We start from the raw sequence: 72,089 nt of genomic DNA, 5'->3' as shown, positions 1-72,089 counted from the left end.
AACTCTCGATCTCCATTCCTCTCCAGGTACTTTTCTCTTTTAATTATTCTTCTTTCATTTTTTGATTATTCTTCTTCTTCCCTTTTCTAATATTCTCCAATTTTTTCAAGTTCAATTGTTAAAGCTAAAGTTTTGGTGTAGGTGCTCCTCCTTCTTCCTTCATTTCGGATTCGGTTTGTGCTCCTCCTTCTTCCTTCATTGAGGGAAGGGAAATCTCTGGTAAGTTATCGAGTAAAAATAACGTTTAATTACCTATTTCCCTCTAAATTGAAATTGCCTGACTTCTATTATTGGTGTTCATAAAATATAACTCATACGCTTCAAATCATGTTCTTTCTAGCAAAGAAAGGTGTCCAACCCACTCTTTGTGATTGATGCATATTGAAGAAATACAACAGAATTTTGGTCAATGTACTCATTTGTTCACTTGTTTGTGTTTATAAAGTGTTTCCTATTTTAGATTTTTGAATGATTTTTATCCCATTTTATCAGTCAAGTTTCTACCCAAAAAAAAAACGACTAAACAAAACCATATCGCCTCAGACTTTTATCATATAAAATTATCACCTCAACTACAAAAACAAAAGCAACTCTATGAGAAGTAACATACCAGAGGAAGTCTTTGAACTGCACCTCACTGGAGAAAAGAAACAAAAACATGTATGTTTAGCATCCTCCAAGAATACGTTCTAGAAAGACTTCAAGTAACTTTAAAAATCAGGTTCTAAATCTTTAACATTCCACGTTCCAACATTAGCATTGGACCAAATTTTAAACTGATAAAGGTAATGTAAGTGAAAGAGAAGCATCTAATTGCTCGACATGAAACTATTGAGAAACAAACACATTGCCTTTGGAAGGCTCGATAGCAAAGAAGGCATACTTTGCATTTATTAAATCTGCAGAAAAAAAGACCTAAACTCTTGGAAAGTGGAGTCAAGCTCTATTCATGACCTCATAAAAGGATAGCTGATTTAGTCACTCAAAGAAACGAAGGGATGTAGACAATAAACAGTCAAATGATCATCACATATTAGGTGACAACCACCCTAATAAGCTAAAACAAATATTTATTTCTTAGCAAACTCTATCTCTTTTAATATTTATCTTTTATTCTTTTTCTCTCTATGTGATTGTGTGGAGGAGTTAGGGAAGGGGGGCAGATAGACCCATCTCGTTATGTACTCAAGCAACAAACTTCTACAATTGTTATATACCGCGGCGTGTTCAGTTGGTTTTGGAGATATCACAAGATTCGTTTGTTGTTTTGGGATATCACGGTATTCAGATGCCGTGGGTGTTCAAAACTTGAAAAAAAACGAAAAAAATCTTTCGCGATAAAGTTTTGAGCGAGAATCCTACCTGAACAGCTTCTATTTCCAGCCCTAACCACTGCAAACATTTTATTTTAATAAAGTAAGCCACCAAAATTACTTTTCTTACTTAAACATTATAGATTCGTTAGTTTGTTTTAGTTGGAGGAATGCTAAGAAGCAACTCTTAATACATTGTTTTTAGCGGTGTTCTCGTTTTTCAAGTTGATACTTCAAATTCAGTAACACACCCACCAACTCACTAACTTAAAACACGCCAGGGACACAAACATGAAACGAAACAATTGTACAAGCATAAACGTGTCCAATATGACAACATGTGCTAGGCTGCTCACAAAGTATGAGACACCATACATTTATCATCTGTTCATTGTTTGAACTCTCAAAAGGATGAGAGAGTACCTCCATCATGCCATCGACGTAAACAAGCCCCATTTGAAACACATTGCGCCATGCCCTATGATAGACATGAGTACATGGGACACAACTTCCACCGGACGACTCTCTTATCATCCTTGAGAGACTTCGAGTAGAATGGTAAGATTGAGCTTAATTGCTCTCTTGAAAAGGATGGTAATTCTTGTCTTTTGATCAAAATAAGAATCATGATAGGGATGGTTCTTGAAGGCAAAGGGCAGAACATGTTTTGAAGATAATACTTAATAAGTTGGAAATTGGCCGTCAAAAAAAATAGTTCGTAAGATCCGCTATACAACAATTTTACACGGTCCGTCACGAAGTTTTGAGTTTCCAACCGTAAGCGATAATTGTCTAACTATCCAATACTATTACATAGACTAGAATCGGAACAAGTTTTAACTGTTATCTGTCTTATATGGAAAATTTGTATTGGCTCTTCTGACAACATTGTGTACAACATGTTTGGGTACTATAATTTTTTTTCTTAAATTATACCCTATCAGATTTTGCAGCTTGCTTTACTTGGGAAGTACAACCTTTCTAAAATCCACATCTCAAGGAAATCTTTTGGTGCTTAAGAAAATATCTGAAAAACTAGGGTAAACTATCAAGTTGGATTTTGGTGTAATAATCTCCAAATCCAAGGTTATGAAAAAAAGAAATAGAAAATAGTATAGTAAAGTTATGATTTTTCTTTTATGTTTCTTGTTTGTAGAGACAAAAGAATTATCAATCAAACTTTAGAGATAAAAGATTCAATTTTTTTCTCGAACAAAAGATCTAATTTATTTTTATTGTTAATTTATTAGTGAAAGGACTCAAGTAGCGGTAGCTATCATTTCGAGTAATTTTTTTTTTTGCTAGTTTCGCTTAGTAATAAGAAAAGTATGGTGTTTTCATGTACTCTGAAGATACTTTTTTTGTTCGCTTTATGTATTTTGAGTTTTACTTGTTGAATTGGTCTGTTTATATTGGATGATGGTTGTGCTTCTTGTTAACATGCGTTGGGTTTGTTGGTGCGGTAATTTTATACATTGTAGTTTTTTATTCGGGACTTGAAGTGATCTGATGATTATTGAAATAGATATTAATTACATTTGAACAAAGTATGATAGTATGGTTTGGAACTGCAAATGCGAGGTTTTGTGTGAAGAATGTATTAGAAGTGTACCCTAAGATATTTAAGATGTGTTGAATTAGAGTTCAGTATGAATGGATAGGTTGGGGTGACGCTTTGTTTAGCATTGGACATTGTTGGATCTAGTTAGAATGGCTTGTGCGTTTGTGTTTAGGTTAAAAAAGTTGCTACCTACTGTTTTAGTTTGGAGGACTTTACAAAGTTCCATCTGTTACTGTTTTGACACTTAAAAATAATGATGATTAAAATACTGCATTCAACCAAAAAAGATATATAGTATCTCCAGTGTGAGGCCTCTTTGAACCTACTGGGGCCAGAGTGGGTGGGGTAGGGAGCGGAGGGCACTCAAATAAAGTTCATGCTACAACCATTCAAGGCTTTCAGAGTTGGGGTAAAGCTCTTTATTTTGCCTAAGTATCCCTTTTACAGTCCTCACTAGATGAGTGAGGGAATCCAAAAAGAACTCTTGGTGCTTGAGGATGAGGTTTCCCTCGTTGTTTTAGGAACAAAATGAAAAATTGATGATGCAGATTGTTTTGTGCTTGTAATATGTACCTTGTTGTATGTTTCACATCTAAAATTACACCAATAGTTAGTTCCTTTATTAGACAGGTTTAAGTATTGATTATTTTCCGTAGTCTTAGATGTTAGAACTTAAGTTAACGTGTTTTGATGTGATCTAGTGAATAGTCATATACTTTTTACCCACTATTTTTATCATTTTGTGCTTGTAATATGCACTCTATTGTATGCTTTCCATTTGAAATTGCACTATTAGTTGTTCTTCCATTAGACAATTTAGGGATTGAAAATTTAGGAACGATACTTGCTTTTAAGAGATGCAAAGCTATATTAATTATTATTTTTTGAATACCTTTTTGCATAGGAACGAATATGGATAAAAGTTGGATGAATCATACATAGGCCTGAATACTTTCAAGGTCTTAAAGATTTTATTACGCTTGCCGCCAATCATTTAGACAAAAAGAGTAGATGTCGGTGTCCATGCAAGAAGTGCAATAATAGGTACTACTTGCACATTGATGTAGTAAAAGATCATTTATTTGATTCGGGTATCGACAAAGATTACACTCGATGGGTACATCATGGTGAGCCTTTTGAAGTATTGAGCGATGATGATGACGATGATGATGACGATGATGGTTCGGGTGGACATTTTTATGGGTTGGATGACTTGCTTGCAGATGTAGCACCGACTCCTAGGGATATTTTGGAGCCCAGAGTGCAACATTCAGAAGCATTTTCTGTTCCTAATACAAGAGATGGGAATCCAGAACCATTTGCTAAACTTTTCCATGAAGCTCGACAGCCTCTGTATCCTGGTTGCAAGAAATATAGTACCTTGGATTTTCTCGTAAAAGTTGTTTCATCCGAAGATAATTAACCGTTGGAGCAATAAATCGTTTGACATGGTTCTCAAGTTATTCAAGGATGCATTACGGATGGTGAAACACTCGAAGTCCCATTACGAGGCCAAGACGTTATTCTTGAGGCTTAGGACTTGGTTATGTTTGTATACATGCTTGCATCAATGATTGTATGCTCTTTTGGAAGGAAGACCAAGATCTTGAAAGTTGTTCAATTTGTGGTGAACCGAGGTACAAAATTAATCAAGGGAAATGTAAAAGATACCACGAGAAAAGTCTTGAGGCACTTTCCACTAAAACCAAGGCTCGAGAGATTGTTTATGTCTAGAATGACTGCTGAAGACATGAGATGGCACAAAGACAAACGAGTTCAGGAGGACAATATACTTAGGCATCCAAGCTGATTCAAAAGTTTGGGAGGACCTTGACAAGGAACATCCGTGGTTTTTTGATGATCGCAATGTTCGGCTTGGTCTTGCAAGTGATGGGTTTAACCCTTTTGGTGACATGAGCAGTACTTACAAAGATGTGGCCTGTAATGCTTATGCCGTGATAATTTACCGCCTTTGAAATGTATGAAAGAACCATTCATTTTCATGTCTCGCTTATACCCGGACTTAAAGCACACGGAAATGATATTGATGTTTACATGCAACCGTTGATAGAAGAACTATTAGACTTGTGGCAAAATGGGGTGGAGACATTTGATCGCGCAACAAATCAAATGTTTGTAATGCATGCAGCAGTATTGTGGACAATAAATGACTTTCCTGCATATGGAAACTTGTCCGGTTGGTCCACCAAAGGTAAGATGGCTTGCCCGAATTGTAACAAGGATACATTCTCTTTGTACTTGAAGAACGGGCATAAGCAATGTTACATGAACCACAGCCGATTTTTACGGCCAAGACATCCTTTGAGAAAGCGTCTTAAGCAATTACCTGGTGGAATTAGTGGCAACAAGTCTGAACCAAAGAAATTAAGTGGGGAAGATGTGAGGTTACAACTTCTGCATGTCGAAGAACAAACATTTGGAAAACATCCAAATAACAAGAAGAGAAAGCGTACTGAGGTTGAGTATAATTGGACAAAGAGGAGCATTTTTTTCCGTTTACCTTATTGGCGAAGCCTTAATCTGCGGCACAATCTCGATGTTATGCACATTGAAAAGAACATTTGTGAGAGTGTTATGGCAACGTTGTTACACCTAGAAAAACAAAGGATTCAGGTGAAAGCTCGAATGGACTTGGAAGCATTGGGTATTAGACCGAGTTACATCTGATTCCTAGGGGTAATAAGTTTGTTATACCCCTTCTTGTTATAACGTTGTCACCCGCCGAGAGAAAGAGCTTCGCGAATGGTTGAAGACGGTAAAATTTCTCGATGGTTATGCATCAAACATTTCTCGATGTGTCAATGTTAAAGAATGCAAAGTATCTGGAATGAAGAGTCATGATTGCCATATTCTTTTACAGCCGAATTCTCCCGTTGCACTTCGCCGTGGTTTCTTGGCTAGTGATGTATCAAGTGCATTAACCGAAGTTGGGTTTGTTTTTCGAGAACTATGTTGCAAGACATTAAAGCTGGAAATGCTCGAGAGATTAGAAAAGGATATTGCTGTGATACTTTGTAAGCTTGAGTTAATATTTCCGCCAGCGTTCTTTGATGTTATGGTCCACTTAGCAGTGCACTTGCCATATGAGGCGATACTTGGAGGACCAGTTCACTATCGGTGGATGTATCCAATTGAGAGGTCGATGTTTGTTAGCTATAATTTAATTTGTTTTTACTTATATATTTTTACTTGGAATTCACTTGTTTAAAGTCTAAATAGGTTTTTGAAAACTCTCAAGCAATATGTTCGTAATAAAGCACACCCAGAAGGATCCATTGCTGAAGCCTACATTGACACTGAATGTCTCACATTCTGCTCAATGTATCTAGAAGGAATTGAAACACGTTTCAATCGTGAAGAGCGCAATTATGATGGTGATCATTCTAAACAAGTCAAAGGGTTGCATGCTTTCACACAGAAGGTTCGACCATTAGGAGCTCCCCAAATTATCGAACTTAGTGCGAAGGATTTCAATAAGGCTCAATACTATGTGTTGAATAATTCAGAAGAAATATCTTCACATTTTGAGTAAGTCCCCAACTTAGTTCTTCAACATTGTATTTATTATATATGAACATATATGTAATATTTTATTTTAAATACACAGTCAACACATGGTTGAGCTTAAAAGACAAAGTCCGCATGAATTAGACGAAAGGCAAGAACGACACTTTGCTGAATGGTTTAAAAAACGCGTAAGTATTGGTTGAGTTTTTCAAGTAGTTCCTTTACTTGAGTTTGAGAATTTTGTATTTGCATTAAATTTTTTTTTATCAATATAGATGCAAGTAATGCGTAGAGAGAAATCTAATACGAAGCCGTGATTTAACCAGTATTCATTAGCATGTGGGCACGATCGTCGGGTGACTCGGTATAGTGGCTGCATTGTTAACGGAGTTAGATTTCATACCAAGGACCATGAGGCAACACTCCAACCCAGAATAGTGGCGTGGTTGTAAATGTATTTAACACCCACCAAAAGAAATGGACTTTTATGGTGTCCTAACAGATGTTTTAGAGCTAAATTACCTCTTTGGAAACCGAAGTTTTTCTTTTCAAGTGTATTTGGTGGGATGTTGGAAATAGGATGGGAATAAATATAGATGACAATTTCACTAGTGTTAATGTCTCAAAGAAGTGGTATAGTGATGACTCATTTGTGTTGGCGACCCAAGCAACTCAAGTTTTCTATTTGGAAGATACCAAATTGCATGGTACTTGGCAAGTTGTGCAAAAGGTAACTCATCGAAATGTGTATGACGTTCTAGAGAAAGATGAAGTGACTACTCTAGAGAATGATGATGAGGCTTATCAACAAGAAGAACAGCTTGGAAGGGAAGAAATCCAAAGTTTAAGATGTTGCACTTGTACAATTAAACAGGGGAGGATGTGGAGCCCGATGAAGTTGATGAGAATGTGGTAAATCAAAATCTGATGGTTGTGGGCAATGACTTCATTGATGATGATTCCGAGGTTGAAGAAGATGATACATTACTAGACTATTACAGTGAAGAAGAAGAAGGGAATGCTTCTAGTGATAGTGATACCGACATTGATTAGAAGTTCATGTAATAACATTATAAATCATGAATGAGTATAGTATTACTTCTAAGTTTTCTTATAATATTAATTTTCTTTTAGTTATTCTTCTTTTTATTTATCATTTATGGTTTTCAATAAATAATTATCCATTTTGAATGTATATCATTGTTATTTGTCAATTTATTGCTTATTGATATTATGGGATTGCATTATCGACACTTATTGAACTAATCTATATTTCTCGCCTCTAATTTTTGTTCTATTTAACATTGTGGTTTTATTATTTGTGATTAACCCTTCATGTATCTCTTGTGTAGTTATGGCACTCCGGTCGTCCCTAAATTAAGCCCATATGCTAGTGAGCGACCTCAATCCAATCAGGGTGGTTCTTGTATGGGAGATAAACTCATTTTTTAATTTGTTTTACTTTTTATTAAGTACAAATACCTAACCTTCCTTGTGATTTTTTTTTTTTTTTTTTTTGTGTTCTAAATAGCTTCTGCAGCCAATCGTAAAAAGGGTTAGAGGAAGGGCAAAAAAAATAAATATCTTACAAAAAACACAAGCTGGGTGTATGGAGACCAAGAATAGAGATTCTTCCCAGGGAAAGCAAGGCCTATAGGCATTGGGGCCAAGAATGGATTAATGAGCTTGGCTTGATAGCTAAGGATGACATGCCCCCTTTTGCCCATAAGTGGAAGGATGTGGATGATGATGCAAGAACACTTCTTCATGAAAAAGTTTTGGTAAATGAGTAATACATATTAATTATTAGCGTTTTCATCTCTTAGCTCATGAGTTTATTATATTACTACTATTTCAAGAGCTTAAATGTGGTATGTTTTTCAAATGAGTTAATTATGAGAGTGAGATTATTGCTTACTAACCGATTTGTAGATGTCTTGCATTAGTTCATTTAAATTGTCTCAGTATAAAATGACAATTTCATTGGTCGAACTTTTGTGTTAGTTAAGTTGTTTATTTTTGTCTAGCTTATGTTTTTCTTTCTTTCTCTTTTTTTTTTTTTTTTAATTTTTAATTTTTATCTTTTTGTAGGATAAGTTTGATATGGATATGAGCCAGCCACATGTGGTGTCACCTGTAAATGGATATTTAAGGGACCGCTTTAAGGATTTAGGCAGGCCAACCTTCACATGCACTATGTGAACCTACCCAATAATGTAAACAAAGCTAACACCCATACGTTGAAGATTTCACAAGATCGTGGGAAAGTTGGTGTGATTTATGGGAAACTGAAAAGTTCAAGGTAATTTAGAATTTTAAAGGAGAAATCTTATATTGAACTAAATGTATAAATTTTATATTTAAGTTGGTGTGATTGCAGCGAACTTTCTTTATTAACTACTTGAAGACTTTTCAAGAGGAAAAAACATACTATGGAGGAACTCCCTTCTTCCTTGCTTCCCTTTTTGCTAGCCTACAAGATAGGATAATAAGTATTTTCATTCATTCGATTCCTAATACAAATTAAAATGCATTTGTTTGGATGTAGAATGTCAGTGAGAAGAACAAGTATAGTCGCTCGTGCTTAACAACTTTCCAATCTGAACCTCCACAAGAAGGCTCGACCCCATTGACAGAGCAACAGATATTTGATAGAATATTGGGTGTAAGACGTGGTTACAATAGAGGTCTTGGTCACGGGAGGTAGCTCCATCAAGCAAAAAGCCGAGGTGGATATGTGAATGCAGAGGTGGATCGGTGAGGAGGAGGGGGCAGAGATGCGGAGAGCCAGCCGAGGCGCTATGTAATTCGACACAAGAGAGAATGAATGCCCAACAACAGAAATGGATGCCCAAAAGGCAAGAATCGATGAGCAACAACGTGCATTGGACTTCCTATGTCGGTTCCGAATGCTCCTTAATTGTGGTAAGAACAACCTTTGCTCCCTTTATCATTTGAAATAAGTTTTTCTCATGCCATGATTTTGAATAACTCTCCATGTTTCCTAGTTGTTTTATTGGATTTTTCTTTCATGCCTTCAATTGTTTAGGTTAGTTGGTTCTCGCCACGCGCGTCGATTAGATTGTACATAACTTTCTCGCTTCAACGCGGCCGCCATATAATTCTAGATCCGCCCCGCCATCAACCGCGCTTCTTTGTCGTGAGGAAGGGTGCTACATCGGTTATGGCGCATATAATGGGGACATAACATTTGGGACTATTCAATAATAGTTTGGACTTTTACTCTTTTATGAGAGGTTGTGAAAATAAACCATCATTCGGTGATTTGGTCAAAGTTTCACACTATAGACTATTAGCTAGAATTGAATGAATGCTAACTAATAAGTAGTTGCCTCTCGCAACCTCACGCCTAGAAGTTCAGAAATCCCTAGTTTCCAAAACTGGCCGCGGGTTCATTTGCTAAGCGATTTAGAGTGAGGAATATGGCTAAGGATTTCTCTCCTGTGTCATGCCTAGCTCTAAAGAACTTATTTAATCCATGCGGACTGATGGTGATCAAAGAGAGGTACGGTGTTAACCGGTTCTCTACGATGTGCCGGATAGGAGGTATGGGTTATCGCGCATTGAGCACCCTAACCCGTTCGGCTACGCCTCTGACGCCCCTATCCTCGCTAAAGGAATGATTCTCCGTTGGGTTAGCTACCCGTTTCGGTGACCTTATTCGCAAGGTCACCCTCACTCGCTTAGCTGTTGTTGTTAGTTCCGGAAGGGTAATGTTGATTCAGATCTTGATTCGGTGTTTTTAGTGAGATTCACATCGGGAATACTATTCAATACGAAGCATCGTATTCTTCTCGATCTACGACCACTTAAATGAAATCTTTGATTACGCTTAAGAACCAACGATCTCAGCGGCGAAGGGCAAATGGCACAAGTCAACTTGTTCCTGTGCCTTCACCAATGCCGACTAAACCGATAAGCTTCACGCGAGTCCGAACCATCGAATGGAAGTGAAAAGCCTATTGGTGATATACTTCGGGCTACCGGGCTACCAAGCTCGGTGGATCGAACTACATTCTTAAAGGCAAGGGGTTATGATATAAAAGAATGTCTTCAAAAGAGAAGCTTCAATCCCCTCATAGGCAGGAACTAATGCTTAGCTTAATTAATGGCTCAACCTTTTAAGGATCTCTTTTGCCGGTATGGTTTGATTCTTTTTTCTTGCTTATCGAACTCCTCAAGGATCCGCGCTCTCCGGTATATTCACCCCACACTAAGGGGAGATTTGTCCTCCTTGGCGATGTACGCAAGTATTTCTCCCCATCCCTTCTTGTATTTCACATCACACCGTCTTCCCTCAAACTCGAAAAATCTCTAATGGTCCCGGCCGCAATTCTTAGAGTCTCTATCATTCATCCCATTTAGAAATGACGGCAATGAAGCAAAGCAAGCAGGAGTAGGGACAATTTCAACAGACTTCATCCGTACTCCAACACCGCCCTCAGATCTTGGTCAACCGTAATCAACAACTTCGCTGGATAGACGAGACTCTTTGCTTCCGACTCAACTTCTCATGCGATCAAGCATCTTGAACCGACTAGCTAAGCTACCTATGAACGCCTTTGGTGATGAAGGTAGTGGTTGGTGGATGGGACGGGAAGGCATGTTACCGATGGAAGTCTGCGGGTTGTCGATATTAAAAACAGATGTACGCGTTGAGAAAACCAATATCAACAACAACGGATATGCTTTGTTAGGAGAGTGGATCGGGTGGTTGTTACAACAACATTAGTTACGTTTCCTAACTATTGAAAAAGAAACTTGCATGTTCATTGAGTTGACACCAACAGAAGGTGATCGCCGGGCGGAAGAACGCCGCCCCGTGACTTTCGGATCTAAGTGATCTAATCTAGCATCGAGTGGATGAGGCAAGTTGCTTCACTTCCAGTCCAATCCTTTCTCCGCAGCAACTACCCCGACTAATGTCATGCTTTCGATGCCTCCCCAAGTCAAAACGCTCCAGTGGGCTAGTAGGGTCGAAGCCTCGTTTCCTTTAACTAATTCAAGCAATTCATGCAACCATTTGGATTCCTCTATGTTGGGGCTGGCGTGGACGTTATGCCCTACGGCTTGCTTGTTATTGTTATGGTTGATCTAATGTTTGTTACGCAGGGGGAGGAGGGAAGAGATATAGAAGTCAAGGGAGTCCCGGCCCTTCGATTAGGTTTGAGTGAATAAGCCAACGCCTTTAAATAGGATAGGATGCCCTTCGGTAATAGAGCAAGGGATAGAGTCGGATAGAAAGAAGATAGGTGCGGATGAGATGAGGATACTTGGTGTAGGCAGGTCATCGAGAAGCACATAGTTACCCTAGCAGCACCTACTAAGCTATAAGCGGAGAACACCCACTTTTTTTGCTTCTTTAACCGAGGAAAGGAACACATCCCGAACGCCACGGAATAGAAGGAACTATTCCTCACCTAAAGAACTAACAAGAAAGAGATATTCTTTACCAATTAGCTGCCATCGGTTAGAGGCCCTTGCTCGGCTACTTTTAGATAGTCAGGATGCTAAAGACAGCGGACTAAGGCATGTAGGATAGAATCTCTTGCCTTTTGCTGAACTTCCTTAACTTACTGGTAGTTGAGTAAGCACTCACTATCACTACAATAAATTTGCTTATGGGTGCTCGATTGGGCAAGCAAAGGAAGTATTAAAGTATATTCTGTTTGTACAACAAATTGCTTTAGAAATTAGTCCATAGAAATCATCTTAGGGAGGATAGTATAGAATCGTACTCTTGTCATGTTTACATTGAAGAAAGAAAACTCTAAGACATCTAGAGTATATTGAAGTCATTATGGGGAAAAAAAAAATGAGTATATATATTGAAGCAAAGCAGTAGCTTCAATGTACTTTACTCTAGTATCTAAAGTAGATTGATACAGTTAATTAGTTTGCCTCAATGTAGTTTTACAAGCCAACAGTCTTATTTCATATTAAATTTCAAAATTCAATGTGAGTGGCACCCACTCATTACTAACTATTTTTCAGTTAAGAAAAGCATATAAAGAAGTTAGATCCATGGTCTCATGTCTCAAGCAACAGAAGTCATGGCTTCTCTGTTCTAGTTCTGCTTCCTTGTTCTTGTTCTTGTTTTTCTTCCTACTTACAATGTCTTTGCAAAACAAACTTACATAGTGCACATGAACCATCACTATAAGCCCTTATCCTATGCCACCCACCATGACTTGTACAAACGGCAAACCGAGTCTAAGAAAGATTCCTCTTGTGCCGAACCTATGGTTCAACACTCAAGATTAGGGATAAAAACCTAAAGGCTGACACCAGCTTAATATAATGAGGTTTAGAAAGACCGCAAAGATGTGTGCTTGTTGTCAGATGCTCCCCGATTAACGTCCGATGTTGCACTGCTGCATGCTGAATCAAGCGGTCCTAGAAATAAGTGTGTACTGAGTGTAGTGCAATTTACTGGGTTCCTTAGCAGGTTATGCCTAGGTTCAGTACATGCATGAGGCTCAACCAAGCCCTGAGCGAGCTGAGTGCTTAGCAATGAATTAGTAGCACCACTTCTACCATTTGCATAGCATATCGGTAGTAGCTACAAGACAAAGAGCTAACTCAAGAACGCAAGAGAAGTGCTTTTTCAAAGGTAGAGCTACAAGAAAGCATCTATTGAGCTAACCATCTAATCTAAGCAGTAGCATCTCAATGTAGCTTTCCGCTTGGAGCTCTATAAGGTAACTTCCCCTGCCCTACATTCAAGCCAAGGAATGGGCTCCTGGGGAACAAGGGCAAAATTATTATCTTATAAAGGGTGTAGGTCAGGTTAAGAGCCATTCCTTGTGTAGGAGCGCAAAGGGCGGAATCTCTGCGTGATCTGATCTTTCATGAGGACTTGTAACTGGTCCTGTAGCTAGAAGTCCCCATGAGCTCCCTCAATTCCTATTGAGATTGAGAAAGGGTCCATAGGCTTCTATCTCAAGAACATAGGTTTCTCTCTCAAGAAAGCGGGTCTTAGTGGGTAGTATTTGCACGCTTCCTTATATCTACAATAGTCGATAGTTTAACAATTTGTAAACAAGTCAAACTAGTGGATATCTCGCTCAGGATGCTAAAAGCAAGGAAGCATGTTTTACAAGGTGAGTATTGTGAAAACATAAATAGCAGGACCCAGCTGAATAGTATATGGTATAAACATGAGTAAAACCACTAAAACGTAGTTGTATGATTTCTGCTATTACAATGTTGATGGGTAATCAAGCATTTTTTCCTTCTCTTGTAAAGTTCGACTTGGTGATTTTTGTATTTGTGATTTTCTTTAATATGATCTGCTGGACTTTGTGATCTTCGCAGAGAAACCACCAAGATCCTTTTAGTAACATCCAATTATTTTTTCTCTTGATAAATCTATATAGATAAAGTAGAAAACCCAAGCAGGATAAGTGTGCTTTTACTTTGATATTGTAAATGAAATATTTTGCATTCTATGATTCTTAAGAAAGTGATTTCACCATCAAATACAAATTGACACTGATTGTCTACTAGGCTGTGAGAGATTCAGAGATTACCAATCTCTATGCCACCCCTAATCAAATTCGCTAGTAAAATGATATAATTTGGTACATTTGCCGTGTGCCGTCTCACGCCTATGAGTACAATACTTCTTGTTTCAGCGTGTACTCCTCTTGGCTCATGCCATCAATATTTATATAGGTGCTTTAGCTTATTATTTTTCCTCATAAATTACCTAGGATGTCTCTAAAACTCTTTTGTAGGTGTTCCCAAAGGGCTATACCCAACGCCGAAGTCCGTAATGGAATGAGACAATGGCCTAACTTCACCGCCTCTCGCCAAACTTTAAATAATGATCCACTTAACAATTATTTCACCCTTCACACAATAGTTCAAATTAACCTTTCATAACTTAGTGTAAGCAACCCAACCAAACTTCTCTTATCCTATGCCACCCACCATGACTGGTACATTTTGTACAAGTCATGGTCTAGTTTAGAATTTATCACCATGATTGGTATTATTACCTTAGCTTACCCCTTGTACAAGGTAGTCGAGTGTTTAGCATGTTTTATTATTGATAAATTTTGGTTAATTATATTTTCGTACGTGTTCAACATGATCTAAATCCTTTGATAATATTGATTATATTGCGTGTTGCTAACATGTTTATTTTGAATCTTCAAGTTAATTGTTATTTGTATAAAGATTTATATAAACTAAAATGTAATAAAAATTGTAAAGTAGCTGAAAAGAGGATCTAACAGTACCTACCGCTCTACATAGAGAACTAGAATATAGGTTGCTAAACTAATAAAATGCAAGCACCAAGTAATTAACCTTGTTTAATTATTATATACTTGCATTGATCGAAAGTGACTAACGCTGGTCATTTCAGAATAAATGACAGAGACGCATACAAGCTTGTTTGATAAGTATCAACCATGCAAGCTTTCTCACCATAACCGTAGCTTCCGCTAGGATAAGGAACTTTAATTTTTTTAGTTCAAATTGATTCCTTTTAACTTGTTTTGTAATAATTTAGCTATTTTTTCGCATTATTGAATTATGAAACAATATTATACTGCATTCATTATTTAGAAGTGATGACGATAATTAGCGTTCAAAGAATCTTGGGTAAAAGATTGGTTTTAGTGTATACTTTGTAGCTACTTGATTTAAGCGGCACTTGTCGAGATGGTTAAGTAGCCGGTTCCACTTAATCAATATATCTTTTAGTAGTTGGGTTTATGGTTGACGTTTTTATATATATATATATATATATATATATATATATATATATATATTAAACGGAAGTATATTATTTGAATTTCAGGTTTGACAGGTTTTAAATTTATGAAATGTTGGAAATACAAAGGAAATTCTGCCGATTTTTTTTTAGAATGCTATGTGTAGAGGTTGTTTTATATTTTAGTTATAGTTTGGACTTGTGTGAGTCAAACCCGCCACGCCTTTGTTTTTTTTTTACTCTATAGTATAAGATAAGTAATGGCTTGAAAAATTAAGGGAGAGAGTGCAATAATGGAGTTACTTTGCTTTGAATTGGTAAGAAATTCTTTTAGTTTGGTGAATGGAGATATTTTTAGCTTGCAGCAGTGTTGGAGGTGGATATGCTTGCTACTTAGTTGTGCTAAATTTTTATAGCAAACTATGGAGTAAAGGGGGTGTTATAGCTAGTAAAGATATGTCTAAGATGGCCCTGTCGTGGGGATGGCCCATAGCACCCTAGGAGTTAAATTATACTAAAATGGAGAGTAAAACACTAATTAGATTAGTGTTAGTATTTAGTATCTCGCTTTTTATCGTTGTACATACTAACATATTCCATATTTCTAATGTTAAATAAATATCATTATAAGTGATTAATTCTTAGATTTTAATTATGTGTATGTGAATTCTAGGAGCCAACGAGGGGTATAGTTTGTTATTTAAATTACATGTCTGGTGTTGGATTATTTGGATTATCTTTAAATACATGTTGCCATATCTTGGTTTGACATTTCAGTGGATGTGAACTAAATGTTGTCATATTTTGTTTACAGGTTCTCATGCGGTTTGGAAGAAACAATTTATATGGGTTTTTTTGGACATACTTTTTTTGGGATATAAAATACTATGCAATAGATGTTTGATGTTCAAACAATTTCTTTTGATGTTTTGTTGTTTATAAGACTATTATATGTATATAATGAATCACATTACTCTTAAACATGGAGAGAGCGATTTTTATAAATTACTTTTGAGAATGTTGTTAGTTAAATTTAATGTGGTTGAATTGAAGTTATTTATATGATTCTTTTAAGTTTTGTGATTGAAAGAAACGAATTCATGTAAGTATGTAATTGAATAAAAATAGGGTAAAAAAAAATCGCTTTTTGTCAAAGCGCCACTAAAAATAAATGTATAGTGACGACAAAAAGCGCTCCTACAAGTATATAATTTGGCGACAAATTTTAAAAACGCCGCCAAAAGTTTATTTCCATGACGGTAAATAATGTCGTTATATTGATTTAGTAACCAAAAATATGGTATTGTTGCTACGAAACAAAACGTCGGTAATAGAAATTTACAACGACGAGAAAACACATCGTCACTAAAAGTTAATCTTTAGCCACGATAAATAACGCCGCAATATTAATTTAAGTAGCGAAAAATTGGTGTTCTTGCCACTTAAATAAAACGCCGGTAATTTATTACTACCGACGCGTTTTGAAAAACGTCGTTACTAATGTATCTTTAGCCACGATAAATAACGCTGCAATACTAATTTAAAATAACGAAAAACTGGTGTTTTGCCACGATATAGAACGTCGGTAGTATTCAGAATTTCCGACGATTTCTTGAACCGTCGCCAGAATATAGTTTTTCCCACGTTTTAAACAATCAAATACAAAATATATATACCGACGTTTTTCTGGGCACTACCGACAATATAAAACGTCGTTAATGATCAACCTTTTCCGACGTTTTCGTTTTGTAGCTTCAGATCTTTTGCGACTATACTTCTTGCGACGACGGAGCGACGATCATAAAAACGTCGCAATTAACAATTACCGACGTTTTTATTACTTTTGCCGACGGTTATTTTCGTCGCTAAAAGTCTTATCTGTTGTAGTGACTTGAGGCATGTTCGTTGTTATCCAAATGATGATAAAATGTTGAAACATTTGAACGAATCCGGTGAACAAGAATGGGCCACCATTTGGGAATACATTATATTTTGGCATGATGCTAAGGAAATGCATTTCACTAAAGAAGATGCCAGACTATCACCACATCCAAGATGGTAAACTTGAGTAGGGAATTGTACATATATCTAACTGTATATAGTTGTATATAGTGTGCTATTGTTTTTCGTTGTTTATTTCTGTATAATATATTATGTTACCACAACTTTCTGTTCCAGCAATCCAGCCCTAATTTTGCTCACGGACTCAGGTAATTCCTTTCTTTATCTATTTTTATTTTGAAGACTAAGTATCACTCTATTTGGGAGTGATGTAATCCTGTGGCAAAAATTAGGCAACCTGTAGGTTGTATATAGTTTCTATTTTCTTGTTAGTAAAGGTAGTTAGTGACAAAGTCTTGCTTCCTTTTCAATTATGAAAATTGTCTAGAAGTCTCACGTTAAGCATTCGAATTAGGATTTGTTTTTAAGAAACTTAAGATAATACGTACACAATAGTTTTTACATCTTTTCATGAGTATTCATGCACTGAGTATCATTGATTCTACATAGCAGTAAGTTTCTGGAACCCACGGTTAGTCTACTTAAACTATCAATCCTGTGAGAATCTAACTAAAATCCTCGATATGAGTGATTTGTGAGAAATGACACAGAGGAGTAGTTTTTCCGAATAGAGAAAATCACACGTTTATTTACTTGATCACGATCCGAACCCTAGGCGAGAATTTAGGCCTTCTTTGGATCGACATAGCTAAAAATTCTTACCTGTTACAAATTTTACCACTAGTTGATATTACACTTTTACTACGTTTAAAGATTGATTCTCTAATTTGGTGTAAAAGCGAATTCAAAGTTCCTTACTCACGATCTTCGCGTTCGTAAAGTTGAAGTAAGGATCGAACCAACCTAAAGGTTATGACATCTACAACTTGGTTGTTACTTTTAGGGAACTAGTGAGTAAGTTTATATTAATACTAGGTTTATTTCTTACACAAACATTAAAGAAAAATATTAAGATTCGAAATATGAAAATAAGACAAAATACCATTTAACAAAGAAAAGGTGGAGAGCTAATCCTCCTCATGTGAAAATAACATTTAGTTGTTGATTTGAAAAAGTGAATTTGATTCTTCCTAGACTCATAGACAAGCCCTAATGGAAGAAAACTTGATCCCTAACATGTATGGCTCATTTCTAAACTTATACATGTTAGGAATTGGAATCAAGTAATGACTTATCTCTAAGCTCATTACTTGATTCCTAACTAGACACTACACCAACTATCATTTTGGGATAGGATGTAGGTCTAGTTGTTCTTCCTAACAACCTACCAAGCCAACAATAATTATTTTCTCTCACATGAGTTGGATTAACTCCCCAAAAGGGAAGTTAGCTCATGATCCTTGGAATAAAGGATTACAAACTTGAAGAACAAAAAGAGAGAGAGGAAGAGGAAGAAGAAAAATTAACTAAACTCACTTGCTTTTTATTTATTCTCTAGAAGAAAACCAAAGTTTTCTCCATTAAAACTATTACAAGCTTTCTTACTAAAAACTAAAAACTAAATAATAAGAATGACTAAGGAACTAAAATAATACAAGGTAAGGAAAAGAAGTCAAGGGAGTAAATGGAGTGTCCCCCCCTTGTTTTGTTTTCTTTTTTATTTGAGAGACATCTCATTTCCTCCCATGTGAAACATCAAACCACATTTACTTCATTTTTATCCACCACATTAAAACAAAGTGACACCTTGTCTTTTTTTCACTATTAACACCTAATCTAATTAATTACATGCAAGGTGTCAACTTTGCACCAATAATTTGTCATTTTTATCTTGACATGCTCCATAATTGATGACTCATCCAATCTTGCGGGCCCGTATAGTGGGTCCTATGTGCAGTCCAGTGGCGGTCTGGTCTTTGGGCAATTTTACAACTTTCCGCCTATGTGTAGAGTTCATCGCCCTGATTCTCTGAGCATCTCACTTGTTGCATTCGGAGTCCTGGTTCAAGAGGTAGGAGCTTCGGAAGTTTGATGCTTCTGTGCGGATTTGGAAGAATTCATATACATGTCGTTTCTCGTGCTTTATTGCAGGTTTAAACCATATTTCCATGTTTACTGCGAATACCTGCAAAAGTATCATAATCTGCGTTACTAAAGTGGGTAGGGGTGCTGACCTTCTTGTTTTCTTGGTGATTACGTTCCAGAGGTGTTGGATTAGACAAAAGTCATCTCTTTGAGTCCGCAAAATCCAAAGTAGGTGAAGTTGAGGCTTTGTGACTTCGATTGGTGTGAAGTACCTACCACATTGTGTCCCAACCGATTGGAGCACAACACTTTGATTCCGTTTCAAAAGAGCGTTGAAGAACAATGTGATGTGTATTTTCGACTTCGTCATGAGATACGGTAGCTCGTAGTAAAGTTTTGGCGGAATCAAATGATGACTCTTTGAAAAAGGGACCCCGGTATTCACGGGATTTGAAGTATGTGGGAGATCATTTCCTTAGTCAATTCGAGCGTTGTCCATATGCATTGAAGTAGAATTTTCCATTTTCAGATCCGCTAAATTGGTAGAACATCAAAACCAATTCTTGGGAATAACCAGCTGCTGAATGATATAGAAGAGGTGTCCATCCGCGACGTATGATTTCGGTGTCAAAATAAGGAGAAAACCGGCCATCTTCGAAAGTTTTCAGGTAGTCTTTCTCTGCCGTTATTTTTCGTGGTTGATCTATTGGTAGTATTACTGAGGGAAGGATAGGGAAAATTGTTTGAATAAGAATGGCTGAAAAAGAAGAGATTTATAGCCAATCTATGAGTCTATACCAATCTAGAGTCCAAGTATAGTTAATGACCCATGTGATTATGAACAACATCATAGGGGATCCACAGTAAGTCTTGTCATGTCAGATATCCAAATACAATTAATGAGATGGTTTAATGTTAGAAAATACGGAGGAAAGTTTCACAGGGTAGTTAGAGGGTAGTTAGACTTACACGTAATTTTAGAAATGATGATCATAACTCAGTAATAGAATATGGATAGAATAATCGAGCTGCATGTGTGACAAGTGTTATGCGTAACTTGTAGCGTGCGCGATCTTCTCTGAACACCATATGTATCAATTAATTATTTTGGTGAGTTTTGGATGGCCTTTCTTTGTTATGGTTTGTTTATTTATTTACTTATTTATTTTATTATTATTATTATTTATTTATTTATTATTTTTTTAGAGAGGAAAAAACAACTAATATACACAAATATTTAATATGGAACTTCTCCATTTAATATGTAACCCATACAAATGTGTGAGAATTATTTAACACATCATACTAATATACAAAATGAAAATCAGAAAAGAGAGGCGGTTACATAGATCTAGATGTTCGGATCATGTTATGCATGAGTGACAAGAGAATAATAATAAAAACACTGTTATCACGAATACTGTGATAGCCCATTCGCGTTGCTCCTTTTCCCATCGCTCTATTTGATTCATTATGTTCAAAAAATTGAGAATTTGTGAAAAAGAATTTGTGAAGAGGGAGAGAAGGGAATGAGTGAAAGTGGAAAAGGAGAGTTGGATTTATAACTTGATTTCTGACCGTTGGGCATCTGACCGTTGGAATCAGTCCGTTTGGTTCTGACCGTTGGGCTTTGAGAGTAGGCCCAATGCATCAAGGGACAACTAATATAGTAGGAATTACAATAAGTGCATAACTTAAATAATTTCTCATTCAAACCGTCTGGAGATACAAAATTATGAGAAATCAACCGATATATAATATTTTTATCACAAGAAAACTAAAAATGCAATGCATAAGGGAAATAAACAGCTACTGGGAATCCTCCGGGTTAGCAGAAGATGAACCAGGGTTTCTACGTCGTCGGCCACGACGAACTTCTGGCTGAGCTGACTGGTCTGGAATATGGCCTATAGACTGTAGCAGTTGATCTTGGAATTGAAGCTGATTTGCCAACATCATTCTCTCGAAACGGCCTTAGCGATTAGCGATTTCTTCTTTGGAAGTCATTTTGGGAAGTAATCATCTCTTCGCGTGACGAAGAAACATCCTGCGCGATACTAGTGTTCATGTGTCAAGGCTTCCATGGGAGTGTTGATTCGGTGCATCGCGGTAGCCTCATTAAAACAATCGGGTGGTGAAGGGGAGGAGGAGGCGTTATCTATCACTCAATGTCATCTCTAACTACTGGGTCCCAGTGGTCCAGAACACAAGTCTCAAAAATTTCAAAATTCTCGAAAGACCTTGTTGGAATGAAAGGAGTAGCGGACTGGAACCCTAAATTAAGCATAAGCTGAGTAACAAGTACAACAAGAGGAGTGATTTGTTTTGACGATTGGTAAGAATATGGCCCAGAAAATGGACCATACAGAAAGTGTGCTTCTTCTCCTGGAGGATCCACAGCAGGTGCAAGAATGTCTTGTTCACGTCAGATGTCTTTGAAGTGCCAATGACGTTGCAAGCCAGCCATTGAGTGACGGCTAGTTGGTTTCGTATGAGCGAGTGCTGGTACACGCAGTTCGAGCCATCATTATACTCTCCCTCGAGAAGTGTGTCAAACATCAAATCCCTCGTAGTTGGATACTCTGACAATAACAGGGTCGGACTATCAGAGTTTATCGGAATCTGTGCTGTATTCGATATTAACTCCAGCGTGAGTTCACGTTCCAACCCATCCGCCATAATCCAAAATTCATCACCCCGGAAACCTCCATTGTTGTAAAATTTCAACACTAAATCTTTGGAGTACTGAGCTGATATTCCCACTGAAATTCGATGCAGTAGATATTCCCACTCTCTACTAGCTATTTCCTCATTGAAAAATGGGTGAAACATCCCGGAATTGTAGAGGTTTTCGAAATTTCTCTCAACTGTGATTCTCCTTCCGCTGCCATATAAGCGGTGTAGATGATATTTTGAGGGTTGAAATAGCTAGGATTGGTGGAGGAGATGGTCTTTGGAGGAAGGATTTTTGATTTGGTGGAGTTTGGCCCGCGTACGCGGGTTGAATTCACTGATGGAGAGTCGCGTGCGCGAGGGGAGTGTGATGGAGACCAAGATCCGGATTTTAGGGGGAAGAAATGAGAGGTTTGGATGCGTGGGTGCCCCGCGTGTGGGTTTTTGTAGCCGGGTCAGTGTTTTTGGGTTAGGTCCATTTTTTTTTTGCCCAAGCCCAAATGAATTCCAAAAATTCCCCTTATGTCCCGAATTGTTCGAAATTTCAAACTTGGAATTTCGATTCGTTTTAACTCTAAATTGAACCAATGAGATATCAAAATGATCGGCATTAAAAATTCCATCCACTGGAATATGATATAATCACATTCAAACTCAATTATTTTTATTTTATTTTATTTATTTACACATTTATATACAAATGTACAAGACGAAAGGAACGTGTCAACAACACCGGAAGTCCAAATAAAACAACACATCATAACAGCTTAACTCAGGCAACTTTCATGTCGGCTCTGGGCTTAACCCAATCCAGCCGATCGTGGCTTAACCTTTATGTTATGGGGGCCTAGGGTTTGGGCGGTACCATCCCGACCAATGTGCAATGGTCTAGTAATAATATTACCCCTTAGTACATATGGTATAGCCTCAAACCGCCCCTTGATACAGTCACATAGAAAACCGATCGAGGTTGGCCTGGTGGAATCCATTGCCCGCACGAACTAGGAAATGTCCGATGTTGCATATCACGACTTTCTTTGGGCACCATGCTTGGTGCTAAGGGAAAAACGATTATATACATGTTGAGTCTTTTATCGTCAGATTCTCAAGACGAATGTGAGTCTTTTAACGTCAGATCCTCAAGACGAATGTGAGTCTTTTAACGTCAGATCCTCAAGACGAATCCCAACCTGTGGGAACAACGGGACGACGATGAAGTTTATCCTGCTGAGCTGGTGTCAGACAATAATATACCTTATACCGGCTCATCTCGGATAGAAGATCAAGACCTGGACAGAAAGGAGTTTGATAGTTCATACACCACCCCATCCTTTTCGCCCGTCGTTTTCGAGCAAAAGTACTACGACCATTACCAATTCGAGATGGGTGAGATTTGGACCAAATGATGAGTTGGAGTTCGCGAGGAAGAGAATAGAAAAGGGAGGAGAAAGAAGGAGTTGAAATTTTTGGTACCCATTCTTTTCCAGGAGGCACGTTTGCTCGATTATCAAAAGACATTTATACTCAGTTCTGAAGTAGAGTTTTTGTGGACTATGGTTCCGGCGCTTGCAACCACACACTCTAGGGATTTAAAGAAAAGAAAATAGAAGAGGGCCCGACTACCCAAATGGCGTACTTTCTCTGTTTAAACACATGAAAAGAAGTACACCATCGAATCTATTAGTCTATGTAGACTGGGTCATTGGGAAAAGTCTCTTCGACATCTGGAGAGTGCAACTCATGATAATGTTTAAAGCGTTGGCCATTTACTTGAAATTCGCTGTCATCATTTACGTTTTTCAAAGAAATAGCCCCGTAAGGGGTGACAGCAGAGATCGTGGAAAGGACAAGACCATCGAAGTCTTTAATTTTTCCGAAAAATGTGTAATCTTGATTTGTACAACAAAACTTTTTGACCCACTTTGAATTCTTTTCTCAATATGTGCTTGTCATGCACTCTTTTCATGTTGGCTTTATAGGATTTGAGAGATCATAGGCATCACTCGAATTTCCTCAAGCTCATTTAATCGCAATTTTTCTCTTGGCGCATGCGCGTTAGTATTATAATTGAGGCTTTTGATGGCCCATAGAGCACGGTGCTCAAGTTCAACCGCAGATTGACAAGGTTTCCAAATACCAAGGCGATAAGGAGACATCCCTATAGGTGTCTTAAAAGCTGTTCTGTATGCCCACAATGCATCAGATAATCGTAAAGACCAATCTTTTCTAGATGGATTGACAGTTTTTTCCAAAATGGATTTGATCTCTCTATTTGAGACTTCTACTTGACCACTGGTTTGAGGATGATACGGAGTTGCCACTTTGTGCGTGACTCCATATTTCTTTACTAATGATTTAAAAATTTTATTGCAGAAATGTTTGCCATCACTAATTATAGCTTTTGGAACACCAAATCGAGAGAAAATATTTTCTTTTACGAACAAAACGACCGTTTTATGATCGTTAGCACGACATGCCAATGCCTCAATCCATTTTGATACATAGTCAACTACTACTAAAATGTATAGGAAGCCATGTGAATTTGGAAATGGACCCATGAAGTCGATGCCCCATACATCAAAGATTTCCACAATTAAAATGGGATTTAAGGGCATCATATTGCGTTGAGTAATGCATCCTAGCTGCTGGCAACGATTGCATGCTTTGCAATGTTCATGTGCATCTTTAAACAGTGTTGGCCAATAGAATCCACATTATAAGACCTTGGCCGCAGTTTTCTTACCACTAAAATGACCACCACAAGATTGTTCATGACAGAAGGATAACATATCATTGTGTTCCCAATCGGGGATGCAACGGCGGATTAGTTGGTTGGAACAATACTTGAAGAGGTAGGGATCATCCCAGAAATAAAATTTCACAGTGGATAAACACTTTTTCCGGTCATTACGAGACCAAAATGAAGGGACTTCTTCGGTAACTAAGTAATTTACTATGTCAGCGTACCAAGGAGACGAAAAAATAGAGTACAAGTGTTCATCTGGAAAAGAATCACAGATAGGTTCGGTATTAGTATCAACATCACTAACAAGTCGTGATAAATGGTCTGCAACCACATTTTCGCAACCTTTTTTATCTCTAATTTCTAGAGTATACTCTTGCAGAAGGAGAATCCATCGGAACAACCTTTGTTTTGCATCTTTTTAAGCTAATAGATAAGCGAAGTGCGCATGGTCAGTGTAGACAATAGTTGGAGAACCCACTAGGTAAGGACGAAACTTATCCAAAGCATATACAACGGCGAGAAACTCTTTCTCAGTGGTGGTATAGTTACGTTGAGCTTCATTAAGGGTTTTACTCACATAGTAAATGACAACTGGCTTATCTTCTCGGCGTTGCCCTAGTACAGCTCCAATAGCATAGTCGCTCGCGTCACACATTAATTCAAAAGGTTTAGACCAATCAGGTGGTTGAATTATGGGAGCGGTAGTTAATGCGGTTTTTAAAATTTCAAAGGCTTGTTTGCAATTGAAACTAAAATAAAAAATGGCATCTTTAAGTAGGAGATTAGTTAAAGGTCGAGCAACCTTTGAGAAATCTTGAATAAATCTCCTATAGAAACCTGCGTGTCCTAAAAATGCGCGAATGTCTCAAACTGATTTTGGTATAGGAAGTGAAGCAATTTTTTCTATCTTAGCTTTATCGACTTCGATTCCGTCCTTTGAAACGATATGTCCTAAAACTATTCCTTTTGTAACCATGAAATGACATTTTTCCCAATTAAGAACAAGGGTTTTCTCTTCCTGGCGTGTAAAGACTTTTCAAGATTTGATAGACAACTATCGAAAGAATCTCCATATATGGGAGAAGTCCATGAACACTTCCATAAAACCTTCAACCATATCATCGAAAATGTGAAGCATGCGGCGTTGGAAAGTACCAGTGCATTGCAAAAAGGCGAAAGGCATTCGTTTATATGCAAATGTACCAAATGGACAGGTGAATGTGGTCTTGTCTTGATCAGCAGGGTCTATGACTATCTGAAAATAACCTAAATAACCATCAAGAAAACAGTAATATGCATGACCAGCTAAACGTTCGAGCATCTGATCGATGAATGGGAGTGGAAAGTGATCCTTACGAGTGACGGCATTAAGTTTGCGATAGTCAATGCATATTCGCCATTTCACTAGAATATGAGCGGAAATGCATTCATCTTTATCATTTTTCACAACTGTAATGCCATATTTCTTGGGAACAACGTGTATTGGACTCACCCAAACACTACTAGAGATAGGGTAAATAATACCCGCATCGAGTAATTTTAAAACTTCGTCTCGTACCACATCTTTCATGGTAGGGTTTAGTCGACTGCTGCGGTTCACGCGACGTCTTAGTATTTTCTTCAAGGTGTATACGATGGGTGCAACACGAGGTGCAATGCCTTTAATGTCGCGAGGACCATCCGATAGCGAGCGATGTTGTTGAATGACATTAATTAAACGAGCTTCCTAATCGTCGGTTAATTGTGAAGAAATGATAAGCGGGTGGCGACCATTTGGATCAAAAGTATGCGTATTTTAATTCGAAGGAAGAGGTTTTAAATCAAGGGTGGGGGTGGGTATTAAAGATTATTGAGGAAAGTCATCATCCATGCGAGAAAAGTGATTGATGTTCATCCAAGTTCTTGGACATCACGCGGTCGTAGGGTCAAATAATGGTATTGACTCTAATAACTCATTTACTTCTTGTGTATAATCATCATCCTCAAACTTCGGATTAAGCTAAAGGAAAGAAATTGGTACACTTCATCTTCTGGAAACGAGTTTGTTAAATACTCTTGTGGAATGCTGTCAACCCTGTTCACCTCACCATCAATGTCAGGCTCTAGAATTTGTTTCATCAATTTGAACACATTTACCTCTACCGATAGATTTCCGAAGGACATGGTCATTGAACCATCCCTACAGTTAATAAGATCATTAGCAGTTGCTAGGAACGGACGTCCTAAGATGATAGGAATGGAATCACATGCAACTTCACGTATCCAAAATAACAAAGTCTACGGGATATAAGAAGTCTTGGACTTTTACGAGGGCGTTTTCCACAATTCCTTTTGGATACTTTATGGACGATCGGCTAAGCTGTAGAATCATGGTGGTAGGTTTGAGCTCATGAAGACCTAGTTGTTTAAATAAGTAATATGGAAGTAAGTTCACACTAGCTCCTAGGTCTAGTAAGCTGAAGAGTCGTATATTTGTCACCTAAGGTGCATGGAACCGTTGGTCTACCGGGGGTCTTTGTATTTGACTATACCATTGTGTTACGTGATGGATGAAAACCGTTAGGTGAGGAACGCTTGTTGAGGAACATTAGTTCTCCTTTTTGTGGTGCACATATCCTTCGAGAAATTTTGCATGTTTTGGTAATAGTTTTAAGGCATCGAGAAAAGGCAAGTTGATCGTCAAATTTTAAAATCTCTCGAATTTCCATAAAATTCTCATCGGGTTTATTCTTTGCCAAGCGTCGGCAGGAAGCGGTGCCTTGGGGGCGAATTTGGAAAAGGGGTCTTCTTGCTTATTTCCTAAATTCTGAGATGTTGACTTTATTTGATCTGGTGAATCGTCCGTAGGTTCATTATTAGAAATAGGTTCATTGGAACCTTCAGATTCCTTTGGTTGATCATCTGGCATACGTATTTGATTGTCTACCATTTTTCCAGATCGTAGAGTAGTGATTGCATGCACCTCACCTTGATTGGAGGTGCTTGTACCAGGTGCATTAGTAAGTTCAAAGGCTGTGTTTGCTGGTTTAGGGTTTGGAACTGCTTGTCCAGGAAACATGCCTTTCTGACTCTTTTTTTGCGCCAATTGTTGAAGTGATTGTTGGATAGACGTTAAAATTTGAGACTGTTGGTTCATGTAGGCTAAGAAAGTCTCGTTTGACCTATCCGAAATGGGTTGCGCAGGTTGTGCAACAAGTAGTAGTTCACGATTATTGCTGAGAAGTTGTTGATTATAGTTGGGATCTGGATTAGCTGGAACAAGGCTGCAATTGGTTTGATAGTTAGCATTTGAATTATTTTGAAATTGACCTTGTTGGTATTGTTGATTATTTCCTTGGCGGTATGGAATAAAATTGTTGGTAGGTTGACGGTGGATTAAGCGAAACACGAGGAGCCCCATTTGTTGGTTATTTTGGCTATGGCGAAATTTGGATGTTGTCTCCACGGTGCATTGGGAATGTTGAATGCACATGCCTCCTCCGATTGTTGAGTAGGGGAAGCATATAACAAGGGACAATATGCATCGGGATGGTCGGGACTAAGACAAAAGGACACATGGGGCGGTGTCAACGTTCATGACCGGTTTTGGTAGTTGATCGTTTACTTGAAGCGCAAGGGCATCTACTTTTTAGTTAAGGATTCTATCAAATTTTTATTTAGGGATCGAGTTTTACCTCAAAAATAGATGTGGCCTTTGTAACATTGTCCTTTGATGACCTAGGCGACTTCGGTGTTACCCGGTGTGTACCTTTTTTCGCTTGTTTTTCAAGAAAAGTATAAGCTTCCCGGTAGCTCCTTTGTCCATGAAGCAACCGCCGTTCATTATATCAAGAGTTTCTTTTTGATGATCGAGAAAGACCATTAAAGAATGAGCGAACAAGGACGGCTTTGTCCGGTTGGTGATGAGGACATTCTAACGAGAAGATCGGTAAAAGCGACTCCATGCTACGTAAAAGGATTCATGAGGATTTTGACGAAAGAATTGAATTTTCTGAAGCATTTCAGTTGTTTTTTTCTGAGTGTAAAACTGAAGCATGAAAGCTTGAACTAATTTATTCCATGTGTCTATGGATTGTGGCTGTTGTCCTGCTAGCCAAATTGACGCTTTTTCCGCTAAAGTGAATGGAAATAGTCGAAGCAAGAGTTGTTCCTTAGAGACTGCTGGATGGTGAAATGTTGTTGCCACTTGTTGAAGCCTACGAAGATGATTGTAAGGTTTTTCGTGCTCCAAACCATGATATATAGGTAACAAACTGAAAACGTTTGGTGGGATACGAAAATCACCGACAATGTCCTCAAGTTTGATGCAGGAAGAAGGTCCTTCCTGTAATGCAGTATAGAAGTCCGAGAGGGGCTTCTCTGCTGGTGGAGGATCGTCGGCCATAATGACAGAAGTTGATGGCGACGAAGGATCGTGATGAAGGTAATTAATAGAAGAAGAACAATTTTTAGGTGAGAACTTACGCAATTGCTTATCGTATTTTTTTCAACGATAGGTATGTTCAATTTCTTTAGTGGAACCAGACCTTAATCTCATGCAAGCATAAAATTAGATCTAACTTACAGAAGGAATTTAGTAGGACTCGAATTTTATTATTATCTTAAACATTAGAGTTGAACAGCATAGGCCTAAACTGCTGCTAACGTAGCAGTGAAGCTATGAATACGTGTGCATAAACCAACAGCCATGTTACAAGAGAGATATGAGGGAGGTTTTCCGTGCAAGCACGGTTCTAATTAAGTAACCTCAATCTTTCAAGTTTCCTAGACACCATTGGAATACGATTAAGATTTATAGAATTAAAATTTATGCAAATGCGGTATTAATTTTAATTTATTTATTTTTTAATTTTTTTTATTTTTTTAATTTTTAATTTTTTTTAAGATTTATACAAGGGTTAAAATACAAACATGCAAATACGATCTACTCATACAATACTAGGTGCAGTAGGATGTGAAGATACTCTACTCATACATATAGCTATACGAATAGGCAAGCTTGTGTCATCGATAAATATTTTCATACGTACAGGCAAATATACATCAGTAATACGTATATGTATGCTAATTTGTAAATCGATATTACGTAAACGTATATCAACAGTAACAGGCAAATTTGAATCACTCATACGTAACTAAATACATTAGCATGCGAATATAGTATACATACGCAGATCAATACGACAAAACTAAACATGCAAAGTATTATACATAAACTAAAATACGACTCTTGTATTGCATAATAATTCGATTTCGACAATACTCATTGAGATTGCGAGTGTCATATAGAGAGCGGCTTTACCCGTGGGTTTAGAAACAACTTACCCAACTCAGATTTTAACCCTCGTTGGAATGTTCTCCTCTTTCTTGACAAAATCGACTTATTAGACAATACCGTGTACGTATACGTAAAGAAATACTAAACATGCAATAATAGACACTTATACATATAAATATAGATACCCATGCAAAACAGTACCATTGGTATGTACATATACATTAATATGCAATTCATACCCACTTAATCGCATATAAATATTTACGGGTGTATTAATATGATTCATGCATATTTCTAGCCTAAGACGTAAATAATAATCCATAAACTAATTTATAATAACTACGTTACATGGCATTCATGCAATAAAAAAACACAGTAAAAGCGTTGGAACACAGTAGCTTCCGCTAAACCGCAAAAAGAGTGAAACAGGCGTTTCAATCGTCGGCGTGATTAATCCCAATAGATATTCGAAATTTTTAGGTACTGGTTCAGAGAGTTAGGCCTGGATATGGATCAGGGTGTATCAGTGGATGCTGGAGGTTGAACAGGAGAAGCAAACAAGGAAATACACCCGTGGACGCGGGCTACACCTGCGAACGCGAGTCTTTCCACGCGCACGCGTGTCAAATATGCCACAATTAGTTCAACTTTTCACAGAAGTCTTATAATTGCCTGCAGTATACTTTCCCAGTCCTAACTTTTGGTACCTGGAAGTGCAACGAAAAATCCGTGAGCGAACAGGTCTATTGCGAGACAAAAATACGAAATTTAACAAAAAACGTAAGAACGAAACTAAAAGGAAGAAAGGAAGAGAGTGGGGGTTCCCCCTTGATGCAACTTCCAATCTGTAGCACAAGTCCTATGGCTTTAGAATGGCAGCGGCGCCATTTTGATATTACACTTTTACTACGTTTAAAGATTGATTCTCTAATTTGGTGTAAAAGCGAATTCAAAGTTCCTTACTCACGATCTTCGCGTTCGTAAAGTTGAAGTAAGGATCGAACCAACCTAAAGGTTAGGACATCTACAACTTGGTTGTTACTCTTAGGGAACTAGTGAGTAAGTTTATATTAATATTAGGTTTATTTCCTACACAAACATTAAAGAAAAACATTAAGATTCGAAATATGAAAATAAGACAAAATACCATTTAACAAAGAAAAGGTGGAGAGCTAATCCTCCTCATGTGAAAATAACATTTAGTTGTTGATTTGAAAAGGTGAATTTGATTCTTCCTAGACTCATAGACAAACCCTAATGGAAGAAAACTTGATCCCTAACATGTATGGCTCATTTCTAAACTCATACATGTTAGCAATTGGAATCAAGTAATGACTTATCTCTAAGCTCATTACTTGATTCCTAACTAGACACTACACCAACTATCATTTTGGGATAGGATGTAGGTCTAGTTGTTCTTCCTAACAACCTACCAAGCCAACAACAATTATTTTCCCTCACATGAGTTGGATTAACTCCCCAAAAGGAAGTTAGCTTCATGATCCTTGGAATAAAGGATTACAAACTTGAAGAACAAAAGGAGAGGAGGAAGAGGAAGAAGAAAAACTAACTAAACTCACTTGCTTTTTATTTATTCTCTAGAAGAAAACCAAAGTTTCCTCCATTAAAACTATTACAAGCTTTCTTACTAAAAACTAAAAACTAAATAATAAGAATGACTATGGAACTAAAATAATACAAGGTAAGGAAAAGAAGTCAAGGGAGTAAATGGAGTGTCCCCCCCTTGTTTTGTTTTCTTTTTTATTTGAGAGACATCTCATTTCCTCCCATGTGAAACATCAAACCACATTTACTTCATTTTTATCCACCACATTAAAACAAAGTGACACCTTGTCTTTTTTTTCACTATTAACACCTAATCTAATTAATTACATGCAAGGTGTCAACTTTGCACCAATAATTTGTCATTTTTATCTTGACATGCTCCATGATTGATGACTCATCCAATCTTGCGGGTCCGTATAGTGGGTCCTATGTGCAGTCCAGTGGCGGTCCGGTCTTTGGGCAATTTTACAACTTCCCGCCTATGCGTAGAGTTCATCGCCCTGATTGTCTGAGCAGCTCACTTGTCGCATTCGGAGTCCTGGTTCAAGAGGTAGGAGCTTCGGAAGTTTGATGCTTCTGTGCGGATTTGGAAGAATTCATATACATGTCGTTTCTCGTGCTTTATTGCAGGTTTAAACCATATTTCCATGTTTACTGCGAATACCTGCAAAAGTATGAAAACATATTTATTTCATGATTATTAAACACATAGTTAACCAAATTTATATGTCTCAACGGGGTTTCATAATACACTTTTGGGTGTTTATCACTAGTCACTCCACTGAACCTTTCATCAACCCTTTCACTTTCACCAAAAATTCCTTACCCATTTATTAACCCCAAATAAAAGAACCTACCTAAGTGATGAGTATGTGAAATATGATGAAATGTATAAAAATAAGAGAAAGACTTCTTCCAAATAAAAGTTAGTTACTTGCTTCAGAAAAATAAATAAATAAATAGAATAATGTTTCTTAAGCCTTGAAAAAAAAATGGAAATAAGTACAAGGGCTTAAGAGCAAGGTAGGAAAACTCAGGTAGAAGCAGAAAAAGAAAACAAGGATTTCTCTAGTATAAATATCTTGAAGACCTTATTCTCTCATAGTTATCATTTTTTATTATCCATTTCCATTTTCTTCTACACTACCACCTAAGCCCCATAATACCTAATAAAAACATCTAGCTCAATTAGGAGTAGGATGGTGTGATAATAAGTAGTAGATGTGATTGATCGACCTCGGCTCCTCTGACTGTCATTGAGTATGTGAGGAAACGTGTACCTACTGCACACTGGAGTTAATAAAACCTGAGTGGTAAAATTTTGAGTGAATTTGTGTTTACGATACATACCTGTGAGAACCCATTTAGGTACGTTCTCCAAAGGATCCAGAAACGGCCCTGCTAGTGCATTTCAACGTAAAGATCACTGTATGCATGTTCATATATAGATGTTTTAATTATTGTATGCATATTATCTTGAGTTTCAAAAGAATTAATCCTCGTTCCCCGCTAAAGAGATGTATAGATATCTTAGATTAATTTAGGAAACAAGCTTTTGTTACTGAGTCGTTGTAGTATAAATAAAGTTTGTGAGTATCTTCTTAGGAAAACTCTCACAAGGCTATAACTCGTCCACTAGGGAATTCTTAGTGGTTTTTAAGGCCTTGTTGCATACGATCAATGCAACCACACTCTGCGAAATGAGACTTAGTTTAGAATACACAGTTTTTGCCACTTATTTGTTTTAATGTCTCTTCTTTGCTTGAGGACAAACAAAATGCTATTTGGGAGTGGTGTGATAAGCACCCAAAATTGTATTATAAAACCCGTAGAGACGTAACATTTCGGTAAATTTTGTGTTTAATAATCATGAAATAATCGCATCTTCATGTTTTTTGCAGGTTGGAGCAACTAATGTAAAAATGATGATAAAGCCAGCATTTAAGCACAGAATAGGGAGTATACATAAGCCTTCCGATCAAGCCCATGTGAAGCCCAACAAATCCGGACTAAAGCCCAAAGACTCAAACATTACAGAATCCAGTTAGAAACGAGATTACGTGCACAGAAGCATCAAACTGCCGAAGCTCATATCTCTTGAACCAAGACTCCGAATGCAACAAGTGAGCTGCTCAGACGATCAGTGCGGCAAACTCTACGCATTGGCAGGAAGTTGCAAAAATGCCAAAAGACCGGACTTCCACTGGACACAGCACCTGGACCCACCTATGCAGGCCTACAAGATTTGATGAGTCATCATGCAAGTCAAGACAAAGGTGCAAATAATTGGTGCCAAAGTGACACCTTGCATGTAATTAATGAGATTAGGTGCTAATAATCAAAAGGTAGCAAGGTGTCAAGTTTTTGGATTGTGTGGGTAAGAAGGAAGTAAATGTGATTTTTTGTTTCATGTGGGAGGAAATGAGATTTCTCTCAAATGGAGAAGAAAACAAAACAAGGGGGGATGCACTACATTAGCTCCCTTGATTCTTGTTCCATTTTAATACTTACTCTTTAATTTTTAGTTTTTTAGTTTTTGGTTTTAAGAAAAAAAGCTTGTAATATATGTTAATGGTGGAAACACTTGCTAGTTTTTGAATAAACTCTTCCTCCTTAGTTAAAAACAGGTTGTTAGCTTCTTGTTTCTCTCTCTCTCTCTCTCTCTCTCTCTCTCTCTCTCTCTCATTTTTACTTATCCTTCTTGTAGTTTAAATCAAATCCTAGGATCATGAGTTAAAACCCTCCATGGTGGAGGGTTAATGATGCTCATGTGAGGGTTCGTATAGATTACTTAGTAGTAGGATTCATTACCTAGACTTAAGGACGCATCTAACACACTATCCCAAAATGGTAGTGTCCGGCCAAACTTGAGGCCTGAAAGTGAAAGAAGACTCGCGTGCGCCTCCCTTTCTATGCCTGGGCTAGCCGCACGCGCTGGTCTTATTTAGCTTCTTGTTTCCATATTTGACAGGATTTAGTTTTATGAGTTCAGAAGTTGAGATGGGATTTTAGAGATGAACCCCCAGTTCAACTTCTTAAGCTAGGGAAATAGACTTAGAGATGAGTCCATTTCGCTGGGGATTGACGCTCAAGCCGGTTCGGGTTTGATAATGAACCAAAAACAACTTAGAGATGGTGGTAATCCGATACTAAGATAGGATAATATGACCTTGCATGAGCAACATGATTCTCCACCCCTTCTTTCTCTTTAAATATCTTAGGAAACATCTTAGTTTTTACCGTCTTTTGTATTCCGCATGTTTAAACGTTCGTTAGGATTTACATGACATAACTAAACCTAGTTAGCAATCTAAAATTGAATCTTACTCACTAGTTCCCTACTTAGAGCACAATAAAATTGTACGCTGTCCTGGTATTTAGATTGGTTCGAATCCTTTCTCGAATTAGACACATGAAGACATGAGTAAGGACTTAAATCTACACCAAACGGAAACGAGAATCAATCTTATTGCCACAAAGTGTCGAGATCAGTAGTGCAAGAGCCAGTGCCGGAGGTGGTGAGTGATGAAGAGGGAGATCGAGTAGATGAGCCATCAGTAGAAGAGACACAACTTATGCAAGAAGAGATTATGAGGTTGAGAGAGGAGAACGACGAAGTGAGAAGAGAAAAGGAAATGGCGGAGGAAGAAGTAGGGAGGAAGTATGTGAGGAGTCTGACAATGAAAGAAGGTGTGCCGGATCTCGTCGAAAACCCGGTGACCGGCTTGACTATGGAGCAAGTTCAAGAGATGATAAACAATGATAGGGAGGCGAATCTTCAGCAGGCGAAGGGTCACAGAGGAACGGCTAGCCAGGTGGTGGCCGGTCTAAACCGTAATCCGTTAGCGGACGCCATCTGGGCTTCAGAGGTTCCGAAGCATTTCAATCATCCCCGGTTCGAGAGATATGATGGCAAAGGAGACCCGACGGATCACATCCACCATTTTTGACAGCAGATGCCTCTTTGGCAAGAGGCTCGGTATGATGGGCTGCGGTGTATGATGTTCCCAGCTAGTCTTAAAGGAGGGGCGTCAGATTGGTACTACATATTTCGGCTAAAAGTATAAATAATTTTTAGGAGTTAGAACAGGTATTCATAGACCACTTCATACATTAGAAAAGGCGAGTGGTGGACATCGCGGCTTTATTCAATGTTAGGCAAAGATCCGCGGAGTCAGTTAGGGACTATCTGTGCAGATTCAAAGCTAAGACATTGAAGGTTGAAAACATGGATGAGAGAACCGCGGTAATAACATTTGAAAGAGGTTTGCGATCGGGAACAGGAGTACATCAGTCCGTGACTAAGAATGAGATCGCGACCTTGCACGAGCTATATCCGCGGGTGGAGAAATATATAAGGTATGAGGACACCATGCAGAAAGATTCCAGGAGGTCAGGGAAGGTAGTGTTATCTTTGGAGAAAGGTAGGGAACACCGGAGAATGGAAACATCTGAGAAAGGAAGTGGGGGGTGGTATCGTGGATACTTCTCACAGTCTGAAAGAAGCCGAGAAGGGATCAGGAGGGAGAACATGGAGAGAAAGCCATATCGCGAGATGGAGTAGACACCGCTGAATATCCCGCTGAGTGAGATCTTGCCCTTGATTAAGAACCTTCAGGGATATGAAGGACTGCGGAGCACACCGATAGGGATACCAGACAAACCATACTGCGTATATCACCAGGTACAAAATCATGAGACTAATGACTGTTACACATTAAAGTGGTTGGTTTAGAGGCTGGTAGAGAAAAAGAGGATGAGAGAGTTTGTGAGGGGCACACAGAATGATGAGCAGATGCCGCCCCAGGGCAGGATACTAGGAACCATTAAGGTGATTTTTAGCGGGGAGGTCCTGAGTCACAATGCTCATAGAGAAAAGATAAGGAGAACCGCGAGTATCCATCAGATCAATGAGGTGGCAGACAGACCGCGATAAAATTCATGGCCAGCAGAGGAAGGAGATAGGATTGTATTCAGCAGTGTGGATCTCAGAGCTATTGATTCCCCCCATGAAGACGCATTGGTCATTACGGTAGCGATGGGTAATTACATGGTTAAGAGGGTGTTGATTGATTGTGGTAGTGCCGTGGACTTGTTGTTCAAAGGAGCTTTGGAGGAAATGAGAATTGATCCAAGGCAGCTGAGACCTCCGTGAACCAACTTATATGGACTCAATGGGAGTATGACGAAACCCATGGGGGAACTCTTATTACCTGTGACAATGGGTCCGATGACGGTCTTCGCCCGATTTATGGTAGTGGATTCTAACTCACAATACAACGTAATTATAGGAAGGCACTGGATCCACAAGATGAAGGTGGTCCCATCAACATACTACAGGTGATACGGTTTCCCACCACAACCGGGATGTATGAAGTTCGCAGCGATCAGGTGACGGCCAAGAATAGTCATCAAGGTACAATGAAGTGGTTGGTCTGTGGGTCAGAAGGAGAGACGTTAAACCCTAGGAAAAGGCAAGCATAACAATTACAGTGTGCCTCTATGGAGGGGGAGGCAGAGTCACCGGTGGGACCGAAGATCCTTGATGAGATTGAAATAGTGAATATAAGCGAGGGAGAGGAAGAGAAGTTCACGTCGGTATGGTCCAATTTGCCTGAGGAGTGGAAGAGTAAGTTGGTATAGTTCTTGTCCGAAAATAAGGATGTCTTTGCTTTGGTAATTGAGGATATCACCGGATTAGACCCAGGATTCGCATGTCACCGTTTGCACATGAAGGAAGATGTTAAGCCGGTGAGACAAAGGATGCGAAGCATTAGGCCGAAGTACGCCAAGGGAATTCGCGTGGAGGTGGCGGGGTTGAAAGGAGTTGGAATAATACGAGAAGTGGAATTCACATACTGGTTATCCAACATGGTCGCGGTACCAAAAAAGAATGGCAAGGTCCGTATGTGCGTCGATTTTACAGATGTTAACTTAGAGTGTCCCAAAGACAGTTATCCCATGCTGTGAGTAGATAAATTGGTGGATAGAATAGCGGGATTCAAAATATTTTTGTTCATGGATGCATCTATGGGATACAACCAAGTCACAATGTACGGACCAGATCAGGAGAAGATGGTCTTTGTGGTGGAATGCGACACATATTGTTATACGAGGATGCCGTTTGGGTTGAAGAATGTCGGAGCCACCTTCCAGTGGTTGGGAGAGAAAATGTTCAAAAGCAAGATCCGAAAATGGATTGAAATATACATATATAGATGACATGGTGGAGAAGAGTATGTTGGAGGAGGAACATTTAGAGGGTCTAAGAGAGACATTCGGGATACTACGGAGGCACAATTTGAAGCTAAATCCAGAGAAGTGCACGTTTAGGGTGACCACAGGGAAGTTTCTGGGTTACATTGTTACTCACCGGGGAATAGAGGCTAACCCCGAACAGATAAGATCCTTGGTGGAGATGCCATCGCCGCAGAACGTTAAGGAAGTACAGTGGCTAGCGGGTAGGGTCGCGACCCTAAATAGATTCATTTCAAAATCTTCTGACAAGTATAGGCCGTTGTATCGATTACTAAGAAGTACACCAGATTTCTTATGGACATTAGAGTGCGAGGAGGTGTTCTAAGAGTTAAAGAGATATTTGAGTAAGGCTCCTTTGTTGTCGCGGCCGAAGCAGGGGGAGAAATTGTATTTGTATCTGGGGGCTATAGAGTACGCAGTTAGCTCAGTCCTCATCCGGTCATCGACAAAGTGGAGAAGTCGATATATATATTTCTAGAGTAAAACATTATATATTGGATCCCGAGACAGGATATAGTAGAATCGAGAAGTATGCTTTGGCGTTGATATTCTCGGCCCTAAAGTTGAAACCCTACTTTGAATCACACTCAGTGGTGGTGGTGACGAACCTGCCTCTGAAACAAGCGTTAAAGACAGAAAAGTCCGGTAGAATATTAAAATGGGCAGTGATATTGAGTTCTTATGAGATATAATATCATATAGGACCGCGGAGAAGGCACAAGTGATGGCAGAGTTTCTGGCGGAGTTCCCCACAGAGGACCCCACTTGGGGAGAAGAGATGGTCATGGAGCCTGAAAGGGATATGGAGCAGGATCTCATAGACCCATGGGATAAGAGGAATGGGTAGATGGTGTTCGTAGATGGATCTGCCATGGATGCATGCAGCGGCATAGGGGTTGTATTGGTTACGCTTGACAACAACATAATAGAACAAACCATGAAGCTAGGGTTCACGGCATCAAGTAATGAATCGGAGTATGAAGCAGTGATAGCGGGATTAAGAATGGCCGAGGATTTGGGGGTAAAGGAACTGATAGTGTATTCCGACTCGAACTTAGTGGTGTGTCAAGCAAATGGAAGGTTCACTGCACGGTGCCCACGAATGGCAAGGTATTTGGAGGTGTTGCACAAAAGGTCAGCTAAGTTTACGAAGATCAGGTTTGTACACTTGGGTCGCAGTGAAAATAGAAATGCGGACGCGCTTACGTAGCTGCAGTAATACTTGGATTCGAGGAAAGAACGATAAAAGTAGGGAGGTTGGAGAAACCAAGCACGGAGGATGCGATAGAGGTATGTTAGACCACGGAAGAAGAAGGGGGTTGGATGGACCCTATCAAGTGCTTTTTGTCTGGGAAAGAGGTGGCTGATAAGAAAGAGAGAAGAATGTTGGAACAAACTTCTCAAAGAGACGTTTTGCTGGAAGGAGAGTTGTATCGAAAGAACTTCAATGGGCCGCTGTTGAAATATCTCGAGTCAAAGTTGGCATTAGAGGTGCTAGCAGAACTGCATGAGGGAGATTATGGGAGCCATACAGTGGGAAGAACTACAACACATCGGTTGTTGACACACGGTTACTTTTGGCCCCATATGAAAAGAGACGCGGTGGAGTTTGCTAGGAAATGTGACAAGTGTCAGAGATTCTCTCAATTGATCTTCGCACCCGCGGATTGCATAACGTATCTAGTCCGTGGCCGTTAGCCATGTGGGCGATGGATATAGTAGGACCGTTGCCCATGGCCAGCGGCAAAAGGAGATTCATGCTAGCAGCTACCAATTATTTCACCAAGTGGATAGAGGTCGTACCCTTGCAGCAGGTGAAGGAGGCACAAATAATTAAGTTCTTATGGGAAAATTTCATATGTAGGCTTGGACTGTCGTATGCTATCATTGCGGACAATGGGACTTAATTCACAGGAGCAAATGTGACGGATTTCTTGCAAGCGTACAAGGTGAAATAGGGGTTCTCGGCCCCATACAATCCCAAGGGCAATGGACAGGCGGAGTCTTCCAATAAAACCATAATGAACCTCAAGAGGAAATTGGAAGATAAGAAGGGGGCATGGGCTGATGAGTTGAATCATGTCCTCTAGGCTTACCGAACCACACCTCGGACGACCTCGGAAAGCTGGGTCCAAATTGGGAGGGGCCCTACATTGTGGTGGACGTAGGAGGGGCTGGTACCTACAAGTTACGAACAGTGGAGGGCAAATTAATAGATAAGCCATGGAATGTGAGAATGTTAAAAAAAAATTTTTTTTACACTTGAATGTAATGGAGATCCAGAGCAAGAGACTAGAGTTGTTAGTAAATATATAATACAACGGCACTTTTGAGAAGAGAATATCACTTATAATGAAAGGTTTCCAAATCAGACTGTAGACAGTGGAGTGGGAGGAGCCCTTCACTGACACAAGATCCAAATCGAGCTTGGGGAAAGATGAATTGCCCCAACAGGCTTTAGGGCCTAATAGAGCCCGCAGAATGGGGTGATCCCTTCACGGAGGGGAGATACAAACTACACCTGGGGCAAAGAGAGTTGTCTCCATCAGGCTGCACAACTAATCAAAGAGAGGGACATCGGAGGGGACGAGCCTTTCGCTGACATAATGCCCAAATTGAGTCTGGGGCAAGATGAGTTGCCCCAACAGACTTCATGGCCCAATAGATCCCACGGAGTGGGATGAGCCCTTCGCGGACGGGAGATACAAACTACACATGGGGCAAAGAGAGTTATCTCCATCAGGCTGCACAGCCAATCAAAGAGAGAGACAGCGGAAGGGACGAGCCTTTCACTGACCCAAGGCTCAAATTGAGCCTGGGGCAAGATGAGTTGCCCCAACAGGCTTCATGTCCTAATAAAGTCTATGGAGTGGGATGAGCCCTTCGGAGATGGGAGGTACAAACTACACCTGGGGCAAAAGAGTTGTCCCCATCATGCTGCATAACCAATCAAATAGTGAGACAACGAAGGGGACAAGCCCTTCACTGACACAAGGTCTTAATCGAACCTGGGGCAAAGTGAGTTGCCCCAACCAGCTTCATGGCTTAATAGATCCCGAGGAGTGTGATGAACCCTTCGCAGACAGGAATACAAACTACACGTGGGGCAAAGAGAGTTGTCTCCTACAGGTTGCATGACCAACCAAAGAGAATAGTGAGGTGTAGAAAGGCTTTAGGAAGTTAGGTCCCAAGAGTACACTAATAAGGTGTCAAGGGTTAATCAAGAACATATCCAACTTATACAATAAGAAGGGGTCTAAGAGGAGGAATAGTGGCACGAAAATCTTTCTGCAAAGGTAATTTATAATTCTAACAGCTAGCAAAGATCAAAGGATAAAGGAACAAACATATTAAGCAAAGTGAAATCAAGCACCATATTAGGTAAAATATTCTCAAGACAAAGCTTGAAACAAACAATGGATCACGAGTTTTCACAAGAGTACCATAATACAAGAGAAATACAAGGCATAGAGCCAAGAGAAAGGTTCCTATAGACTATCTCAGGTGCAAGTTCGACAACTTCTACCGCGGTAGTCTCATCATCTGCCACCTCCTAGTCCACTAACCCCTCTATCACGGTGGGCTCATTGGCCACCTCGTTGGCTGACACTTTTTCCACAGCGACATAAGGGGTTTCAGGTACGGGGGTGGCTGACTTCTCGGGAAGAAGGCTCCCTTCTTGGAGGAGTCACGCATGTTCTTATTGAATCTTCTTTGCCACCCTCTTGTCAGCTAGGAGTTTGAAGCGTTCGTGGAGCTTGCTCATGTCCACCTGGTGCTGCTGCAGAAGGCCTGCGGAAGCATCCTGATGCTGCTGAGTGGAGCATCCAAGTTTTCCTGATGTTGCTGGAGGAGCGCTTCCCTTTGACGGCTCAGGCGGTCGTTGATCCCATCCATGTATTGTTGGTGGGAGGACTCCGCGGACTTTAGTTTGTCCTGGGCCTTGAGCTTGTCCAGATTGGCAACTTCTAGTTCTAGTTGGAGGCAGGCACAGCCAGCTTGTAATCTGGTAGGGTTGCTGAGTTCCTTCTCCAGGGACTCCACCTTGGCCTTGGCACCAAAAAGGCCGTGGATCATGTTAGAGATATCCAGGCTCACTTGAGATCGAAGGGGATGGTGAATCAAGGAAGGAATGTAGTAAAAAAAATAAAAATAAAAATGAGAGAACGTACCTTCTCCCAGTTGGTGCACAGAGAAGTCCGGTGTTGTTCAAACGACCCCCCGTCTGCATAAGCCAGATCTTTAGGCAGATGGGCACCATAAAATAAGGAGGAGGCCACGGCCGGGTTTTCTAGAGTTGAATCCACGGTGTTCACCTTGCAATTGAGCACCTTAAATATAGGGTAGAATTCCTCGATGATTGCAATTGCGGACCCCGAGCCAGCAGGCGGAATTGGGTCTTTACCTTCACGGCGTGTGCGGGGTGAGGAGACCGCATAATGGACAACTAGAGTGGTGGAGGCTGGTTCTTCGAACACCGAGGTCCGTTGCCTCTTGGTTAGAGGCCCGTCAGCAAGAGCATGCACCTCAGTGGAAGGCACCTCCATCACGTCATCATCTCCATCACTATCACTATCAAACAGTTTGACTTTGCTGACATCCATGTTGTCGGAAGGCGAGTGGGGGGATGTGTATTGATCTTCCCAGGTGGAGATGGAACGGTATGAGGGGACGTCTTCTAGTGCCGAGGAGGTAGGAGAATCGTGGGATTCAAGGGAGGCAGGGGAGTGAGATGAGGTCCGGGGATGGTTACGGCGGGAGGAGTGAGTGCGAGTCCTTTTCTTGGGAGGAGGCGAAGCTCTGGGTTTCCTTTCCTTGGGCGGAGGAGGCCGATAAAAAGTAGTAGAATATTCACTGATAGTATGTAGTGCCGGGAATGGCAACATCGGAGTAGCTTTTGTGGGGTGGATACCCATGTGGTCAGCTTGACCAGGGCCAAGGTTGCGGAGCCGTTCAAAAATAGGACAAGAAATGCCGGAATAGATTCTGGACTTGGAGTCTGGCCGCCAACCTGCAAAGGAGAGTAGTCACTGGTTAGTTGATAACAGGGGGAGCAAATCGGGGAAGAAGGAAAGAACTAGAAGACTCACCACGGGTTTGGAAGGCAAGAGGCATGATTAAGAGTTAAATCGGGAGGAAGGTCCGCAGATAGAAAATTCCCATATACGTATAGCGGATAGTGATGCCACACTTTGTCTGAGGTGGTGATGCGGAGGACAAAAGATTGCTTCTTAGGGCGTACACAAAAGGACTGATACCCTACACTGACATCTTTGATACTTGTCTTTATATAGTAGTGAGAGAAGATATCGCGGCTCGTAATCTTGGGTTCTCCTGTTCTATTGTAAGAGTTAGCGGTATACATAATTCTCCAAAAGTTTCCTATGCCTTGACAAGGAGGGATGTTGAAATGGTTGCACACCTCGACATCTAACAGAGTGAGGGGAAGCTGTAGACGGCAACAATTTAACCTACTGTAATAACAAGATACCCCGGATGGCGGGGAACCAGATGAGGATAGTGGGTGACGGAGGGCACATGTTCCAATAACATATCGGCCAGAACCCCATAGGCAACCCTAATTGCGTCCAAGTTAGATCTACGACACCAAGAGGGGGTGGCAATAAGGGGTAAGACACCCAGACGTGGAGGGGACATCAGCCGGGGATAGAGGAGGGGGAGACGCTATCCTAGTGGACCGGGAAGATGAAGAGTCACCGGATTCGGAGTTTGACATCGGAAAGAAGAGATGAACAGACTCGAGGGAGGGGAAAAACTCAAATACAATTCAAACAAAATGAAGAGAAGAAGTAGGTAACGATCCTGAGGAGAGTGTCCGAAAGAGAAGAGAGTCACCAAAGAGAGCACTGGAGAGCACGTAGGTTGGAGAGTGACCGGAAAAAGAAGAGCTAGCGAAGCAAGAGGAAAGCAAAGAGAGAGTGGAGAAAATAAAATGAGGGAGGAAAGAGAAGGAGCGGGATTTAAATAGGGAAGGGCAAAAAAGGAATTTTGGGGAGGTGGGGAAATCGAAGAGTCGTCAGACAATCCAGCCAGAAGATGACGCGTGGAAGCTCGAGAAACAAAGAGTTGCTGAAAATGCGCGTGATGATTGCACTTAACAACACACACATACCGATGCAGAAGGAAAGGAGCGGCAGGAGTTCTCGACCCCGGGCCAATTAAATGACCGCGGAGTCGAGAAGGGGCATTTGTAGTGGCCGAAGAATGGGAAGTGGACTGGGTCAGTGGGGAATGGTATGGAATGCAATATAACAAGGGAACTCGAGGAGTAGGGGATCATTGTCGCGGAACCCTAAGACGCGGACGTGGCATGTGTACGAAAAGAAGGGGAACCGAGGGATGAGAAGACAGATGGATGTCCTAGATGAAGGTTATAAGTGGTATAAAGAGAAAGGAATAGGAGGAAAAAGGGAGGCCACATTGGAGAGAAAGAGGGGGGGAGAAGAAAGAAAGAGAGAGAGAGAGGATTGTATTAGAGCGTGATATTTTAGGTTCATACATCTTGCCTTATGAATTCTTGTGTCAATGACAATTAGCACAATACTTATCATAGAACATTCTCAATCCTGTATTTATGAGTCCCTCATGTTTGTGCTTTATACACAATTAGAAATCATGGGCGTCCACTAATAGGACTCCTCCAAGTTCATTGGGTTACATATAAAAATATCACATGAAAAGTCAATAAAGTTGGTTAAACAACCGGTTGTATTGTGGATGGATGAGATATAAAGTTTTCATGTTTATATCCTAAATATCAACATCGACTATTGCCATGCAATTGAATTAAATATAAAGTTTTAACTATAGAATATTATAATGATTTTATTGTTTTTTTTTATTTTATAAAAACACAAATTCTACAACCCTGCATGGGCTATGATATTAATTAAAGGAAAAATAGCTCAACAAACATAATTTATTTGATATATGACCGAACCATTGACAAATCCTATAATTTAGAAGTAGAATCCATTTTACTTGTTCAACATGTTTCTGGCTTGACAATTGAAGGTCACGTTGGGAAGAAAGAATGTGACATCAATATTTTAATGATTTTAGTTTTTATCAAAGTAGTTTTTTTTTAATATTCAATGTGTCCCAGATTTTATTTCCTTATAGAACAACTGGTTCGTAGAAAAGGTGTTGACGCATAATAATATATAATTATAAAAGAAAAATATAGTTCAACAAACATAATTAATTTGATTTATGACCAAAGCATTGACAAATCCTAAAATTTAAAAGTATAATATATTTTAATTTTATGCACAAATTGAAATTGGAAAAGTCATTGAACTCCAAATTTAACTGTTGACTCTTTTTAATTGATTATATTTTGACAAACAATCATTTTTGTTTTCCTATTTTACACTTTAATTTATAGGCAAAACATCCTACGATTTGGGCCTGTTATATTTATGGGTTTGTTGTTAAGCCAAAAGCCCATGTTTTGTTATAATAAACACGTGGCAAGGTTTTTACCATTTGTTTGATTCATTCGACAGAAACTTGACAAGTGTGAAGATATTTCTCATGGTAAGATTTTAATCAATTTTATCTTCTCCAACGTTGACTTGAGCTTGTGCTGTGTTATTTTGTTTTTACAGATTAATTTGAGGTAATTTTTTTTTGTTTATTTTTTTTTAAATTACTAATTCCTAACTCTCCAATTTTTATAATGGTACTTAGTTGATGCTAATTAATTAATTTAGTTAGCAACTATTTGATGTAATTTTTGTTTAGACTTTCATTTGGCTCCTCTATTTGATTTTATTGTACCTTGATAAAATATTTGAATCTTTGTCTCTTTGGATTCATGTGTTTAACTTAACGTTTTTTTTTTTTGAAACTGAACAATTTCTTAATTCATTTTGATAGTCAGCAATCATACTAACAATTGTGATCGTTTTGTAGTACATTACTGATACTAACTTGGTATCGATCTGTGTGATCAGTTAGCTAGCACTCTAGGATTCCATGAACAATGAGAACGCTAGGCATTCTTTTAGATCTCTTATCCATTTCAAAATTTTGTTTTGATTCTCGGTTGTGTTTTTATTAGGTATGTATGTATGTATGTATGTATGTATAACTGTATTTGGGTGACGGGTTCTGTTAATACACATGAACTAACCATAGTTAGACAGTTGTCTAGAATTTCCAGCCTCCACAAAATAAAAAAAATATTATTGTTTTTTTATCGGTGGAGAAGAACCACCCTTGTTGAGTTCATTGTTGAGTTATCCTTGTTTAGTTTTTGTGTAATGGTGAGTTCATGTTGGGATAAATAAGACATAAGGAGAAATCATGCGTGCGTCTTCTATTGCTTCCTATTTGAGTACTACGTTTTCATAAAGTACTTTATGCAATTCTTATTATAACAAAAGGCATATTGGGGTGATTTGTTCTCTGAATACACATGAACTATCCATAGTTAGACAGTTTGCTTGGATCTTTGGTAGTAATTTCTTTTTTGAGTGTATCCTCACCAACTCTCATTACTAATTATTATCATGGAAAGACTTTGCTAGGATGAGTTTTTAAATTTAAGTATATCATCCGTCAAATAAGGAAGTCATTGTTTAATGCACTATTTTTTTTTTTTCAGGTTATCTTGGAATTTTATCAAAATGGAAGTGTAAGTTGAGTTATTTTTGTATTAGTATCCGTTTATTTTTATGTTTAAATGTTTATTTTTTTTATGATTACTAATTTCTTTGTCTATTTTTTCTATGTTTTGTAGAGATTGTTCATGTAAATTTCGTAATTATTTGGTTCTCCAAAAGACAAATGGTTAGCAGAAACGTTTGTTCAATATAATTATGAATGCATTACTGTTTTTGGTGTTTTTGAATATCTGATTAAAAAAATCAAGCAGAAGTCGAACCAAGCACACTTAGCAAAAACATTTTACATTTAGAAAAGTGTAGAGTAGGTTCGGTCGATATATTGCCATAAACTCAATTGTTTGGTGATATGTTGACAAATCATCGATATATCTATAAATATCGCCAATATTTACAGTTGAATATGTTGATGATCGAGTGAGCGGAGCGAACGATTTTGGGAGAAGGGGGGTATGCGAGACAAACTGTCTGTCCTCTTCTTCTCTCTTATTTTTTTTTCGCCCAAAGACCTTTCTCCTTCACCCATCTCTCTCTCTCCCAAGATCACCTAACTCTCTCTCCGCCATGAGCTCACTCACTCCCCACTGCCACGCAGTATACTAGTTATATCATGATATTTATATATCTTTGTTTAATTTTTTGATATATCACGGAGTATCTTGATATTTTGTACTATGGTATGGTTGCAGTTGCCTATATATGTTAATGTGTGATCATGATCATGAATAAAATGTAGTTTGGGGAAAATCATCTAACGCCCACTTATATTGTATATTATAACTGAAAAGCTAGTGTGCGCAGGGTGTATCTGTGAACCACTCATTTTAAAATTTGTGACCGGGTGTTTAAGTTTTAGCCAACAGCAACAGTGAGAGTAAAAACATAAAGCTCCCCTCTTCCCTAAACTCTCTCTAACTCTCTCCAAAAACTCTTTAATGTCCGAAACAAAAAAGGGCCAAAAATTTATTTGTTTCCCACACACACAACTATATTTCCAAGGGGAAAGAAAGGTAGTTTTCTTCTAAAAAAAAGGTAAGTTTGTCTCGTTTGATTTCTATTCCACCTCTCAATTTCGCATCTTTATTTTTACAATTGTTTGGTTGACCTAGAATTATGGATTTATTTAATTATGGTGTGTTTTGTTATTTCAGTGGCTTTGTTAACAGTTTTATGTATCGTTAAACAATTGTAAATAATTTGCAAATTTTCAGCTATGGGGGGTTAAAGGGGAAATAAACATGGGGAATTAGGATTGGTAATTTATTCCGCTGTTGTTGTTGAGTTGTTCATGATGCCATTCCCATTATTTGTTAGCCAACACTAGCAAAAAAACTCCACTTGAGAATGAGTGGAAAGTTTATTGCTTTAGGTAGGATTCAGATATTAATGATTTATTTCAGTTCAAGTAGAAGTGGGCGTTTGGGTGTTTTATGACCCGTGGTAGTTTTTGGGTGAAGGACATATTGAGGTCACATGTGGATGCTAACAGGAAAATTTTGGAGCTATGTCTTGAATATAAGTACTTGTAAAGAATTTAGGAAATGAGCAATGATTTTACATGTTCTTGGATCCGTAAGCTAATGAAATTAGTTACAATAGTTTAAACATATCTTAACAATGCAGTCTTTGCAGAAGATTTAAGGAAGATTGTTTTGTTTTATACGTATTTTTTTTTTGTTTCAATGATGTTTGTGTGTCAGATGGTTTTGGTAATTTATTTTAAGTGTGAGATTAGTTGTTATAATGCCAGTAATGATTGTTGTTTCATTACATTTTGGTACAGAATCCTTTACTAAATAATCTGTGAGGTATTTATACTGTGTTTGCTTTGAATAGAAGGATGGAAGCATAGAAGGTACTCATCACCACATATAGAAGACATGATACGTGAGAAAGTTAGAATTTCTTTACACAATTTGGGTTTTGGCTTCTAGCTTCAAGGAATATTTTAACTTTCTATTGGAAATGATTATTGTAACACACACTCGTTGTGCATGATTAATCAAGCGGATAAAAGAATGTCAAAGGGTCTCTTTATCCTTCACATCTCAACAAGGTAATTATGGTAAGTACTGATTTTTTTAGTTGCAAGCACCGATATTTTTTTTCTAGGGTTTTATTTTAAAATTGGAAGAACATATTTTTTCAATTTTTTTGCTCGATTTATTGGCTTTTAATCTAACATTATATGAAGAGGTTAGATGGTGTTGGGTTTTGATCAGTATTAGAAGAAGAACTTGTAGATTCTGTCTGACATTTGATTCTATTTCCCTCTTTATCTTTACTTGTGGATTATGCCATTCTATTTCACGGTTTGATTCTCCATAGTCATTACCTTAATCAGATGAAATATTAATGTGTAACTAATTCGATTCATGTTAACACTTAGATTTTTTTTTTCTATTTTGCAATTCGGGAAGTGGTTTTGTAGTTGTACTAATAGAAGACAAACTTTTAGTGTCTGTTGCTGCTGGAATACCACTGCTTTATTTACAGGTTTGCATATGAATTTAGTCCAAGTGGACCCATATCAACTTCTCATAGTTTGTTAAGTGCGCTGATGGCACACATGAATATTGTGGGATTCTTAAAGTTCAAAGGAAATAGCTTAGGTTCAGGCATTTTACATCAAGGCAGTGGCACCACAGTAGTTTTGATCTTTTGGTATCATAGATTATGTGCAGTTTTGTTTTTGTCCTTTAATAGTTTGTGAGTTTCATTTTCTACCTATTTTTCTGTTATGTTGCTCTGCTACAATTTCACTTATTGCATATTCATTAAGCTGGATTTTCATTCTGTTACCTTTTCTTTTTGTGTCTCTAACTAACTCCAGTGGGACATCTATTTTCGCAGAATTGGGCAGGTCATGGTTGTCTGATAAGGGTGGTGCCAAATAGTCCTGCTGTTGTTGGTCACGCTGCAACAGGTATCACACCCAAAACTGAATTATACCATCTCTTTGAGCACAACACAGCATAGTGAAGGAAATGTAAGAATTGTTTCTCTTGTAATGTAAGAACAGAACAGATACTTGGTCACTGGGATGCACTCTATATGAAGCAATGTAAGAATTGTTTCTCTTGCTAATTAGTTTCTTCTAGCCATTGTAATTGGAACTTGTACGCCTTTCATTAACATTTAATCCTTTTTGTTCCTTGGACACTTGAGTTCTATTACTTTGACCTCTAGAAGGTAGACCATAACTCGTTGCCCCTGCAAACGAGATCCATGTGGTAAAACATATAACTTAAGTTTGGAACTAACAACACTAGCAACAACAATAATAACACGAACACTGACAATGACAATGGTTAAACACTACTAGTTTGATGCACCTTGCAGTTTGTGATTTGCTTCTCTCTTTCAGGTACATATTCAGACATTCGTACTGCCAGGAGAATAGCGTAGAAAGATGCAAATGATCCTAGGCACATAAAGGAGAAGGATTCATACTCATCCTACCAGGTACTTGGCCTGGCGTTATGATTTATATTTTAGTTCTTTCCCACATGTTAAAAGTTGTAAGGACCATAAACACATTACTATTATTAGATTATGTTTGCTTGAAAAGTTAAAAGTTTTTTTCCCACATGTTAAAAGCTTGAAAAGTTTACCTACTTAATAAGTATGGTAACAGCTCTGTTTAAATCCATAATTAGGCACTTGTCTGGCATTACAATTTATATTTTTGCTCTTTCCTGAATGTGAAAAATAATAGGGAAACGTAAAATATATTATCAGTATGTTCTAAACAGGATTTGTTCTTGGACTGGATGTTGCACAAGTGACATGTGGTGGGGTTATACTTTTTGCTTACATTTTAAAGTAACTGCCTATGGCAATAGCTCTGTTTACAATTGCCAAGGGAGGGAACTTATATATTTTTGGGTTTTGACTTCAAATAGCTTCGAAATTTGTTTACTTGGCTTCTGGATCTGGTGTTGTGTCACTCTTGCATAAGTGCATCAGGTTCCGATACTTGATTTTAATTGTGCGTAGTGCGCAGAAGTATTAAACCATTGATGCTAAGGATTTTAGTGTTTAACTTTGCTAGAAGGATTAGAAGTAGTACTAGTACTAGTAGATGAAGAAGAATGGATTTGAGGATGGGTGTGGGGTAATTTTGTGAAAAGAGATGGAGTATGGAATATTGGAAGTGATGAAGCTGGAAATGAAGTGAATTGAGTTGGGGGAATTGTGAATTGAGTTCGGGGAATTGTGTTGAGTTTGAGTTGTCTTTGGGATATTTTGGAAAGTGATGGGTATGTTCTTAGAAGTGCCTCCATGGTACTAGGATTCTAGCTAATTTTTTCAACTAATTTTGCATAGTTGAAAGACCCTAGAAATGTCACTGATTGTTATTCTATCGGTAACTGTTGGTGAGCTCACTGAGCTGTGCCTTCGGAAATTAATTAGAGAAGAAGACAAATATTCTATACAAGTTTATTTATTAAAGGGACTTCCACCAAAATATTCTGTTGGTGAGTTAACTTTGCTAGTGGTCAGAACTTCCACCAAAATGTTCAATGAAATGTTACTAACTTTAATTTGTGTGAGTTCAAAATGTTGATTGGGACTTCTGATTCTGAAGGGTCATGCCACTTTATTTATCACACTAAAAAACTGATTCTGTTTTTGATAAGGCAGATAATTAAAGCAGTATATATGTTTAGTAATAATTAAACCAGTTGCATGTTTAGTGAAATTAGGATTTCATTTTGGCAAAGGCAAGGCATCAAGATTTGTAGGTTGTCAATGATTATAGCTTTGTATGTGGTTCCACAGTAGTAGCTTCACAATTTTAATTTAGGGTAGTTTCTAGAACATGACAACTTTAGCAAGACATTCAAGGTGTTCTATTTTTTCTCTTCTTTTCCACTAACTACGGTGTTCTACTTTTACTATTCTTAACTTATTTAGGATCGGATGTTCTTTTCAGGAAGAAGAATGGCAGAAGAACACGTGGACTTGAAGCAACAAGAAACACAGCAAAAGCAAGTAAAGCTTTTAAGGAACATGTATTAACTTGTAAATCAATTGCCCCAATAAAGGTCTCTCTCTGATTCTTGGTAGTTTATGCTCTGTATCTCTTTTCTTTCTTTCAAGATTTATCATCAGTACTGCCAAGCATAACTTATGTTCTTTGGCTGGTTATATCTGTAGGAACAATGCCAAGCATAACTCATGAGGGACACATCTGTCGAGTAGTAAGGAGATCATGGTTTCAAAAAGGTAAGAGGAATATACATCAAATTTACATTTCCTTTCTATTAGTTGACACCCAACTGTGAAGGCTTCCTAGCCTCTTTCTTTTCTCTCTTCAACTTCAATGTTAATAATCCCAAATTCCATAGTTTAGTACATATATCAATTGACCATCCTATTTTAGCACCTTGTTACATTGTAGCTTAGCTTAATAAGACCCTTTTTAGGCAGCACCCAATATATCTTATTTATTTGATAGGTGAAAAGCATAGTTATCAGACCCAGCCCGGACACTGACCCGTCAAAGGAACTAGGTCACTGGGTCACCGGTTCGACCAGTGGGTCAATACTTAAGTTGAAAATATTATATAATTCACTTAGTACATACATTTTCACAACTTCATTAGTGGCCTAGGTAGTCTTAGAGCCATTTCATTTTCCAATAAACCAAGGTTCGAGTCTATATAAGTTATGTTTTTCAAAATTAAAATGTTTCTTTACTAGTTTACTATTAGATGTTATTTATATTTCTTATATAGTTAATAACTAGCAAGAAAAGCTGTTGTGGTGTAATGGTAGAGATCCTAGCTTGTTTAATAGTCACCCAAGGTTCGAGTCTTAGTACTAACAAATTAAAATTTTATAATTTCTAAAGTTAGTTATGGACTGGCGGCTCGGACTAAACCGTCCGTGTTAAAGCGGTTTATAAGAAAACCATACGAGTTAACTAGGTTTGGCCTGGGTCAACTGCTTAAACGATCTACTATGTGACCCAACCAGGTTTGGTGACCGGGTCACCAGCTTATCGGGTCAAACTGCCGGGCCGGGCCAGGCCAGGTCTGATAACACTGGGTGAAAGTTTAAGATATTGACCGTGTTTCATCCAATTGTCCACGTACACTTGTTACACTAGTTTTGCTTCTTGAACACACTAATGATTTCTAAATTTATTTTTCAAATTCAGGCCACTTATTTTTTTATATCCTCGTTTGGTTTGTAGGAAATTGTGAAGGATTGACACTTTGACTTGCTATGTAAGACTCTTAAATTTACCATGCATTCCGTTATATGTTGAAGTAATTTTTCATTCTAAGACTTATATATTGTACTCTTTATGCTTAACTTGTTGTAGAAATTGAACCAATAACAGGCTTGAAAGGGTCACACTAATGCAACTTGAGATTGCGATCTAGCGTATTAACTTGCTTATTTGAAAATTTTAAGTAGGGAAACTATGAGAGATGTGGTTTTCTTGCACAATGAACTGATTTTTGCTGCAGCTCAGAAGAAGTAAGACCATTCTTTTACTGTAAATTCTTGACAATAACAAACTTAATTTTTATAGGAAATTTAGTAAAAATGTAAGCATATTTGTCTCTGCATTAGTTGTATATGTTTTCTTTATCTTGTGTCAATAAACTATCAATGCATGTCCAGACTCCTCAAGTAGAGTTCTACATGCATGATTTATGTTTTCTTTGGTTCCTCGTTTCATATCTTCGTTCGTTTTGATTACATGCATTATGTTGAAATTTTATTAATCTGTGTGAGAATTTCTATTGATATTATCTCAGTAATAAATCAATTACTGTTGGTGGTCGTATATGTTTTGGGTCCATATGTTTGTCTTATCTTGTATCAACAAATTATCAAAGCATGTCCAGACTCAAGTGTAGTTCTACATTTTTTATTATTATTATTTTATTTTTTTTGCATTTCATATCTTTGTTTGTTTTGATTATAGGTCTTTCCCTTGATTATATGTGTTCTGTTGCATATCATTAATTGATATCTTATGTTGGAGTTTTCATTTTGTAGTTAACCCAGTGATAAATCAATAACTGTTGGACTGTGACAGGTATTCATATATATAATAGAGATGGTAAAGAATTTCATTGCCTTAAGGTTAGCATCTGCCGCTCCCAGAAATTTTCTTGTTTCTGTTTTATTTTCTTTTGTGTCACTAAAGAATAGAAAAATTGTTTGAACCGTAGTCATATCTTAGAACCAGAATATGGTCTTCTCCTTGAGTGAATAGAAAAGTTGAACGAACCCAAAACTTTAGAGTTCACCCCGCAAATTTGTTATCTTGTTAGATATTTGAATAGAAGTTATGTCAGAGCTGGATTTATGGAACTTCATCTACGGGTGTATCCATAAGGCCATATACATGGGTCTCTTTAAACACATTGATTGAAAAGATCAATAATTTGATCTAACTTTACATTTTAGAAGTGAGGTATGAAATTAGATATGGTGATTGTTCATGTTTTGGAAAAAGGTAGGGTGTTCTTTATTAAAGTTCTAATTGTTGACATCTCGGTAGCCATTGCAAAAGATAAGGGGTGCTTCATGTATAACATTGGTTTTTGGTTTTTGGTTAAAAGATCAATCATTTTTCAAATTTTGGTTTTTTAACATTGGGTGTTCTTTTTCCTTTTTTCCTTTCTCTTATTTTTATATGAAGATTGAAACTTCCTTTTGCTACCACCTAGGGTTTGAGTGTTCTGGTATTGTAAAGGCTTGACTTGCTGTGTATTTTTATAGTGAAGGTGGATTCGGTTGTGTGTACATAGAAATTCTAAAAGAATTAGTTTATATGGCTATAAAGTAGCTAAAAATTGGTTGTTATAGGGAAACTGTGAGTTTAAAGCTTAGTTCGAGATTATTAATTGTGTAGATCACCAACACTTGGTTTCACAAGCAGGGCGATGCATATACAACCATCAAAGATTGTGTGTATGTTTATGTATGTTTATGTCCCAAACAGTACCATGCATTGTCCAGATTTCTTCAAAAAGAATATCCGTGTTTCTTCCACCAAATGCAAAAATTGTACTACAAATGTCGTATACCTATAAGTTCTACTCTAAGGACATCGATACCAATGAGAAAAGGCGAGTGAGAAATTAAAAATGCTACTTTTATTGGTTTAAATCTAAAGGTGATTGTCAATGATATATAGTGAGTTGTTTATATTACATAAGATTTGCATCCCATCTTTTATCTCAGCAAGCTTTTGAAGGGGTAGACCCTTCTGACGCCTTCGTAATCCCTGGAGGCAAGCTCCAAAGTACCTTGCACTAGATAAGAAAGTATCTGTAGTGGCAGAAAAGCGATTTACATCTATCTATTTTCCATAGGTAAATAAATTCTATTTGTTCCGGTGTTCTTAGGATAAAATATATTCATTGTTTATGTGTGCTTGCTGAAATCAAAACTGCATGTTAGTATGGTACGCTTGAGTTTCTTGATAGTTAAATAAATGGTTGATCTTTTACTTCTCTTTTGGTGTTTGCATAAACTTTAATTTTATTCGTGTTTTGAAAATGTGCTAAGCTTATTATCCTTGAAATTTAAGCTTTGCTTTTGAAAGTGGCATTTGCATATATTCGTGTAATATTAGTATGAATGTTCTTTAAAGTTCTTTTAATGACTTGGATTTTATAGAGCATGATGTTTTTCTACATCTTTTATAGCACTAATTTTTCTTTATTATTTTTTGAATTCCAGGACTTTTGAGAAAAATGATACAAAAACTAACGATGAAGCCGCTTAATGCGGATCTTTTACCTTCACTTGTTAATTAATTAAATGCACCGGAGAATGCGTTTGTATATGATTTAAATGAAGAAGAAATAAAAAGTATCCATTTAAGTCATGTTTTATGAATGAATTTTGGTATTTGATTCGACATACTATGTTCTTCGTATCGTGTACATTAAGATTGGAACATATTACACCCTACGTGTAGCCTTTCATGTAGTTTCCTTATATAATAACGTCTTCTGAGTGAACACTATTATATATTTTTACCATAATGACTGGAAAATCTTTATGCTTACCTTGTTTTTGTTGGATTCATTGTAAAATGATTGGATTAGGTTAAAAAATGCATTATGATAGGTTTCATATTCTTAAAAACCTTAAAAATACAAAGGAGGTTATGTTAAAAATTTGAAAAGAATGATTTGTGTTTAGATGTCGTAGTATTCATTTGAATGTGATTTGTATCAAGTACATATATTTACAAATAATTCATTATCCAATCCCAATATAACACATGGCAATATATTCAACAAAATTCCCTGTGTAGTTCGTGTACAATCCAATTATATTCATCAGATTTAGGTCGTACTTCGCAAACGGATCGGAGATAAGCAATACCTTCTCAGATCAACCAATCATCTTAGCCAATCACAATTGTCATATTATAGCAATCGGTAATAGTTATTTCCAAGATCTAGCCAAACATTTCATATTTTTCATAGCTGTCAACTCAGGTATTCACAATTATTAATTATAAATCTATCAATCAGTAGATTCAAATGTTTTCCATCTGTAGAACATGTGGAACAATGTTTATTTGTAAATACTAACAAATAATAGAAGACAATTGATCATTGAGAAATAAGCGGAACCATTGTTTATTCTCAAGAGTTATGAGTATTGTAATTTTTAAGCTAGTAAGCTTGATAAAGTATAATGAAATTAATATTACAACGTACGCATGTAACAATTGAGCAATTTATTTGGATGCGTGTCGAATACAATATTGTGCTGGGCCGCTGGGGGTTCCATTTTAAGTGTTATAGGTGATTGCTTACTTATCCGATAAATATGGATCAAATCAAGCCAAGTAGTTATGATTCTCCTATTTATAGGTAATTGTTGCGCCGTGACTACTGATTGAGGTCATCAACACCTATTCCATTCGATGTATGTAATGTCATTTATTGCATTTGACTCGACGTTTGTGTTGGGTATCCCTCACCATAATGTTGGAAAATGGGAATTGGAGTGTTCTTTGCGGGCAGGACTGCAAATTGTTCTTTGCAGGCAGGACCGCAAAGTGTTTTTTGTGGTATGTTCTCCTAATATGTTTTTTGTACCCACTATATAAGCTATCTTGAGAAGGGGATTTGATTGGTATCGTTTCCCCAACAGTTTGTGGCCATCTCTAGAGAAATACTGCTTAGATTATCTCCACGTTTTACATACTTCATGCATGGTAAATCAATATTCAAAGAAATCATCCACACAAAAGCCAATGCGAGGTTATACCGATTAAACTTTGAGATGGCTTGGTGTCATGTATTTCAGTGCAAAAATATTGTTTTGTCGTGTTTAATCGTCCTACAGATACGTAATATCATTGTAAAATATACCAAATTGGCAAAAATATTGAGATCTACATCGATTATGATACATCGGACCATTTGGCAATCTTGAAGCTATCTTTTGCCAACTCAGAATTTTTTATGTCAAGCTTAATCTAACAATAGCAAAATGTGATCATGTCTCCACTACACCAATTTAAAAAAAAAAAAAAAAAAACGACCTTTAAGGGCCCATTAACGAGGGTTAGTAGGGTTTTACGACTCGACTGGTTTTGAACCAGAGTCGAAGGTATCTAGGTTGACATTTTAATGTTGAACCAGTTTAACATAGAATCCGGTTTCATGACCGGTTTGAACCGACTGGTTCAACTTAAAAATTGGTAAACTCGGTGGTTCAAACATAACTCGGTTAAAAAATCGGTTCAATTTGGTGGTTTTTACTCAAACCCATCCACGTTGACTCAACCAAATTAAATGCTTTCCTTTACTAACCTTAGAGCGTCTCTAGGTGGTGGAAGTGGAAGTATCACCTGTATGTTTAAGGTCGAAATTTGAGGCAAGTATCCGCAAATTTTGACCAACTCTAGATGGAGGCAAATAACAGCTGTAAATTTGGAGCAGGATCTATCATGCACGACATTGATATTGTCGCGCGATATTACCACTGTCGCCCCAAGTTAAAAAAAAAAAAAAAAAAAAAACACGCGACATTTCCAATCATCGCCAAATTGAACAAATAAAAAAAAAAAAAAAAAAAAAAAAAAAAACCCCACATGACATTGGTAATGGCGTGCGACATTGTCACTGCCGCGCCGCATTCACATTCAAAACCGCAAATTTGCATCCATGGATGCGGCTAGACAGGTGTGATACCTTGCATCCTCCACCTAGAGATGTTTTTTCGTGAAATTCCGAATAGTGGAAGCAAATATGCATGTGATACCTCCACCTAGAGATGCTCTTATGTTATTTTTTATTCAACCTAGTCGAGTTTACTTAACAAAGAACTAGCTGGATTTTATTTGAACCAGTGGTTTAAACCGGGACCATTATGACCCAATCCGATTCTGAAAACCATGGTTAGTAGCTAGCCTTTGTTCTAGTACGAATAGGGCTGTCAATGGATTGGTTTGGGTCGAGTTCTGGAAAATCCAAACCAAACCGATAAGAAAATTGTGAACTTGAAACCGAACAGAACCGATAAGATATATTGCAAACTGAAACCAAACCGACTCGAACCGAAAACTATAAAATCAATTAAATTATAAATTAAATCAATTAATTTTAGCCACACAATTAATAAACATATACAAAATTAATCATAAATATTACGAAAATGCCATCTTATCGGTTCGGTGGAGGACAAACCCGAAACCAAACCAATATCTTATCGGTTTGGTTCGGTTTTGGGTTGGTAGTGGGTAAACAAAATTAATAAAACCCAAACCATTTTTTATCTGTTTGGTTCGGGTCAGTTATCAGGTTATCAAAACCCATTGACAACCCTTAAGAGCATTTTTAGCAATGATATCAACCTAGCATCAAACACCAAATTCTCAAATCACTTACGCGGTTTGAGAAACACCGCGCGGTTTGAGAAACACCACGACAAAGAATTTGGTGTTTTTTCAACTTCAGGAGAACTACATGTTGATGAAAACACCAAAAAACACCAAAACACCAAATTGACCAATATTTGGTTCCAGGTTTGATGATATATCAAATCACTTACGCGGTTTGAGAAACACCGCGGTTTTAACAAAAACGGCGTGGGCGGTGCGGTTTTGGCAAAAACGGTTTTGGCAAAACCGCGTGCGTTTTTTCTGAAAATTAGAACTATGGTGCATAAAACTTGAAAAATTATGAGTTGTGCATAGAAGTTAAGAAATTAACAATTGTGCAATTGAAGAAATTAAGAATTGTAATTTAAAATCGAAAAAATTAAATAAATTAAAAACCTATGATTATGATTATGCAATCCAAAATCTATGATTATGATATAATCATATAATATCCAAAATAATCCAAAACCTATCATATTACATCAAATTTATTTAGCTCTCTTTTCGCCCCTTACCACTTGATCCCCCTCTCTCTCTCTATTTGGGCGTTCGAAAGCCGCTCCTCTAAGTTCCTAATCGAGAATTATGATCTTCTCTCGCTCTATACGGAGGTTAACTACTTGACTGAAGTTCCTCATATCCCCGATGTTGTTTGCGTGTACACTTGCTCCATATCCTCATACACGCTTTTCGAAGTCTCGTCATAAATACACGGGATTGCGATATGTCCGAGAATATGCCTCCTCTCTTTCTTGGCTATAATGATACAGGCAGTCCTCATCCCATCAAACATAAGAACACGGGTTCTCATATCTTTATAGAACCTCAATTTAAAAATCCAAAAAATACAAATGAGTACATATTATATATATAATGAAGAAGATAAATAAAACAATTAAACTCACCATGGTATATCGATCAATATGCGGCTCTAACTCGAGAAACGAGCATGAGGCACCTCGGGAATGGAAATATAAGTAGGCTCCCCATCGAGTCCCACACGCGGCAAACATTTGAGGATTCCGCGCAACCACGTTTGGATGATATGCATTCGAGGTTGTGGGTTGTAAAAGGTCGTGGGCGGATGAGGAATACGTGAGCTCACGCCTCATCCCTTCCAGCCCACAAACTTCGAAGTTGCTAGCCCGACCAACATGAGGCAACAACGGACCCATGGAGACACGGTTCCACCATCTATAATACTGATCAAGCAGTCTGCTCAACAACAAAAGAAGATGCATCTCGCCAAGGACCACAACTAGCATGAACTTTATGAATATGAGTTCTACCCCACGACTTCGCGATCACTAACATCCGCATGGGAGCACATGGAACTCCATAACGCCCGGTTATCGCCTCCAACATCCGCCGCCACAAGGTACCAAACCCGACAACCACGCGGCAAAAAAAACAACTCTGTGACATGACAACACACAAGCATGCATGTACAACTGGATCGTCAAAGGCAGTAGACAAACGCCAATGTCTCCACTCAATAGATGACAATGATCTAATATCAATCTGAGCATGAGCCATACAGATATTATTCCTAATCGCCCCTACATTACGAGTCAAGTGAGGCCCTACCCAACTAGCAAATCTAGGGCGAGTATCAGCAATCATGTCTATGTTAGGACAATGACATCGAAAGTACTCATAAAACCAAATCTCTAAAAGTCCCGTGAATCCTGCAATCTGAGAACTTCTACTTCCGAATGTCTGTGAAACTTTATCTAACGCCGATATCAATGTGGCATATACTGAGCTACCCAGGTCATAATCTCTCATAGTATGCAAATCAGATACATAAGCATATATAATATTCCAGTCATACCGTAGAATGACCATTGGGAAACAAACACATGCCCAATAAAAAACATCAAAAAAGCTTTAACATACTAATCAACACCCTCACTACCCGGTAGAACAGTCAAAGCTAACTCCGCTCATGTATCAAGATGCAAGAGGGGTTCCATATATGTAGTCTTAATATGAGATAGCTTAATCCCAGAAGAATCATAAGCATCCGCACCCAAACGAGGAAAACTCATAAGCATACTATCCATATTCTCATAATTTGTATGAAAATGTATCGGTTGGCCTATACCGATACTCAACCCAGAAATCATAGTGAAGTCTAGTGGTGTGAACCCTAACTCCGCACAAGGGAAATGAAATGTATGAGTTCTACTCCACCATCTTTCTACTAAAGCTATGACCATGCCTAATCGGCCTTCTCATAATCCGCGATCAATCAAAATACCCAAAGGTGTATACAAAATACTATCTCTAATATGTACAAACTCATCCAAACTCCTAATAACCTTCCACTACTCTCTAACACCAAGTAAAAGCCGATCTAACTTCGGTAGTCAATAACATCTTTGATATTATATAAAAAAATAATGCATTATAAGATAAATAATTAATTGGTCCAACTCAACTAATTAATATTCAAAATATTTAATCAAAACTAATTAATTATTACGAGTATTAGCCACTACACTCGACACGTATTTTGTATCACGTGTAGAAGACACAACTTCCATATCAAGTGCTTCTCCAGGTGCAAATTGCCAATCGAAGTCGTACGTTCATCTGATACTCCAGTACATAGGGATGTCTATCAGTCGGCGCGACATCCTCGAGTTCTTCTCCCCCACTGTCTTCTCCCCCACCGTATTCTACTTCCTCAGGTTCTTCTCCCTCATCGCCAATGTCGTCTGTGTAATGCCAATCATCACCGTCGAAAGGTTCAAAATGATCCATATCAAATTTTAAGAGTTTAGGTAGGTTTTTGCTTTTTTTTTTTTTAACTAAGGAGAGGATTTTATAATTGTGAGAAGAGGTGAAAGTGATTAAACCGCGCGGCTTTGGAGCTGTTTATATAGAAGTAGCACGCGGTGTTCTGAAAACCGCACGGTTTTCTAAAAACCGCGTGGGCTTGGGCCTGTCAGTTGGGTTTTAGTGGCGCGGTTTTGGCAAAACCGCGTAGTTGCTTGATGTTTTTTTGATGTTGCTCCTAAAGTTGCTTGATGTTTTTTTGGTTTGGTGTTTTTTTGGTTCAAAATTTTGGTGTTTTTTTGGTTGCTCTCCTAAAGATGCTATAAGTACGACTGTATGAGTGCTTGTTTCTCAAGGTTGTTATTTTCCCGCCTGATATTTCTGTGAAAAATTTAAGTATGCCGCCCAAATGTCACTTTCCCCCTAAAAATTTTAGAGACCGTGCTTTTAGCTAATGATTTACTCTCTCTCCACTTTTCCCACTAAATATTTCAATTTCCACTGTTCCAGGTCTTCTCTCTCTCTCTCCCTCTCATTTTTATTTTTGGTGCTCCGGCAGTAGATTTACACTTTCTTTCGTCTCTGTCAGAGCAAGCATTGAGCTTAATTTTCATGATCTATACTTAAAGTTCTGGGATAAGGTCAATTCAACAACATTGAATAAGGAGATTTTAAAAGCTACATATGAGAACTGCAAGGTACCTCTTCTAGCTTCCCATTTGCCGCATTTAATTAATATCATAGTTAGTGATGAAAACGTACGTTAGTATTATTATTATTATTATTTTATTGTTTTTCTTCCCCTTCTAACAAGTGCTTTGAAGGTCTGAGCTTATAAATTTAAAGAACGTTCTTTGCTGAAAAATCTTGGAAGCTGGCTTGGAAAATTTGCAATTGGAAAAAATCAAGTACAATATGCTCATGAAATTGATCCAAAGGTGTTAATAATTGAGGTATGTGTCCGTCTTTAATTCCTTTTTAGTTACAGAGTCCCAGAAACAGATCGAAGGGCATATTTTTTATTAGTGTTATTTGTAGGGTAATAACTATTTAAGATTCCAATGCATCTTAATTGGATTGTCTTAAGCATATGAGAATGGGTTGATTATTGTTGTGAACCAGATTCATCTGCTTTTAGTTATTTCAGTGCTTTATTTTTATATCCATGTACTTGTGATGCAGGTACTGGAACCATGCCGAAGTATTGCTTCATATCAGTTTCCCAATCCTTGGACCATGGGAATTCTTGGTTTGCTTTCTGAAATTTGTGCACTACCAAATCTGAAAATGAATCTCAAGTTTGATATTGAGGTATATTTATATTTTTCTTTTGAATTTTGGCTTCAAAGTTTATGACTAAAGTTTGTTGTCACATTCAATTATCTGTTTTCCATTTTCTCTTTGTATTTTAGGTTCTGTAACTACAAGAATTACACCCTATGAAATTACTAGTCTCTCTCTCTTTCTTACTCTCCTTTCTTCCTTTTCTTTTCTCTACCTCTTCTTTTCTTCTCTTTTGTTCTTATATTATTCTCTTTCTAACCGCTCTCTCTCGTTCGTCCATCCACCCTGATCCTACGTATATCAGCTTGCCACCTGTCCCACAACATACACTGCAGTTCTCGGCAGTTAGGGTTCCGTGGCTCCTATCTAATGCACCCTGTAGTATCTTCATTACTCTGACTACTGCCCACTCACCACCCCTGCCATGCCCCGCAGTTCTCGGCGGATATGGTGCCGCGGCTCAGATCCGCTGCACCCAGTCTTCTCATCACTATTCTGTATACGGACCCTTCGCCACCCATGATGTTATATGTCACGAATTTGACCCCTACAGATGCCCTCTCTCGGTCCTATTGGTAGTCCGCGGACAACCGATAGGGCCAAGACCTAACGATCTCACAACCTGGTTTATCTCCATTATTTTAAGATGTTCCATCTGTTGCGTGACACGTGTTCTATCATTATTGTCGCGTGAGAACGGCGCATGCACCGCACAAAATCTGATCTCTCGATTCTCGAGACCCACGTGTCCCATTTCCCCTTGTCCCTCTTTTTGCAATTACGCTTTTGCCCATGTCTTTTCAAATCCCGCCCAAACCCTTCATTTTCCTCAACACCTATAAACCACCAATTCTTCCTCTCATTTTTCATTCTTCTTCTTCCCCAACTCTTCAACTTCTACCCGCTATTCCTCTTTCTCAAGGCTCCCTCCTGCTCCGTTTGCGTCCGTTTTGGTCCTTCCACCACCTTGGCTATTGTTGCATCTCAGGTTTGTCTTCCACCTTCTCACTCCCCTTCGTTTATTGCTATACTCCAATTTCAATACTGTTTTCGCATTCTTTTCTCTCTCATAACTTGTGTTCTTCTTCCATTCTTCACCTGTCCCCTCTTAGTGTCCATTGCGACATGTCGGGATCTGATTCGGTGGATTCCTCCGCCGCCAGATCCGATGGATCCGGTGCTTCTTCATCTAGATCTAGCCACTCTACCGCGGACAGGTCGGACTCTCTGACGTCTCGCTCTTCCAGCCCAACCGCTATACCCTCTACCTCTGGGAGGAAGGCTTCTCTTCCTCCCCCTCCATCATACTACCGCCGCCCTAATTTAGAAGCAGTTAAAACTGCCTATGGCATCCCTGATGACGTGTTGCTAGAGCACGTGACTGGTGTTACACATTTTCCACACTTGGTAGCACCGCGGCTAGGATGTCTTGTCGCGACTGTTGGCCAGATAGCTGCCGGCTTGCGTTTCCCCTTAACTCTTCTCGATATCGAGGTATGCAACCATTTTAATATTCCGCCTTGTCAAGGCATATGCAACTTTTGGCGTGATGTACGCCGCTAACCATTACAACGAAACCCACACCCCTAAAATCCAACTCTGCGACATAATCGCCCATTTTATTTGAAAAAGAGCACTAAATTCGGAAGCGTAGGGTCCACTCCTCTTGTACACGTCTGCGGAAGAAGTCTTTTGTTCTCCGCCTTACAACTTCAGACAAGGTGTGATACTATTATCCCTTGTATGTGTCTGGAAGTTTTATTTCCACGGACCTCCCTTCAGAAGTTTCTCTAAGGCTGTGTTTGTTTAGTGGCAAACCTTTAGTGGGAAAATATTAGATTTGCCAGCATTTTCCCACTAGAGTTTTGCCAGGCTAATTTGTAGTGGGAAAATTTTAGTTTGCCAGTGTTTGTTTGCAAAAATTCATAGTGGGAAATTATAAGATTTGCCGGTTTTGCCAGCGTTTGTTTACATGGGTTTTTTTTTTTTTTTTTTTTTTCCGTGGCAAATGATTTTTTAACTTTTTAGAAATATTATTTTTTTGGTTTCCAAACTCAATGAAGTATAAAAATAGAAAGAACATTGAATTCCTTCGTGAACTTTCCAAGTATGGCGGGTGAACAAACACCTCCATTGGAGAAACAAATTCAAATTCCAATATCCCATTTGCTTTCAATAAACATCACACCACTAACATACTAAAATATTTCTACAACACCATTTCATTAACTCATCATCTTGATACATCACCAAGGATCATCAACTATTGCAAAGATGGAACTACCAAATTAAGCAAGTAAATTGGACAATTCAAAACCTAGTCCAACATAAGAATTTTAAAACCAAACATCCCATTAAATTAAATGCTTGAAACCTCTACTCACATATGCAAAACATGGAAATGAAAAGAGCAACCTCTTTGCAACAAAGCATTCAAATAGCAAATAAATAAATACCAACAAAGACTCACTCACTCCAAGGTCCAACAGCCCGCAAATAGCAACACGCCCAACAATAGTAGGCACCCAAAGACACCCAACACACATTAACCACCACCACCCTTAACACCTCCACACTTTGCGAAAAAGAATGGTAACAAAGCGCCAAACCCAACAACACATTAACCCGGCTGGCACGCCCCATGCACACACAAGACAATAAATGGCAATCTGCCAAACCCACCACAAGACACACTTCCATGACAACAGCAAAGACCAACACACCCAAACCACCACACGGAACAACACCACACCCAACCACTACAGCATAGACCCCAAAGACAAAGGCAACCACACCCCACACACACACCACAACTCACCAACAACACCACACCCAACCATCTAAACCAACCTCTTAAAGATCACACCCACAACACTCACCCAACAACACAAGGTCCCTTTTCACCACACACCACACACTTGCACACACACCAAACACACAACATCACACACACACACACACACTCACCACCCAACCTCCTTCGCACAAAAGAAGACACATAACTCACCAATCCTTTCAAGCCATACAACCAAGATCTCCCACAACCAAGGCACACACACATCCCGACACACACCACTACCCCATCGATACCACACTCACCTTCTTCCTACCACACACTCGTGTTAGACAGATTGAAAAGACGATTTTACCCATCCCCAAACCAAACCAAATAATACCAATTATAGTGAGAACAAATCAAACCCTCTTGAAATCAAACCCAAAAATCCGCACGGACATGACCTCTAGAAGCAAACTCAAACTCAAAGGGACTCATCAGAATGTAAAATTTTACAACAAAACATGTCAAAAGGTGAAGAGCCAAAATCTACAAGCCTTGTTGTCAGCATACACTATTTAGAAAATTAAAAGCCCCCAAACCAAAAAGCCGGATTGCCCCCGTTTTCAAAGTGGGAAAAAATCCATGGCAAAAAGAGTTTTTCAAGAGCCATCAACCCAAATGAGCTAATGCTAGAATGCATCTAGTGGGAAAAAAACCCGGCAAAGAACATTCTTCGTTTAATTTTGAAACCCTCCCTCATCCGATCTTTGTGGAGATATGGCACCCAAAGATTTAAGGCTCGAGACCGTGATGTAAATATACCCCGACGACCGCCCTTGACTTGATTTTCATTAAAGATTTGGGAAATACGGATTCTATTTTTTAAAATTCTCATCTCCCCCCCGAAAAAGACCAAGTATATGGCTTACTCGGGCTCCTTCTCCTCTCATATCAACATCCATTTATACTGGTTGGGAAAAAGATTTTTTTTTTTTCTAACGGAATACCTCTAGCAAAGCTGAGGTTCTGGGGCAGTGACCGGACATTGGCTATGCTTAAAGGTGCGCGGGGTGGCTTTTCCATCAAAGGCCAACACTTTGGACTCTCCGAAGTCGGAGAAAACAAGAGATCAATGGCCCCAACGGGTGGAAAGCCAAGCATGCCCAGCTTGGAGAACAGGACCGAAAAGGGTGATCTTCGGATCGTGCGCGCACCGGAAGGCCCAAAGAGATCAATGGCCCCAACAAGCATGGACAAGCACCGCGCGACTCCACGATCGGCCGGGTCACCTCCAAAATGGAGAGCCAAGGGAGATGGAGAAGCTTGCTACTCAGGCTGCAGTGGACAAAGCTGTGAAGGATGCGGCTGATCGATTCCGAGTCCTAGCTGAGAGGAAAATTGCTCGTGAATTGAAGAGCCAACTCGAAGAGCTTGCTGCAGCTTAGACGTCTGCTTCCGTTCCGACTCGGACCCGGCCGATGCTCAAAATGCTGATGTTCAAAATGCCTCACCCTCTATTGCTTCCGATTCGATCCCCGATACGCCAAAATGCTGTGCTTCCTGGCCGGTACTTCCAAATACTTCACCTCCCCATTGATGTGGATGTTGACTCGAACACCGCGGTGGAAGGGGCCGAGGTTTCTTCCCCTCAGGGGGTGGTTGCAGGGCCGCAGTAGCTTGTTTGAAATATATTTTTGTACCCTTGTTATTTTGATGTTCACTCTCTAACAGTATATTTTGCAATATGTAACTTGCCTGTTTTTCTGGGTATGCCCAGCAGGCAGGTATTCAATCAAATGTAGTGTCTTTTGTTATCACCTTTACTCATTTTGTTCAATCATATTCTTTGATTCATATGCGCCCATCTGACTTTATTTTACTCTCTTGACAAAAGTGGGATCTCTTCATTGGTGCCTATATTATGTCCTTGCAAATAATTTTTAATTGGCTGTGAAGCCTGTGGGGCCAGCTCAATTTGACCCTATGTTGATTCAGACATATAGTCCGCGAAGGGCTCTTCCACCCCTTTGTCTTTGGTCGGCTGTGAAGCCTGTTGGGGCAGCTCAATTTGCCCCCAAGTTGATTTGGACTTAAAGTCCGCGAAGGGCTCTTTCCCCCCGGTGTCTTTGATCGGCTGTGAAGCTGGTTGGGGCAGCTCAATTTGCCCCAAGTTGATTTGGACTTGTAGTCGGGCGGCTCTTCTCCCGGGCCGTGCTTTGATCGGTCAGTGAAGCTGTTGGGGCAGCTCAATTTGCTGTTTGTTGTTCTTCATGCAATATCTTATTTGTTAGAGGAATCAACACCCTCCTTTTATTCAAGGAACTAAGATAACCAAAAGACAATATTTCAGGCTCTCACACATAACTTTATTCATTAGCAATTCTATTTTGACTCTGCTACAAATAGAAATAAAACTAACTAGAGATCGCCTCTCGCTTATGGAATTTTTCAACATTCGATATTCCATGGTTTCTCTATCATTTCTCTTGCCAAGTCTTTAACCTGTAAGTTCCCGAAGTACCCTTCTCTGTCACGACATAAGGTCCCTCCCAGTTGGGACCCAATTTACCATCATTCTCTTTCTTAGTGGCCAGTATAACACGTCGCAGTACCAAATCCCCCTCGCGGAAAGTCCGCGGCTTCACTCGCTTATCATACTATTTCTGCAACTTTCGGTGATATTCCTCCAGTTGTATGCACACTATTTCTCTTTTCTCCTCTATGAGGTTCAATTCGGTGGCCAAGATCCTCTCATTTATTTCCAATTCCACGGCTTTGGTTCTTGTCGTTTTCTCTATCATCTCCACTGGGATGACTGCTTCTACTCCATATGCCATTGCGAATGGTGATTCCTTAGTAGACGTCCGCGGTGGTGCGATAAGCCCACAACACGTGATTCAACTCGTCCGCCCACGCACCTTTACGATCTTCCAATTTTCTCTTTAAGTTATCCATTATGATTTTGTTCAACGCCTCGGCTTGACCATTTCCCTCAGGATTATAGGGGGCTGAGAACCCCTGCTTCACCCTAAATGCCTGAAGAAACTCTCGCACTTTTCCTCCAGTAAACTGAGTTCTATTATCCGCGATGATTGTATGGGGCAGCCCGAACCTGCAGATGATATTCTCCCATAAGAATTTCTTCACATTCTTTTCCTTCACCTGTTGCAGAGCCACACCCTCCACCCATTTGGTAAAATAATCCGTTGCAGCCAACATAAACCTCCTTTTTCCGCTTGCCATTGGCAGAGGCCCAACAATATCCAGCCCCCACATGGAGAATGGCCAAGGGCTGAACACATTGTGCAAGGGCTCAGCTGGAGAATGTATGAACGGTGCAAACCTTTGGCATTTCTCACATTTCTTGGTGTACTCTGTGGCGTCTCTCTTCATATGAGGCCAAAAATACCCCTGAGATATCAACCTGTGAGTAGTTGTTCGCCCTGCGGAATGACTCCCGCAATCGCCTTCATGCACCTCTGCCAAAAACTCCTGCGCCTGTCGCGGCCCTATGCATCTTAGTAATGGGCCGTTGAAATTTCTCCTGTATAGGTCATCCTCCAGCAATGTGTACCTCTGACTCCGCTGTTCCATTCTCCGCCTCTCCTGTTTATTCTTTATCTTTACTCCCCTCAAGAAAGCCTTTATCGGTTCCATCCAACCCTAATCCCACTCGGTGGTGAGCCAAACGCCAGCCTCATCTGATGTACTTGGTTTGCTCAACACTCTAACTTTAATAGACCGACCCTCTGATCCAGGACGAACCGCCGCTACATAAGCCAAAGCGTCGGCATGTCTATTCTCTCTGCGGCCTAGGTGGGCAAACTTTATTTTGTCGAACTTGCTTGCCCTTCGCTGTAAGACTTCCAGGTATCTCGCCATCCAGGGGTAGCGAGCTGCAAATCCTCCGTTCACCTGACAAACTACCAAATTGGAATCTGAAAACATAGATAACTCACTCACCCCCAGATCTCTAGCCAAGTCTAATCCAGCTATCACATCTTCATATTCAGATTCGTTATTTGAAACCGCAAACCCCAGTTTCATTGATAGTTCAAGGCGATTGTTCTCAGGAGTTACTAACACGACCCTAATTCCATTCCCGGTATCCGTAGCAGAACCATCCGTGAAAACTCTCCACCCATTCGCGATATCCTAAGGATCCAAAGGATCGTGAATCGACCTCCCCTCCGATTCCATTACCATTTCCTCTCCCCGATTGGGATCTTCTGGCGGGAATTCGCCGGAAGCTCCGCCATGGCTTCGCGCTTTTTTTAGCCGCCCCGATCCGGTATGTAATCTCATAAGAACTTAGTAATACCACCCACTTCAACATCCCTACGACTTCTCGCCCTCAACGCTTTGTTTGAGAGGCAAATTTGTCACTACCACCACGAGAATGAACTTCAAGTAAGCAAGGCTTCAGCTTAAGGGTTGAAAATATCAAAGCCAAAGCATACTTCTCAATCCTACTGTACCGGGTCTCTGCATCCAGTAGGGTTTTACTTTGAAAGTAAACTGGCTTTTCTATCTTGTCGATCACTCTCACTAGCACTAAACTTATTGTGTACTCACTAACTCCCAGATATAAATGCAACTTCTCACCCTGTTCCGGTCGTGATAACAATGGCGCCTTCCCTAAGTAATCTTTCAACTCCTGGAAGGCTCCACACTCTGTGGTCCAATGGAAGTCAGGAGTTTTCCTCAACAAACGATATAGAGGGCGGCATTTATCCGAAGACTTGGAAATGAATCTGTTAAGTGTTGCGACCCTACTAGCCAATCTTTGTACTTCCTTCACATTCTGTGGAGATGGCATCTCAATCAATGACCGAATTTGCTTTGGATTTGCCTCTATTCCGCGGTGGGTGACTATGTAGCCCAGAAACTTTCCTGAAGTTACCCCAAATGTGCATTTCTCGGGATTGAGTTTCAGCTTATGCTTGCACAGTATGCCAAAAGTCTCATGGAGACCTTCTAAGTGTTCCTTTTCTGACATACTTTTTTCCACCATGTCGTCAATGTATATCTCGATCCCCCTTCGAATCTTGCCTTTGAACATCTTTTCTCCCAACCGCTGAAAGGTAGCACCCGCATTTTTCATGCCGAAGGGCATCCTGGTGTAACAGTAGGTTCCACCTTCTACCACAAAGGTGGTTTTTTCTTGGTCAGGCCCATACATCGCGACCTGATTGTACCCCATCGATGCATCCATGAAGGAAAACACCTTATATCCTACCGTTCTATCCACTAACTCATCCACCCGGGGCATAGGGTAACAATCTTTTGGCATTCCTTGTTTACATCTGTGAAGTCCACACACATTCTAACCTTGCCGTTCTTTTTTGGTACCGCGACCACATTTGACAACCACTCCGTAAACTCTACCTCCCTTATTATCCCCGCCCCCCTTCAGCCGTACCACCTCTTTGCGAATACCTTCTGTGTATTTGGCTCTTATGCTCCTCATATTTTGTCTTATTGGCTTAGCATTTTCATTCATATGCAAATGATGACAGGCGTACTCTGGGTCTAAACCAGTGATATCTTCGATTACCCATGCAAATACATCAGTATTGTCCATCAAAAACTGCACCAGCTTGCATTTCCATTCCTCCGGCAAGTCAGCTCCAACCGATGTAAACTTTTCTTCATCTCCCACCCCAAGGTTCACCACTTCCAACTCATCTAAAGTTTTCGGTCCCAGCGGAGGCTCATACACTTCTGTTTCCATTGCCTCCTGTAATTGCTATGTTGACCCTGGTTCGTGTGACGGCCCCTCCCTTTTGGTACCGCGGACCATATTTTTTACTGTAACTTGATGGATGTTCTCAGGCTACCACTTGATCCCCCTTATTTTGTATGTTCCCCATTAGCTGGGGCCGGACCACCGTAAAATGTCGATGGGATGGCCTTCATTTCGTGGATCCATTTTTCCCTAAGATGGCATTATACGGGGGAGCTAGAATCCACCACCATAAATCTTGTGAATACCGTTTGTCGGGCCGATCGTGAATTGGTAACATCAATTCCCCCATGGGCTCTGTCATGCTGCCATTGAACCCATACAGATTGGTTTGAGGAGCTTTCAACTGATTTCTACCTATATTCATCTCCTCCATGGCCCCCTTAAACAACAGATCTACTAAATTTCGCAGTCTATCAACACTCTCTTTACCAGATAATTACCCATCGCTATAGTAATCACCAATGCATCCTCATGCGGGGAAATTATCGACTCCAAGTCCTTCGGGGTGAACACTATGCCTTCCTCACCCCGGCGGTTCCCTTTAACTAATCAGCGGTATCGGGACGACCTCGTTCACTGTTGTAAACTCATTTGTCTTTCTCACCTTTTTCTCGTGTGCATTTCTTCCCAGGGTTTCTCCACTAAAAATGACATTGATGGTACCTAGAATTCTAGCCGGAGCAGGCACTCTCTTGGCTTGGCGAACCTCTGTGACAAACTCCCTGAGTATCCCCTTTTCAATCATTCTCTCCACTAACCACTTCAAAGCATAACATTCATTCATGGCATGATTCCTAATTTGGTGATAGGCATAAAATGGCTTCCCTTCTATTGCCACCAGTGTGCTCCACAGACCCTCAAAGTACTGTTGCCCCTTAATTAGAGGCAAGATTTCCTCTAAAGGGGTGCATTAAGAGGTGTCCGCTTTCGATTTCGGTATGGCTTCCTCTCTCAGATATCCCTTCTGCCGCGGTCTCCCGTCCTATCCGGACCTCGGCTCTCCCCTCTGTACGCTCCTTTCTCTCTTTCTTCCATTCTGCTTTTTCCCTTCCGATCATCTCGGTTGACAGCTTGCACTGCCTTTCCCGCTCTCTTCTGTTCCTTCGCGTTCCTCTGCATTATATCCTCGTAGCGTATGTATTTTTCTACCTTGGGATACAAAGCATGCAACGAAGTGATTTCGATTTTGGAAACCGACTCATGAACCCTGGTTCCCTCCCTCAAGCCATGCTGGAAGGCTATTACCGTGGTATGCTCATCTAAATTTTCCACTTTCAAGGTCTCCTCCTTGAACCTGCA

General features: G+C 39.1%; 2 long non-coding RNA genes across 7 annotated transcripts in view; both read left to right on the top strand.

Moving 5' to 3' along the window:
• Nucleotides 1-47,124: 47,124 nt before the first annotated feature.
• Nucleotides 47,125-55,333, top strand: LOC147481249 (uncharacterized). Of its 6 annotated transcripts, XR_015205330.1 has the most exons (12): nucleotides 47,130-47,339; nucleotides 48,144-48,372; nucleotides 48,804-48,940; nucleotides 49,161-49,233; nucleotides 49,325-49,371; nucleotides 49,675-49,772; nucleotides 51,247-51,358; nucleotides 51,471-51,539; nucleotides 52,513-52,546; nucleotides 52,645-52,802; nucleotides 53,371-53,417; nucleotides 55,026-55,173. It is a non-coding gene; the product is annotated as an uncharacterized LOC147481249 (long non-coding RNA). The 6 variants fall into 6 exon arrangements; XR_015205334.1 differs by lacking the exon at nucleotides 49,325-49,371 and having other exon boundaries at nucleotides 47,125-47,339; nucleotides 52,645-53,417; nucleotides 55,026-55,333; XR_015205333.1 differs by lacking the exons at nucleotides 48,804-48,940; nucleotides 52,645-52,802 and having other exon boundaries at nucleotides 47,135-47,339; nucleotides 48,147-48,372.
• Nucleotides 55,334-61,809: 6,476 nt separating this feature from the next.
• Nucleotides 61,810-72,089, top strand: part of LOC147481248 (uncharacterized) — a 12,339-nt gene continuing 2,059 nt past the window's right edge. The window contains exons 1-2 of the long non-coding RNA XR_015204595.1: nucleotides 61,810-61,931; nucleotides 62,161-62,289. This is a non-coding gene — a long non-coding RNA (uncharacterized LOC147481248). The remainder of the gene's footprint in view (nucleotides 61,932-62,160; nucleotides 62,290-72,089) is intronic.

The sequence above is a fragment of the Coptis chinensis genome, chromosome 8, assembly GCF_015680905.1.
Source record: "Coptis chinensis isolate HL-2020 chromosome 8, ASM1568090v1, whole genome shotgun sequence".
In the NCBI taxonomy this organism is placed as follows: domain Eukaryota; kingdom Viridiplantae; phylum Streptophyta; class Magnoliopsida; order Ranunculales; family Ranunculaceae; genus Coptis; species Coptis chinensis.
The sequence above is the reverse complement of the archived record's forward strand: the minus strand, read 5'-3'. Positions and strand labels throughout refer to the sequence as shown.